Consider the following 72,089-nt stretch of genomic DNA (forward strand, 5'->3'; position numbering starts at 1 on the left):
TTTCCATATCGACTCTAATAAACTATAATGGGTATAGTTTGGGATAACCCTCTAGGCAGTTTCTACCTAATCAGATTTCATAAATGAATATATATAAACTATGGCAGATTTAGTTTATGTTATATATTTTCTCAGGAGTATAAAGTACTATTATTCAAGGATAATTATTGTTTTATACTGTTTCTCGCTAGTAAACTAGATTATACAGAATTGTGAGGCTCTACTTCAATACTGTACCCTTAGGTGTATAGTGATAAATCCTATCTTAGTATAACCAGAGTCTCCTGGAGGGAGAGCGTGAGATTTTTGAATAGATCTATTCGGGACTGACAATCGCACACCTGAACTGCTAGCTACAGTGAGGCAGGCATGCCTGAGGTGAACAAATGTCATTTAACTCGACGCCTGAAGAACGTTGGAAAGGTCTCTAGTCATATCAAGTATGGTTATACGACTCACGTTAAGTATAAACTAATTTTGGTTTACGGACTCTATTCTTCGTTTGTTTTATTTTAAGTAATAAAACTACATTTATATATACTGATAGTAATCAAGGATCTCTAAACTTGCATCTCTACCTCTAGGATGGATAACTTGTTTTTAGGGAAAATATAGGATTTTCCCGGGATAACACCGGCTTTTCTAAAACTGATGGTTTACTCCTCTACCAACGGATATTCATTCCATGACTCCTTGAATTATACATGTCATGTATGAATCTGGAAGTCATGGAAGGAATGGGTTTTCAAACATGCTTTTCATAAGAAAATATAGGATTTTCTTGAGGAACACTTTTCAAAAGGATTCAAAGAACATTTTCTCACCAAAACTAAATGCTTATGAACTCACCAGCTTTATGCTGATACTCTTCAAAACTGCTTGTATTCTCAGGGAATTAGTAGACAGGTACTTCCAGGAGCTCGGAGAAGTCGAAGTGTTAGAGTCGCGTCTCTCTATTTTACTTTTGATATAAACAAATCTATGTATTAAACAATGTAAACCTTTTTCACATATGTATTCAATGTTTGGTTGTGTTTACTATGCTTGCTATGATACAATTGTTGTGATACTACGCATGACGTCCTCCACCCCAGAACGATTCCGCCATCACGGTTTCGGGGTGTGACAGTAAGTTACCGAGTAATCCAATCATAAAAGAAAATAGATAATGCTGCCGTACCAACACCGAGGTGGGGTACCAGTGTGAGTAAGTTTCCTAGTAATCTAACATAAAAGAAAATAGTCTTCCGCAATCTTCATAACGTTAATTCCTCTAAGTGAGCCGTCATAACCATACTAAATAATGACAATTTCACCTGTCTTGGCGTTTGTGAACGCCGACTAAAAAATAGAATAAGGTTATAGTCACCCTAGACTGATGTAGTCTAACTGTAGCGAACAGCTCGGGTGTGGGGTGTCATCCCCGTATAGATCTATACACAAAACCCCGTTCTCCTTCCAAGAGACTCTGATTATAACTATAGGCTACAATCGAACACTTAATAGGTGTCAACCGACAAAAACTCACTAGATCCTTAATCGAATTTACGCGAAGATAAACGTATAAAACTCATTCCAGGCGCAACGAACCATGTAAGTGAGCCACTAGGGCATCGCTAAACATATGAGTCGTTTCAAAACCTAATATGAATGAGATTATATAACATGGGCCCAAAATATATGTAAAAGGACAACTAAGGCCCATTTCACATGTAAGGTATTTATAGGCCCAAATAGCACGCAAATAGTATACGAAACCTATCAAACATATAAATTGGCCACTAAGGCCCAATAACCTAGAAAATGATCAAAATTAATCCGTTTGTTAGTTTATTGTTGGTTTTGGTTCAAGTATTCACTAAAATAGCATAAAAGGCCCACTTTTTGTAAAAATGACGTTCTTGGCCCAATAAGCCAAAAATTTACAATGAAGGCCCAATTTTTGTAAAAATAACACTTTAGTCCCTATTTTGTTCAAAACTTGTGTTTATGACTAGTTTGTGGTAAAAATAACATTTTAAACCCATTTTTGTCGAAAATATCATTTTTGGCTTGATTTTTGTGAAAACACACATTTTTCTGGTTTTTGGCTTTTATGGCCTAGTTGTTGGAAAATTTGTAGAAAAATCATCATAATTTGAAATTTGGATCCGTAAATTCTGGAAGTTTGGAAATTTTGTCTACTTTGTTCACAATGTTTCTCATAATTTTTAGTGGCCTCTAACAAGTGTGAAATTTCTCACCTTCACAGGCTGGTCTGAAATTGTTTCAAATTTGATAGGCAGTTTTGTAAAATTCTCCAAAACTTGTAGAAAAATTGTATGAAAACGTGAGAGGAGTAATTTTAAAGGTATAAAACTGAGCTTTTTGCATGTAAAACAGTTTTGAAAAATATTATCATTAACGAGGTCAAAACAGTCCGAGATTGGACCAAAACTTTTCTGTCAAGGGCTGAATTTTGAGTTTAGTTTATAGATCTTTGAACACAACACTCATTTTTACTATTTTAAGTGTATAAATCCCAGATCTACTAGTTTACATGAATTATATGTGATAACACATACTTTTCTCAAGGTTTTCATGTAGATCCAAGTGATAAACTTGATATTCTTAACATATTTTTAGATTTATGAAGTATATAGCACATAGATCTACATAAAGCAACTTGTATTCTCCCCCAAAACCAAGTAAAAATCGAAAATAGGGGGTATGAACTCACATTTTCTTGTTGTTCTCGGTTTTAGGTGAAGAAGTGAAGAGATCTTGGTCCTAGCAAGCTTCTTGAAGAACTTTAGAACTTAGATGACTCTAAGATGCATGATTCACAAAATGGTATGAGTTAAGACGAAATTTTTGAAGAAATCAAGAAGCCAATCCATGGATCTAATCAAAGACTTACCAAAGATGATGATCTTTAGTGAAGATCTTCTTGAAACACCTAGAGATCTCGAAAATTTGGATGGAAGGAAGGAGGATGTTCTTGAGTGTTTTGAGAGAGTTTTCTTGAAAGATTTTTGAGAGAATGAGGATGGTGTGAGGTATTTTGGCCGAGAATAAGAAGAAGAGAGGATAGAGGGAGTGAGGTGATGTGCATGGAGATCCTCCATGCAATAAAGAGGTGGCAAGCTCACATAATTCCTCTAATTTCCCTTTATTTTTCTTTTCTTTTCCTCATTGGGCTGAGAATTGGGCTTAAGATGGATGAAATTGAATTAGTTTGGCCCACTCTTGTCTTTGCTCGTTTTTGTGAAGCCCAATAAATATGTTTCGGCCCATTGGGCCCTTAAGTGTATTTACGACCCAAGTTTGACATAAAAGAATGGATTTATAGCCTATTAGGGTTAATTGGATTAGTTATGGCCCAATTAGGCCCATTAGGGTTAAAATGAATCATTCTAAGTCCAATGGTCCAAAATGTTATAGGTTTATGAATGTGGTCCAATTAGAGCCCAATTAGAGAATCCTAGTCCATAATGAGCTTGAGCCGGGATTTCTAGGGTTTCCAACCCTTATTTGAACATATGAGATGTATTAGAACGAGAATAGAGTATAGTATTCACTTAGAGTACAGGCTTTTACAATGGATGATGTTTACATGGGAATAGAATTTCCTAGCAAAATGCCAGTTGTGACATCATCCCCCCGTTAGAGGGAATTTCGTCCCGAAATTCCTTCGAAAGATAGGATCATGAATGAGAGAATATGTGAGGGTACTTCTACTTCATCTGGTCTTCGCGTTCCCATGTGAATTCTGGTCCGTGCTTGGCGTTCCATCACACCTTCACAATCTGAATGCGGCTCTTACAGGGTGTACATTGCTGAGTTCCGCAGGTAGTTGCAGCCTATAAGCCATTGGACCAATTCGGGCAAGAATCTCGAACGGTCCAATGTATCGCGGGTTCAGTTTTCCGTTTCCTAAAGCGAATCATTCCTTTCTAGGGAAATACTTTCGATAGTACCCGACCTCCGACTTGGAATTCCAGAGGTTTTCGTCATTTGTCAGCATAACTCTTTTGTCTGTCTCGTGATGCTTGAAGACGAGTTCTGATTTGGATTATCTTCTCTGTCGTTTCGTGAAAGGTTTTATGGTCCCGTGAGAGTACTGAAAAGTGATCTGCATTTACGACCATAAAGAGCCTCGAAAGGGGCAACCTTGATGTTCGTACGATAGTCGTTATTGTATGAGAATTCAATCAAGGCAACCGGGTATCCCATGACTCGCTGAATTCAAACACCCAGGCTCGGAGCATGACTTCGAGTGGTTGAATGGTCCGTTCTCTTTGGCTATTGGTTTGAGGGTGGTAAGCAATGCTCATGACTAGCTGTATTCCCATAGCCTTCCGAAGTGACTGTCAAAATCTTGAAGTAATTCTGTTATCTCGATCCACACAGTGCTTTCTCCGCGATATTCTCCGGCTTTGATGCTTTCCAAGGCCGGTCGTAGGTGTTGACAGTGTTTTGTTCTTGCTTCGTGAGCAGACGAGTATGTTATTGATGAAAATAATGAAAAGGCTGACTAGGAATGGTTGGGAAAACTCGGTTCGTAGGGTCCATGAATACCGTGGGAGCATTCGTTAGACCGAAGGGTATCACATCGAATTTGAAATGGTCGCGACGAGTTCGGAAAGCAGTTTTTGGAATGTCCTCTTCTCAGACTCGAAGTTGATGATAACCGGTTCTTAGATCTATTTTAAAGAAGTAACTAGCTCCTTGGAGCTGGCCAAATAGGTCGTCAATCCGAGGGAGTGGGTATCGGTTTTTGATAGGGAGCTTATTCAATTCCCTAAAATCGATGCTCATTCTGAAGGATTCGTCTTCTTGACGAACAAGACCGGAGCTCCCTAAGGTGAGAAGCTTGGTCTGATGAATCCTTTGCTCAACCGTTCTCTTAGTTTGACTGGATAACTTCTGAATTTCGGCGGGAGCTAACCTGTAGGGTGAATTGGCAATTGATGTGGCTCCCGGTATGAGGTCGGTTCGGAATTTCGACCTGTCTCTCTGGGGTATTCTCGGAAGTTCTTCGGGAAATACATCCGGATAATCGCATGCTACTGGAATACCTTGTATGCTTACTTCTTCCTTGGTCTTGTCCACAACATGAGCAAGGAAAACGTAGTTCTTCTTGTACAGCACTTCTGTGCCTTAATGCACGAGATAAGATGAGGATTGGCGCCAGGTTTATCACCATAGATTATTATAGTTTCGTGATTGGGGAGGTGAAGGCAAACGGCCTTCTCGCGACACATAGTATCAGCATGGTGGGGGCTTATCCCAACCATGCCGATTATCACATCAAAACTCCTAATATTTACTGGAATGAAATTTATTTGAAATGAATGGTTGTTTAGTGTTAAGGTGTACCCTACATAAATATCCTAGGTTGATTCGGTTTTTCCCATTAGCCATCTCCACCGTGAAGGCTTCGTTTAGCTTCTGGGTTGTTGTTTTAGTAAGTGTTTGAATTTGTTACTAACGAAGCTTCGCTCAGCTCCACTATCAAGTGAGATGCAAAAGAAAGGGTTGTTAAGTGGAAACGTACCAGTAACAACCGTCAGGTCTTGAGTTGTCTCTCCTTGACCCACAGTCATGACTCTTCCTGATCCTTCTGCTCCTTGATTGTTAGCCTTGGGGCAATTGCGCCTGAAGTGACCGGTTCCTCCACACCCATAGCAGGTGTGACTGGTCTCATCATTGGTGTTGTTGTTAAGGTTGTTGCGATTGTTGTTGTTTTTCTTTGGCTGCCGATTCTGTCGTGGATAAGTTCTGGGCCGATGCTATTGGAACAGCCTGCTACACACAAAATCGATCAATCCTTAATAAGCGATTTTCTATTACTCCCTATGAGATTATAAATAATCGAAAACCTAATGTCAAGTTCTTTCATGTGTTTGGTTCCAGGTGCTTTATCTTCAATTCTAAAGAGAAAATGAACAAATTCGATGTGAAAGCTGATGAAGGTATTTTCTTGGGGTATTCTCTGACTTCTAAGGCATATAGGGTTCTCAACAAAAAGTTCAAAAAGATAGAAGAAACCTACTATGTCACATTCGATGACAATTATTTAAATAAGTATTTGAAGAATGACATTCAATCAAAGGAGATCTTTCCCAAGCCGAATCTAGCTACAATTCCTCTCTCCACTCTCTACGAGGAGTTCATGAACTTATTCGATGAGCCAGAAAACGCAATCTCCTCAGAATCAAAAGCAGCTGACAACAAAGAAGACGAACTGTTGTTGGTCTAAAATGAGTGTTTCGTAACAAACTAGACAAAGAGGTAAATGTGATACGAAACAATGCGCGACTTGTTGTTAAGGGGTATTGCCAGGAAGAAGGCATAGATTACGAGGAAACATTCGCACCAGTTGCAAGAGTGGAACTAGTTCGCATCTTCTTGGCATATGTAGCGCATTAGAACTTTGAAGTATATCAGATGGATGTTAAGTGTGCCTTTCTGAACGGGGAACTAGAAGAAACAGTATATGTGGAACAACCACTAGGGTTCATAAATGAAAAGTATCCAAGTCACTATTACATTCTGGATAAAGCAGTTTATGGTCTAAAGCAAGCTCCAAGAGCCTGGTACGAAACTTTTACTCGCTTTTTAAAACAGGCTAAATTTAAACAAGGATCGGTCGACCCAACCTTCTTTCGCAAGAAAGATGGTGACCACTAGATAATCGTCCAAATTTACGTTGATCACATCATCTTCAGATCGACTAACCCCAACTTAACTGCCAAGTTCCGAAAGTTGATGGAAACTAAGTTTGAGATGAGTTCCATGGGTCCGATTAATTTTTTCCTTGGTTTGAATATAAGACAGATTCAGAAAGGTATCTTTATCAATCAGGAAGCTTATACAAAGACCTTACTTTCTAAGTTTGGAATGGTGGGAGATTCGAAGGTGAAGGTTCCAATGGCATTCGAAACAAACCTAACACCGTCTTTGGACAAACCAACTGCTGATATGACACTCTATCGTCAAATGATAGATTCATTGATGTATCTAACTGCTAGTCGTCCAGACATCATGTTTTATGTTTGCTATTGTGTCAGGTTTCAAGCGAATCCTTGCGAACCCCACATGATTGCTATTAAGAATATCTTCAAGTATCTCAAACGAACATCCTCACTAGGAATTTGGTACCCTTCAAGTTCAGGTTTCTTTGTGCAAGCGTTTTTGGATGCTGATCTCGGAGGTTGAGGTTTGGATCAAAAAAGTACAACGGGAGGATGTCAATTTCTTGATGGCAAACTCGTGAGTTGGCAATCCAAAAAGCAAACTTGCGTCTCCCTATCAACTGCTGAAGCAGATTACATAGCTGATGCCTCCTGCACTTCACAAGTTATCTGGATTCAAAGTTAGCTTCGTGACTATGGTATCAATATGAAACGAATCCCCTTGTATTGCGATTCTGAGAGCGCCATTCGCATTTGTCACAACCCAGTGCAACATTCAAAGACCAAACACATCACACTGAGGTATCACTTCATCAAAGATCATGTGGAAGATGGAAATGTCGAGATACACTTTGTTAGATCCGCTGATCAGCTGGCTGACATCTTCACAAAACCCTTGCTTGAATAAACATTTAATCATATTCTTCAAGGCTTACGAATGATTGAGGCTGAATCAGTTCCGAAACTACCTTCGCATTAGAAAAGTATTGTTTGAGCTGCGAACCGGTGCGAACGCTCGCAGTCAACTGTTCATCCGTGAATGCTCGTAGTGGCTCGCAGTCCACTGCTCATTTGAAGTTTCGGAGCTTCTTGTATACTTTTGTATATTTCGTGTGTTTTTACTTATTTTTCTGTTTTTATTTCTTTTCAGAAAATCAAAGCTATAAAATTGTTTTATTTAATTTCTGTTTTTATTTCTTTTTCAGAAAATCAAAAATCCAAAAATATTTTATGTCTTTCTGTTTTTATTTCTTTTTTTCAGAAAACCAAAAATACAAAAATATTTTTCTTTATTTTCTTTACTTATTTCTTTTCATAATATATTCAAAAATATCAAAAATATTAGATAATTGAGCAGGTTTGAAGGCACATATCTTGGTGATCTCAATTATGAATGATGGGACATGTATAAATTTCCTAATCTATGCACTAGTTAAGTGTCCCTAGAAGCATGCTGTTGCATGTAGTCGAAATCCTCTGAGACTCTATGTTGAAGCCTTAATGAATCGATAATACCAATCGCTTCTTCCCAATAAGGCTATTTATTCACATAAGTCATGAGCTACTTTACTCTTCTCGTACTGAGTTAAGAGTTGACTGCTTAGTCACTTTCGCATAGTAGAGGTACATTTTTCTTTGGAACCACCTCCAACTATTTCTCCATCACCTTCGCATTCATAATTGTAACCCTTGAGACTCTCAGATATACCACCGAGGTTTATGGTTGCACAATCACTGTGTTTATGATCTTAAATTTGCTAGAACCGCGAATTGAGTGAAACCCAAAATCCAACACACATTTAAGAATTGACGGTGAACAATATAAATGTTCTAGCTTTTCACCAAGGAATGAACAAATGTCCACCATCGTAGCTTGTACCTTGAAATCTCTTTTTATTTTTGCAAGATCTTAATGAAATGCTCTAGACCCAAGACATTTCTACCCATAAGATCCAATTTTTATTTTTCTTGAGATTTCTATATTTATCCAGTCGCATAAAATGATTCCAAAGAATACTTGTTCTTATGGCTACATTGGTCAGACAAGTACTTTATCCGAACGTTCAGACTTATATCAAGTTTTGTAGTTTGGTTGAAGAGAAAGCCACCCTTTAAGCTTAATGAAAAGAAGCCTTTCACTGTTTCTCAACAAACAGATGATCGTGATATAACGGGACACCACACAAGCACTTCAAAGTCTCTCTTGACTGCGAAGGAAGAGATCGTTGCCCGGGATCCATCTGCTTCATGTCTTCACAGACATCACTAGAATCCCATAGAATAATGTTGATTTATTTATTTATCTTTGGCACACTCTCGCACGAAGATCCTTGTGAATTTCCAAACTCTGGTTCATGGTACTTATGATTGCTTTCAGTTTCGCAGAACAGTTGCTGGTGATTAATTGCAAAATGTGTAACTGCATCCATTGCGAAAGGACGTAACTAAAACGACATATTAAACGGATAAGATTTGCTTTGGGCGTGTAAATTTCAAATCTGACGCCTGCTTTTCCGCCGTCTGACACACGTAACAGTTGTCAGTCATGTCTTTTTAGGCAACGTTTCAGTGATAGGGCGCAACCAACCGCCATATTTCTCTCTCCTATCAAATGGTATAAAAGAATTTTGACGATTTGATAATACTTACCACTTTCAAAGAAATCAAAATTTCCCGACGATTATTCTCTTTACTGTTCATCTTCTTCTCCAAGCAACCATGACAGCTTCTTCTGAAACCCCTTCAAACACTGAACAGATGGCACAATCAACCATTCTCAACCTCCAAGCAACCATGACAACTTCTTCTGAAACCCCTTCAAACATTGAACAAATGGCACAATCAACCATTCTCAACCTCAAGGAAAACCAGAATCTCATTCTGGATCTTGATCCAGCCAAGTACGATGGTTTTCTTCAACCTATCGTCGAGTGTCTCCGATATTCCCCACTGGTCATCGCACTGACAAAATCAGAGATCGTACCCTTGGTTCATCTGTCCAATGCCTATTCGACAGCAAGCTACCAAAAAAGAGAGGAACATACTACGTTCGAGATCTTTAACAAGAAAACCCACATCTCGAAATCGCGATTCGGTAGTCTGCTCGGGCTTCCTCAAGGTCGTGACCTAGTTGACCCTGAGACCGTCTCCAACTCTGCAATCTTGGAGATGTTTTACCAAATGAGATACAAGGAGGAATTGACAGCCGTCTCAAAGTTCAAGAAGCCAAATCTGCCACCGATGTGGAATGGGTTGTTTACCCTCATCTTCAAAAGCTTTTCTGAGAGGGTAACCGGCTCCGATTATGCAAGCAAGCTTTTCATGACGATAATGTACGACACTACTCTTGAGTCAATCTTGATTATGGAACTGTGCTTTGGGCTCAACTGGTCCAGAGTACTCTTTCAACTACACGCCACAACGAGATCTCATGTGCTCGTTTTTAGACTCTCGTTGTTCAAAGGGCTATTGATCGGCTTAACATCCCAATCCTAGAAGATTCGTGTATGGATGCTATTCAGATTTTCCATACTACCAACATCATTCTCGCAGATACTTCCAGATTCGCCTTTATTGGCTCAATTCCGGAATCTATGCTTTGCAATGTCCCAACTGTGAGTGAAGTCTTACGAACCTATCGCAGTCTACCAGTCTTCGGTCCTCTCCCAATGACAGATGCAGTACGAACGGTACTTGAAGAGGCTAATCAACCAAAGAAAGAAAAGAGTTGTGAAGGTTGGTCCATCTGAACCAGCCCAATCCCCTAAGAAGGGAGGTAAAAGAAAACCCAATGAAGAACCCTCCGAACCAGCTCAAGCTCAAAAAAAGAAGAAGGTAAAGAAAGTTGCTCGCAGACCAAGAACTCCTTCACCACGCAATGAGGAGGATTCGCAGTCTTACACTATCTCTGAGATTCACATCGAACAGCAAGTCCAGCATGAACAGGATGACACCGCTGCGACTTCGCAACCCCAAGTTTCTCAGCCAATACCTACAAATCCAGAGGTAACCTTTTCCATGCCTGAATCTGTTCCCATTAGTGATGACTTCTTTCAACACGCTATTCCTCCTCACTCTCTAATCACTACTACAATGCCAATCACTGTCGCACCACTTCCCACTTTCTCTATGGGTGTTTCACAACCCCAAGCTACTGTTGCCTAATCTACTCCACTGTTTACCGATTCAACTACAACCACAGCCACTGGTGAACCTCTAGTTTCTTTCAACGCATATGATGCGAGGGCAGGTGCTTCAGGTTTCACACTTGGTCATTCTACACCACCCATCTCACCTCTTAGAAAAGATGATCCAGATACACTTTTTGGTGGTGATGCAACTACTTTTGGAGATTTTACCTATAGTCCTTTTAATGTTCAATAAGAGAGTGACGATGATGCTCCAGTCACTCAAAAGAAATTCAATGCCATAAATGAGAAGTTGGATTCGTTGATTAAGTCTTCCAATGCTTCGTCCAACATTGCTTATTCTCAGGAAACTGTTAAGGCATTTCTTGACACTCTCACTAAAGAGCATGCTGTGAATCTGGAGAAAGCGAACAAAGTTGTGGAGGATTCAGCTACCACATGCAAGGAAGCGACCAAAAAGTCGAAAAACTAATCTCTGATGTCAAAACCTTTATGGGTAACTTCCAGACTTCTTTCGAGACAAACACTGCTAAAGCTAATGCAGTTGTCACGAGTCTTGGAACTACCCTTCATACTGAGAAAGAAGCTCTTGAGAAGTTTCGAATTGGATTCCATACAGATAACACTGAGTTTCACTCCTCCATCTCTTTCAAAATAGACAAGCTTCATGAGGATTTGGCTATGGAGAAATCGATAATGGATCAGATCGCAGTCAAAACATAAAAAGTAAAGGTTTTATCTGCTAATAAGAGTTGTGTTGTCGATGTGAACACCTTACTCTCTGATCTCATTGAGACTCGTGATTCCTTAATCTCTGTCACCGTAAGGAAGCATACGGCAGATAAACTTAGGCCAACGTTCACAATGCTAAACAGGCTTGAGGGTGTTTCAGAGTTTCGCTCACTTCAGAAACAAAGGGGAGAAACTGAGAAACATTCTGCGAAAGAATCCAAGAAAACTGTTGGAACTTCTGGTGAAGCTGAAAAGACAAAGGGATCTGATCCGAAGGATAATCAAGCTTCATGATCAAGATTAAAGGGAAAAGAAAAGATCATCAATGATGATGAAGAGGAAGAAGAAGACGAAAATGCGAACCTTAAACACAAAGCACGTGATGCAATTCTCTATGAAAACTTGTGAATCGCGAGAGAGGCAGAAGAGAAAGAGAAAGATAAATGAGAAGCTCAAGTCACTTTGGAAAGCGGAAAGCTTTTATTTCTATTGTGGACTTTGGAGTGAATTATGAATGAGGCTATTGATAATCCAAGCCAATATTGGTTAGAGCCTGTTGCATCTTTCGAACTGGAGAACACACAAGATTCACAACTGGATTTCCCCATCACTCCGAAAGCTTTTTTATTTCGCTGCTTTGGATGTGAATATGGATAAATCCCTGATGACATTATACTTGAAGCATGGCAAGCCACAATACTAGACATGGAGTTCACAGAAGATAATAGTTGTCAAGGTTATTGGGCCGATACAAACCGAGAGTTTTGTCAATATCAAATTTAAAACTTGTTGAGGTTCTGCGAATTCGGTGTTTGAATTCTCGCTTGCAGATCTGCCTTGTTTGAATCCATTTGATTGCATCACTCTGCTGCATCTCCTAATGCAAGATGAGAAGAAATATGAACCCCTCGAGGCTCACATCAAAAGGATGTTGGTTTCATACATCTATGAAGTAGCGAAGTTAGATGTTGAATTGCTTCTGTGCTATGAAAGAAACCAACAGCCCTTCCCCAAGGTTTTGCGAATGAAGTCGAAAAAATGAAGATGGGGAAAACTGAAACAGATAACTAGACTGTGATGTTTCAACGGGGATAAAGAGAAAGAGGTGATTTCCAGAAATGTCTGTTTGCATTGCCTGATAAACACTTGTTCTCCACTGCATTCCTGAACTACATTCTGGAGATCACAGAGTAGTGTAATGTGAATGATGCAGCTACGAAGAAATGCTATTCAGACATGATTAGATGGTACATAGCCTTTCGCAGTACTTTGCTAAGCATCATGCCCAAGCTATTCAAGACTCAGAAACGAACCCGTCAGTGAAGAGTCTCCTTCCTCAATCGACGCAAAGAGGGAGATTGTTGGGTCATATAGGTTGCATCATTGTGTGTCCATTTTGTATAGCGGGTTGGGCCTGTCCACCCGGTTATTTATTATTATGGTTTTACTATTTAAAGTGCATGCATGCACCGTATCTTATAATCGTCTAAGTTGTAAACCCTACACAACCTTTACAGTAGCAGTTCTTCATCGAGCTCTTCTAAGGCTGTGATTATTAATCATTCGACACAACTTGATCTTCTTTCTGTGTTTTTGATTCTTTACCTGTTTGAATCTATTCGATCATTCAAGTTTTATATTCAACATAGAAGTTGCATGGGACTTCCATGGCCATAAAGTTGGCACCTTTATGCCATGAAGTCCCCTCAAGACCCTAGATCTGAAGGGTTTGCCCAAGTGGGACGTCCAAATCCCAACCATCAATGTCTTTGGACCAAAACATGAAGCAAAACATCCTAAAACTAGATCTAAGCATGCCATAGACAAGGCTGAAGCTTTATACCTCAGTTGAACCAGAAATGAAGCTTACCTTCTGGATCTGCTCTCCTCCCACACGTTCTTGCTCCTCCTTCAAGCCTTTTCTTCTTCAAACCCACCAAGAATGCACAAAATTAGCTCACAATCACCAAAAATGGCTTAGGGTTTCGAGATTAGGGTTTTGTGCAGTGGATGCTAGAGATGAGGCCAACACCTTGGGGTTAAGGTGTTTAAATAGGGTGCAAAACCCCGGAATTAGGGTTTCATTTTTTCCAGCTTACTCGTCGAGTTGAGGCTCCCCAACTCGTCGAGTAGGTTTCCGAAATCCGCGGTCCAATTCATCTCTGCTCGACGATTTTGGGGCCTCCAACTCGTCGAGTTTCTATACAAAAGTGAATAATTATAAATTAAATACATAGCAGGAACCAAGCGTTATAATATGCTAGTGTTTATGATCATTTATGTGTGTTATCATGATTATGTGATATTGATTGTATGTGTATAGTGGGCGAGGCCCAGTGACAGGAAAGGCCCGAGAATAACATATATGTATACCGAGCAGGGCTCGATGTCGGGCGAGGCCTGATGCCGGGCGGGGGCCCACTATATGATTTAGTATGTATGGTATGGGGTAGTTTGGGGAACTTACTAAGCTTTGTGCTTACGATTTTCAGTTTTTGTTTCAGGTACTTCCAGTTCCAAGGGGAAGAGCTCGGGTTGACTACATCGTACACACCATTGGGTTTCCGCATATGATATTTTACTCTGATTTTTATGACATTTGATACATTGGTTTTGTTGAGATGTATGGATGATATTTGAAAATACAATTTTATCTATTTTAAAAATGAAATTTTTTGGACCACATTTTGGGATGTTACAGATTATGTCCTATTGAACTCGTTCAGCTAATGACCCTCCACCATACAAAGGAGCGGTGGGTGAAAAGGACACCCATTCAACGGTCATTTTATAGGCTATTTTCTTATACCCCTCTTATAGTATGGCTTAGTGAATGAGGTCTATTATTGATTCGACTGACTTTTGTTTTACATATAGTAATTAAACATTTTATATATGTATAGGGTGTATTTTAAAACTTTTTAAAACACAAGGTTTAAATATTAATTATCTAAATTAAATAATCAATTTCAACCTAATAACTTTTATAATTATCCTTTAATTAATCTTATAATTAAATATATTAATAAATCCATAAGGATAATTCAATTTAATTAATCTTATAATTAAAAATTATCTATTCCAAGATTATTCCCTAATATTTAGGGTTTTATATTTAATCATATAAGGCATTCAAAATTCGGATTTTAGCATAATTAAAACTACATCATCACTAAAAATAACCCTACTAATCAGATCAGGCAGAAAACTCCCGAAAATCATGTTCGGGCTGGTGTCACGTCGTGATAGAGAGCATGTCACGTCGTGACAGACCACAATCGAATGTTTTGTTTCATTAAATTCATCTCATGTACAATCAATGTTATACACACCAATGTTCTGATACCACTGATGGGTTTTATAGATTATAAAATACATGTACATGTGGAAAAATCAATTAACATTTAAAGGGCACATGCAACCGATAAGAATCTATGTTATAACACTTTGAAGGTAACATACAATGAACAAAAAAAACCTAACATGAACCCTAATGTAATAAAAAATATCAAGTTAGGGTTACATACCTTTAATTTGATGTAGTAAACAAATCAATTCACTCCCTTATAGTTGTTGGTCTTGGAAAGTTTAGCACCAAAAATATGATGTCTCTAATGGCTCACACCTAAAACCCTAGAAACCCTATAATGAAGAGTAGAGAGAGGAAGGAGAGGGAATTTTCGTTCAAAAGCCTCTTAGAAAGGTTGTGCATGAATTTTGGCTCCCAATGAGTCTTATTTATAGTTTAGGTAACCTGCTGGCAAAGCCAAATTTGAATTGATTAACTAATATATTTAATCCCAGTTCAAATCTTTTCCATATATGCAACTAGGAGGTTTCCAGAAACCCGAGGAATCCCTCCAAAACCATCCATGCCTTGGATGGTTCTAAAATTCTTTCTTTTGTTCAACTATTGAACTAATTATAGATTAATTATGACTAATAATTAATTAATTCTTATTTATTTCTTATTAATTTATTAATCATATAAATTAACAAATCAATCTTTTAACTATTGGTCTCATGTTAATTAATTAATCATATAATAAATTAACAAATCAACTATCTATTTCAAATTAATATATTAATCATATGATATATTAACAAATCATTTATTACAATTTATTAATCATATAATATCTAATAAATTTATCCTCTCTCTACAAATGTCATTCTAACCAAGTTCTAGTTATCATAACAACCCAAAAAAGAACTTTGCTTTTAATTACAAGAGTATACCAATTTAGTTATGAGCTTAGAGACCTTAATTCAACAAGTTTGGCAGAAAACGATTTTCAAGTGTTTACGAGCACCCCATGCTCAATATTTCTTCTAGATATCCATATAGATGAGCTTGGCCAACATATGTCTCATGTGGAGTATCGTATTGTCCTTAAATATCGGCTCATGATCCCAATATTCCAAATTGACGATATATTATAGAGTATCGCAAGGCATGTTTGGACTCTTTTGGAGAGCATGCGGTCCATTGTAAAGAACTCTTGGGGTTCAAATATTGATACGATATGGTTAGTGATGTTTTGTTTGACATATTTAAGCGTGTCATGGTTTCCGCCAAGAAATAGGCACTTGTGAATTTCTTGACTGGCCCGACAGAAGGAGGGTCAACCCTTAGACCGACTGACGTTTTGGTTTTTCAATGAGTTGGAGGGAAACATGCTTATGTGGACCTTATAGGGGTATCCCCTCTAATGGGCTTGAGGGATGGGGGTTTCAAGGCGGGGCGGACTGCTTTAAAAGTTGCTACATGCAAAGTCACAAATCATGAGAAATCATGCACGGAAAATCAACACGTGTTCGTACCATTCACATTTGATACGTTTGGTTTCCTCGTGCCAGATGCGGTGAAACTTCTTAGTAAAGTACAACGGTTCATGCATAACAATATTATGTCCCATAAATCTATGGTTGTAGTCTTCAAAAGAATTGGTTTTATCGTATAAAAAGGTTTTACGACGCAGTTTGTTGTCCGCTTGTCTACTTACTAATAGTATCTTAATCACTAATTAACTTATATATTTTGAATTTAGAATAAAGTAAATTAATAAAATATGTGGAATTATTATATAAAAATAAAAAAATCCATTCCACATCAACATCGTCTGTAGAGATGGCAACGGGGGTGGGGAACACAGGGGACCCCAATCCCCATCCCCATCCATGAATCCTCATTCCAATCCTCATCCCCATCGGGGAATATAAATAAACCCCCATCCCCACCCCCAACGGGGACTGGGGATCCCCAACGGGGAAACGGAGATTTCTTTTTCTCTTTTAACATGCAAACTTTTACGTAAGAAAAAACTCTATATTTCAATTTTACCAGCATAAGTTTAAAGATTTTATAAAATATATAAGTACCCATAAATTGCATAAAAAATATAAATAAATTTTCTACCAAGTTTAAATACATACATGAAAAATCAAGTAGAAAAAAATTATCAGATTGATATTTAAGGTAAAATAGATCAACCAAAGAGAAAAAATATATATATACACGAGTTTAAATTAGATAAAAGAAAAAACAAAAAGTATAATTTCAACCAAGTAATTACTAATGAGTTAGGTTACTTAGATCAAATTTTATGTATTATAAACTATACTATAAATATATGTTCTATATTATTTTTATATATTAATATATGTCGGGGGCGGGTCGAGGGTCGGGGATTAAGGCTATCCCCATCCCCACTTTTTTTATTCGGGTATTCCCCATCCCCGTCCCCATCCCCGGTCAACCTGGGGATTCCCCAGTCAAAACGGGTGCGGGTTTCGGGTTCCCCATTGGGCATGAGGCTTTTTGCCATCCCTATTCGTCGGTCTTCATGATAATTTGACAACTAAAATTCCAAGTATCATGTTATAATTTTAATCCAAAAAGCTCTAGGTGTTGTCATATTCTAAAAAAAAATAATAATAATAATAATAAAAAAATTCCTTTGACTTTTCTTGAAAATAAAAATAAAAAAATAGATTCTGTAATCAACTTAATTTGGTCCCCATTATTAATCAAATGAATATTGTTCGGATTCAAATAAAAAATATCATTTTTGGACGCAAAAAGCTTGAATTGAGGCATGTCTAATGCAGTGCTTTAAAGGTGTATTTTTGTTATATTAGTCTTTTTACCAATTTTTTTTAAATAAAAGTATATTGTAACAAATACTTTTTATTATTAATAGTTAATTATAGCAATTTTTTATAAAAAATTGATTAATTTATTTTTTATATATCTTAAATACATTATAAATATATATCTATTTCCAAAAATAAAAAATTATCTGATACTAACATTTCAATGAATAAAAATATTATAGAGTAAATTACACGAATGGTCCCTATGGTTTAGGGTAATTTGTGCGTTTGATCCCTAACTTATTATTTTAACTCGGAAGGTCCTTACTGTTTGTTGTTGTTACGCGTTTGGTCCCTGTCTTAGCTAAAAAGACTATTTTTCCCTTGATTTTTTAATTTATTTAAATAAATAGACCCCCAACCTTAACCCCCTCACCTTACCTTACATACCCCACCATTTTTTCATATTTAAATAATAGTTTTTTGAGGTAAGACAAGGACCAAACGTGTAACAAAAACAAATAGTAGGGACCAAGCACGTAACAAAAACAAACAAGACTTTCCGAGTTAAAAAAATAAGTTAGGGACCAAACGTGCAAATTACCCCAAACCACAGGGACCATTCGTGTAATTTACTCAATATTATAATATGGATATCTTGAGGAAAAAAAAAACAGTTCAACCAAAGTTTGATATGGATATTGATACTAAGATTTGATAATTGTATTATTTTGAAATTTGAAAATTCGCTTTTAACGACATACCAAATAACAACCAAAGTTTAATCAAATCTCACAATAAACCATCCATTTTACAGGGGATCCACTACAAAATGCAGTGGACTGGACACGGCGGAATGATAATATGATATCGTTTTAAGCCCATACTAATTACGAAATATGTTTCTAAATAGGATCGTGAGAAATAAGCCTAAGCCCACTACGAAACCCATCAATATTTAAGCCATTTTTTCCTTTTCTCATTTTTGTGAATTTCATTACGAATACATGAAACTCTGCAAAATAGGCAAAGAGAAAATTATGTGTGTTCAATAAAGTTTTTCTTATGTAATACTAATATATGGTTTATATATTAAATTATAAGAATTTCTTGGCATTTATGAGCATTTCACAGTATTGAAACATTTTATAGGCAGAGCCGGTCCTGAGAATTTAAATATGCCCAGAACGAGCCAGAAAAAAATGCCCCTATCGTTATTATAAGTTTTTATTTTTAAATAAACAATATATATAATATATAATAAAAAAAATTAGGCTCTGTGCAGCTGTCCACTTTACCCCCTCAACACCCCATAGTTATAGGGTATATCATATGAAATGGTTTTTGGAAAGTAAAATCTGTTTTGACCATAGTTTTATAAACTATGCTTATTTACAAGTTAAATGATATACATTAGTATAGAAAGAATAGCTTATATTGCTTTATATCTATTAGTGTATTTTATTTAGCAAACTTATTTCCCTATAACTATTGATTATATATTTTATTATACATACTTATTTTGTTTAGCAGACTTATTTCCCTATGAATGTATTGACATATAATTGGTTTCTAGAGGAGTTACACATGCATGTGTGGACGCTAACATTATATATGGACGTTAAGGGGGTGTTTGTTTTTTCTCTGCAGATCTGCGCGAGGTCTTCTGTCTGCGCGGCGCAGACCACATGCAGACTTATAGGTTTGAAGTGCGTTTGTTTTTCTGAAGTGTGCAGACATGAAAACGTCTGCGCGAGGTCTTCACCACGCAGACTTGGGTCAGCCTCTTCTAAGGTCTGCGAAGTGAATTTAACCTAAAAAAAACACGCCTCCTTTTTGTTTCCCCCTCCATCTTCAAAACTTCCCACCCTAATCAAAATTCCCAGCCAACAAAAGGACTCCATCTTCAATCGATCGTCCACCATCACCGGCGATTAGCACCGCCAGTCGCCGCCATCCTCTCCAATCGAAGGCGTCCAGGCGAGTTCTCCGACCAGCGACCTCCGTTCCAAGCCATCAGCGAACAGCCTCCGTTCCAAGCCATCAACGAGCAACAACAGCCAACAGCAACATCGAATAGCAACAGCGACATCGAACAACAACAGCGAACAGCAACAGCAACATGTTTGTTTCCTTTCCTTTTTTTTTTTGCAGTTCAACCATGAAATTAACGATCAGTCTTGCTGGAAAACTCTATAATGCACTAAAATTCTTGTTTTTTGATATTGGAAATCCGAAATATTGAAGAAAATATAGATTTTCTTGCTTCAAATTGTTGCTGAAAATTCTAGTGCTTCAAATTGTTGTTAATTGGTGTTAAATGTTGCTGAAAATTGTTTTAAATTGTTTCAATTTGTTGTTTAATGTTGCTGAAATTGCTGTAAAAATATGTTGAATATGCTAAAAATTGTTTCAAATTGTTGAAATAAGAGGCTGAAAATCTTTTTTTGCTGTTATAGGAGGCTGAAAATACTTATTATTGTTTCAAATTGTTGTTGAATGTGCTTAAAATTGTTGTTGAATGTGCTTAAAGTTGTTATTGAATTTGTTGAAAATTGTTGTTTGGTTTTGGAAATATGAAATAATGATGTTAGTTGTTGATTGTTTATTGTTATTTGGTTTTGAAATACTCTTTATTGTTTCAAATCGTTATTTTTTTTTGGAATGTGTATGATATGCAATACCTTATGAAATCATATTTGTCAATTTGTGAATGCTACAATACCTTATGAAATTATTATTGTCTATGATATATTGCTTATTAGAAATGGGAGAAAAACAACAATGGACCAATGAGCATTTAAAATGCTTATTGGATACTTGTATTGAAGAAGTAGAGAGTGTCGGTAGAAAATGATTGAGTTTGCAGAAAGACTCATAGATAAGGCTTGGAAGAGTTCTTAAGGAGAAATTTGGGTTTGAGTTGAGTAAAAAACAAATGAAAAACGCATATGACAATCTGAAAGCCAAATACACAGGATGAGTATATTTAAAAAACAAAACTGGTAATATATACAATTCTCAAACAAACACTTTTAATTTAACAGCCGAGGAGTGGGATGATTTTAAGAAGGTATATATATATATATATATATATATATATATATATATATATATATATATATATATATATATATATATATATATATAACATTTACGTTTGAAGTTGCCAAATATTCTTATACTATTTTTTGTTACATTTGGGTTTAGGGGCATCCGAAAGCTGCTTCATTGAGAACAATTTCACTGCCTTTTTCAGATCTTTGTGCACGTCTTTTTGATGGAAATAGTGCCACTGGTAATTTTAGGAGTTACTCAACCCAATCATCATCAGTAGCTGGAGCATCCTCTTGTCGTGTTCCACCACTTCAGATCACCGCCACCCCTTTTCATGCAATAGATGATGATGGTGTTGACACTTCCCATCATGAGTCACCACCTTCTGCTGCTTCACCTTCTGCAGGTTCACCTTCTGCAGGTTCACCTTCTGCTGGTTCACCTTCTGCTGCTTCACCATATACTGCTTCACCATCCGGTAACCCCAACAAAAGGGCTAAACCCTCAACTCCTGTAGCTCCTAGTGCCTCACCGTCTGCTTCTTCACCTGATGGAACTTCTATTACTGCTGACGATTTAGCATTTGAAATGAAAAAAGCTCTACAAAGTTTGACTAAAGGGTATACAATTCCTCAATGTTTAGAGAAGTTAGAGGTGCTTCAGTTAGGCCCTACAGATCCTTTACGCTTTGTCGCATATCATATTTTTGGAGGGACCATGAACATGAGAGAGATGTGGATGCATTTGCCCGATGTTCCCGAGATATTACGAGGATGGCTTGAGATGACGGGTACAAGTTTAGGAGTTTTGAAGGATGGAAATATTGTCCGATGATTTTCTAGTGTTGAAACTATTTGTTATGTTTTTTTGCTTTGTTGGAACTATTTTGTTAAATGTTTTTGCCTTTGTTGGAACTATTTTGTTAGGTCTTTTTGCCCTTGTTGGAACTATTTTTTGTTATTTTGCTACTTAGAATATGGTTTATGTAATGTTTTTTTGGTACTTGAAATATGATTAATGTAATGTTTATTTCCTACTTGAAATATGGTTTATGTAATTTTTTTTGCTACTTGAAATATGGTTAATGTAATGTTTTTTAAAGTTCTACTTTATTGATTTTAGGTTCATATGGATCACAATCAAAAGTTACTTCTCGTAATTCTTATGTACCTATACATCCGTTATTTTTGGAAGAGGGGTGTGAAACGATTGCGGGATAATGATTCGGAAATGACGGGACATGAATACACATTGGAGTTATTACACCGTAATTGTTTACAATGTGTTGAAGTATTACGCATGTCTCGTGACTCTTTTGTACGACTATGTGCTCATTTTAGAGCAAATTACTCATTAAAGGACAACAAACATGTATCGGTTGAGGAAAAGATGGCTATGTTTTTGATGATGATCGGCCATAATCAACGTTACGTGATTATCATGCGGAGATTTCAACACTCGAAGCAAACAATTCATAAATTTTTTTATGAAGTGTTGGAAAAAATGATGCTTTTCGCACAAGATGTTATAGTACCAACTTCTTTTAATCCGAATCCAAACATTCCAGGACATAATAGGAGGCTACAAAGGGTTTTCAAAGGAGCGGTTGGTGCACTTGATGGCACTTTGATACATGCTGTTGTCCCTGCTAAGAAACAAGACTTATATAGAAGTAGGGGAAAGGGAGATTGCTACCAAAACGTATTGGCAATTTGTGACTTCAATATGATTTTTACATTTGTTGTGGCCGGGTGGGAAGGGGTAGCGCATGACTCTAGAATATTATCAGAAGCAGTAGCCGATCCACAAGCATCATTCCCGTTTCCACCACCAGGTAAGTTTTTGTTTTTTTTAAATATTTTTATCTTAATTTAAAAATTGATTAGTGTTTTGCATTTTTTTCAGACAAATATTATCTTTGTGATGCTGCGTATGCACACACTCGAGGATTTATGGCCCCTTATCGTAATGTGAGGTATTGGCTTGGAGATTTTTGTCAAAGACGTCCATTGACCAATAAAGAAAAATTTAACCATGGACATGCAAAACTTCGGAATGTCATTGAGCGTGCTTTTGGTGTTTTGAAAGCACGCTTCCCTATATTGAAGAGGATGGCACCATTCCCATTTGTGACACAAAGAAACATTGCCATGGCATGTTTCGCGCTTCATAATTATATAAGGAGAGAAGGACTTAGTGATGAGTATTTTGCACGATACGATGAACCCAATGTCCCGTTTCGAAATAACAATATGACCATTGATGATGATGAAGACGGGATTCCAACACATGGTACTGTAGCAGACCGTGAATATATGACTCAGTTACGGGATGAAATTGCTGATCAGTTGATGCACAATATAGATTGAATTGTTTTAATTGAAATTGTTATTGTAAAACAAAATTTTTTATTGTATGACTAATTTAGTTGCATGAATTTTATTTTCAATGTTATAAGACTATTATTATTAAAATTTTGGTGTTGAAAAATCATTTTAAGTTTGTAAAATAATTTTATTTAAAATTCAGTTTATTTCAGCAGCCTGCAGACGTTAAAAAACAAACAGTCTTCTTATTGCAGACTGCAGACGTTTGGTCCACCTCTTCTGCTGCAGAGGCTTGCAGATGTGGTCCGCAGACTACAGACGTTTTGGCTTCAGAAAACAAACAACACCTAACATTATATATGATGATATGAGATTCATTGGGATGCAAATAATGAAAAATAAATTTAGGGCTTTGAAGGCGTAGCTCAACTATTTTATTATTTTTTTAATAAATGATTTTAGGGTTAATGTCATAAAAACCGTTAAGTTTTCAGGATTTTGTCCGTTTTGCCCAAAGTTGGATTTTATGTTCGTTTTTGCCTCAAACTTGCATTAATTTGTTCATTTTTACCCCCTAATCGATTTTTACCTTCAAAAGCCGGTCATCCCTTATCTGATTGGACGCAATTGCTGACTGGAATGACAAGTCGTTAACCCTTATTATTATTATTATTATTATTATTATTATTTAAAAGTACCAGCAAGATACACATTAAATATATTAAGTTAGAAAATAAATATAAAATGTCTTCCAGCTTAGTGGTTAAAGCTCCTCCCTTTGATGCCTTTGATGTGAGGGACCCGGGTTCGATTCCTAGCCCCTGATTCTCGTCCCTTTTTCCCTTGAAGGCACATGTCAGCGTGCTGACTTGTCATTCTAGTCAGCAATTGCATCCAATCAGATAAGAGATGACCGGCTTTTGAAGATAAAAACCGGTTAGGGGGTAAAAATGAACAAATTAATGCAAGTTTGAGGCAAAAACGAACATAAAATCCAACTTTGGGTAAAACTGACAAAACCCTAAAAACTTAAGAATTTTTATGACATTAACCAAAGATTTTATATTTGAAAAAAAAAAGTATTTTGGATTTTGGTTGAGTATTCGCGGAGAACTTCAAGATTGAGGTGAAGGATGTTGTTGGTGTACTAAGTTGGCGCCTAGGTAATTGTGAGGTACTTCTTTGTATGTTTTTTAAGTCATTAGTTAATAAAGAAATAATAAATGTTTAATATATAAATATAACTACGTTTATATAGAATCCAAGATATACAAAACATGTAGTAGATATAAATTTTCAGAGCGACGTTATTATTAAAACTATATTCTTTAATTATAACAATTATCCACAAGCTTATTTAAATAGTAAAAAGTTCTTTAAAAAAAACTATAATTAGAGATATTTTACGTAGAGTTTGTTATTAAACTCTATTATGTTTGTATTTTATAAAAAAAATATAATGGTGGATTAAGGGGTCTATGGTTTTAATTAAATTGGTATAATCTTGGTGAATAAAAATAACATCTTTTTTGAATTGCCTTCAAAAATTAGAAATAACTAGAAATGACATTAAGAGAGAGAGAGAGAGAGAGAGAGAGAGAGAGAGAGAGAGAGAGAGAGAGAGAGAGAGAGAGAGAGAGAGAGAATGATTTGTTGATTTATTATATGATTAATAAATTGATTGGAAATAGTTGCATTGATTAATTATTAATTAGAATTAATTCGGGATTAATTGAAATAAATTAAAGGTGCAAATGTTGAATTGTAATTGTTCAACATTTGAACAAAAGAGACAATTCTAGAATGGTACAAAACATGGACGGTTTCTAGAGGGGTTATAGGGTTTCTAGAAGCCTCTTGGTATCTGATAAAGAAAAGATTTGAACTGTAGATTAAATCTAATATTTAATCATTCAAATCTAGTTTATCTAGCGAGTTACCTAAACAATAAATATCACCATTGGGCATCATAATTTTGTGGTTAATACCTTCTAGGATGAAGAATCCGAAATTCTCATCATATATTCTCTCTTCTTGTCTTTCTAGTGTTTTAGGGTTTTGAGTATGAATCAATAGAGACATTCACAGTATTGGATGTTCGATTTCCATGGAGCTTTAGAAGATTTGAAGATATGGTTTTTTATATTTGATTATAACAAAATGTATGTATACTAATCCTTGTGAATTTCGATTACAAGTAGGTTAGTTTTATTTTTTCATAAGTATGTTGCTATAACTTGATAAAATACCATAGACTTCTAGGTTGCATGTACTCATAATATGATTATGTTTCGTTGCGTACATTTTATTGTTGTAACCTAGAAAACTCATTAGTGGTATCAGAGGCTTGGATTTTCTGTTATTTATGCATATATGAAACTAGAAATCAATAGTGAAAATCGAAAATAAACCAGCTAAGTCGCACCACGACATGGCACTCTGCTTGCCATGGCGTGGTGAAGCCTCCAGCAAAATTTCGGGATTTCTTGCCTTTTTCAAATTTGTAGGATAATTACTAGTATTAATTGTTATTTTAGTTCTATAAAATATGAACTTTTAAACTATGTAATTAGATAAACCATAATTCGAAAATTTATGAAGTATAAAGGATCAATATTATTTAGAAAAAACTACAAAAATGATCCCTATGGGCTCGACGTGTATGCATTATATATGTATTGTTGTGTGGGGTATTTTGGGGAACTCACTAAGCTTTGACTTAGAGTTGTGGATTTAAATGTTTTTCAGGTGCTTATCGGATTTCGAAGGCGAGACTATACACACGCACATCAATGGTTTTATGATTCAAGATTCCGTATTGTTTTCCTTATAACTATGATTTTGAATTATGGTTTTTGAACAAATGGATTGACATAATGTAACTATATAAAAATGAATGTTTATTCTATTTTAAAAATGAAATTTTTTATTCTGAAATTTCAGACATTACAATACATTGAAAGATTTGAGATTGAAAGATTTGAGCTAGGGACTGGAAATACATGCTATTAGAATTAAATCTAGCTTGCTTTTTTTTTTTCGCTTAACTTGCTAATTTCTTCATGGCAAATATATTGCATGAGCACGGAGACCGATTATGATTTGTTACGATATTGCAATATCTATGTTCTTGATATTTGCAGATGTTGTTACTTGGTATTTGTGTTTGAATAATTTGTCACATGTAAGATGTGAATACGTGTATTAGCAGATTTGATATATATAAAAAAAAAAAAAGTTGATAATACATTTCTCTTTTAGTAACAGGAGTTTGTGTTTAAAATGGATATTAAGTAATAATGCTGCTGATATTTTAAAAATCTTGGTTTGATATTGTTAATCCGAATACACGTAATATCAGACAAAGTGACAAATTCATAATGAATGTCTGCCAAAACCCAAACTCAAGTTTAAGGAAATCTCAGGTACCTTCAATTTTATCTCTACACTAGTTTATAACCTGTGAAAACCATGGTTATAAAATAAATTAAACTTTCATATTAAAAAATTAAAATTATTAATCAATTATTTTAAATAAATTATTATTTAACAGATATTTTTTAGTTATATAAAATTATAATCGTTAAGTTAAATAAATACGTGAAGTTATATCATCTTATAATCTGTATTAATTTTATTTTATTTTTTAATCTAATGTTATTTATTTAATATAATTATAATGAAAAAATTTAAAATTTAAAATTTAAATTGGAGAATCAATTATTAATTTATTGTAATTAGAGTGGAAAATTTAAAATTTGAAATTTAAAATAGATAATTAATAGGTTGACAAGTGACATGATAGGTGACATATAATATTAATGATAAGTTTTAGTAGTATGACATTTGTCAATAAGAGAATAAATCTGTTCATTTATTAGAATTAGAATTAGAATAGAGAGATAGAGATCTAATAACCCAAAGCAGGGTCCAAATAAAGCAAAGCAACAATCCCCGTTCGCATTGAAATTTAAAGTCCACAAAATTTAAACACTTTTGCTTTAAACTCTATCAACTAATGCATCAGGTCCGTTTCTCAATCAAAGTTAAAGAATAATTTTGATGAAGTTACAATCTAATATATTTTTGCAAGATGTGTCTTTCAAAGTTGAATGTATATTGCAAGAAAATAAAACATCGTTGTTTTAGAATTGAAAAACTGCTCTGGCAAAAGAAGAAAAGATAGACATATTTTCTTTATTTTTTTTATTATATGATTTTTTCTATTATAAAGCTAAAAATAAAACTATTTTAGTAAAAATAATCTAATAGATTTTCTAAAATACAATATTATAATTAGCTTAAAAACGCAAATTACAATGTCTTCATGTAAAATGAAATTACAATATTTTGTTGGAAATCAATAAAAATAAAATTCCATGACAAATAAATAAATAAATAATTGTCATCCTTTTAGAATGCCAGAATATTTATTAAACTAGCAATAAGTTAATAAAGTTCCTTGATAATATGCTAGTTTTTACTTATGGGCAAACAGCTAACATATACATAAAAAATAAAATAAAGCTAACAAACAAGACAATTATAAAGTATATACAAAAAATTAAATAAATCTAACCAAGTACGAAAAGCAAGAAACACATTAAACGAATAGCTCCATATCAACCAAGTTGAAAAAGCAACCAATATCATCTCATATGTTTATCCACAAATCCAATACATCATTTCGTGTGCATATCAACAAGATGCAATTAACAAAGTATCATATCCATCATATCAAACATCTAACTATCAGCAGCTCTGAAAACAGTAAGCAGCGACAAGAACAGGTTGATGATATCAAGATACAGCGAGATAGAAGCCCATATGTACTCATCGTATGTGTAGCGTTTGATCAGATTATCAGTATCATAAACAATGTACCCACAAAAGACAATGGAAGCCAGACACCCGTATATCATCACTGAAATCTTACCCAAAGGGAAGAAAATCTGCACAAATGAACACAAGAATGTAAATTGTCTGAATCCAGAAATTAGGAAAAGGAATTCATTGGATAAAGAGAGGGCAAGAATCAGATGATGAACCTGAATGAGAGAAAAGACCATAAGAACCATAATGGCACCAAACAAGAATGGCCCCAAGAAGTTGAAGTCGTAACCTCTTCTTGCAGCCCAAAAAGTGAACAGAGTCAAACTCACCACCACCACCGCAGTTAGAATAGCAGCTTCCAAGATCACCTTCCCTGCAATTTTATCCAACATTAGGGTTTTCCGGATTCTTTTGCAGTGATTAATTACTTATTTATAAGTGTTTTTTCTTCCATACATGCTAGCAATTCGAAATTGAATATGCATAATAACCCTAGAAAATATGTTTGACATGGAATAACGGAAACGATGCTTACCGCTAGTGAATGCGCATGTCAAACCGATTGCGAAAGCAAGAGTCACAGTGAAGATCGCAAGAAGCAGATAGTTGATCGGATGACGCTGATGATAGTAGTACAATGGGCACAGGGCTGTAAAACAACACAAAACCGTAATCAAATTCACGATCACACGGATTCTCGAAAGAACATTAGAAGTTACAAAGAAATAAAACCAAATTATACCACTAGAATTTCATCTATTGACGATTGACAGAAGAAAACCATAATAAGGATCAGAGCAAATTATAACAGAAAAAACCTCATCGATTCATGCTCGCACGATTTAAACCAGAGCAATACATATATTACAAAGAAATCGAGGGAAATTGATTCGAGAACTTACTTATGAATGGCGCGATGATGAGAACAATATAACAAACCAATCCACCGGTGGTTGTTGTCATGAAAGTGACAATGGGATGATAAGAGACAACGACGGCACCGACAGCGACGGTAAGAAGTAACTGTATGGCGACGATAGAGTAAATCTTCCGAATGAATGACCACCGGAGTTCAGGCGACTCCAAGATCGTTGGATACAGCACTCCGCTTGTTCCCGACTCCACGTCGGTCTTCCCAAATGGTTGTTGGTTCCACATCTTAGAGAAATCTGAGTAACCTTCCGGCTATTTGACTCGAAATTGAGAAATTAGGGTTTGGAATTGGGAAAACAAGAGGGCATTTGAACAAATTCTGAACTTAACGAAGAAGTAATAAGGGGTTTGGGAAGGAGTTATAAAGGTGGCCAACAGTGGTTTCCTGGAGGATTTGAGAAACTTCTTGACTCATCGTCGCTCCTACGTGTGGTGTCTACACGCGTGCAAGAATAACAGCACTTCCATATTTTTCTCGCTGATTCCTTTTTTCCAATTCTAGATAATCACAGCAAAAGCGCTTTGGTTGGACAACAAGCCTTTGGAATCGGAGTGAATTGCACCTATTGGGAAAACGAGAGGGGATGAATTGAACTGATTTCTAAATAAGGTGAACTTTTTTTTATTTGGTTGATGAGTTGATAAATAACTCATTTCTAAATAAGGTGAACTTTCTATTATTTATATGTAAAGTTACAAATAAGAAAGATAATATGGTAAAGAATTAAATTTCCATCGTATGTAGTTAATAAAAAACTGATTTCTAAACATAAAAAAAAGATAATATGGTAAAGAATTAAATTTCCATCGTATATAGTTGAAAAAAACTGTTCAAGATTTAATAAAAAAAATTAAATGATATGAAACTTTTATTTGGTTCATGATTTTATAAAAGATTATATACATATTAATATATGTGATGTCAAGAAATAATGTCGGAGTATTAAGTTGAGTGGTTTCTTGCTTTGTTTTTGTTGGTTGGGTTTGGTTGTCGTCGGTTGGTATTGAGCCGAATTCTTTTGGCTTTCCTGTATCTTGACTGCGTGTTACTCCCTCTATTGCCCACCTATTGGAGTGTTGTCCACCTCCCTATCTTCCAATGAGAATCCGATGTCTCCCTCCACTTTTGTCACAGTTCGCCATATCCATTCATTCAAGAACATAAAACATATGTTTGCTCTCCTGCGCTTTGAGTCGATGATGTTGAAGTTAAAGTATGTCGATTTCTTTCTTCCTCACTTCTCCACGATGTTGATAACCAACAGCCTCATTCACGTAGTTGTCACCTAATATTTTCTTATTTAATGATTTGTTAATTTCAATTTCTAGATTAATTGATTTTGTGTTGGTGATTTTAGTGTCACCATGTCATTTTATGTAATTGGAACTAACATGTGAGCTAAGAGGCTTCATAATTTGTACTCTAATATATGTACGGGGTATGTACGGAGTGCATGCATGTATAAGATCGAATTAGAATCCGGTTCGACGACAAGTCGGGGGTCCGGGGGCAGCGCCCTTGGGTCCTGGGTTTCTAAAGGGGCAGCGCCCCTAGCGGGGTCCAAGGGGCAGATCCCCTGGGTGGGGTCCCGCTGCCAGCTCAACAGGCAGGGTCGAGGGGCAGTACCCCAAAAACTATCCGAATTTTACATATGTGAACATAGTGGGAAAACAAATTCTTGAGGGTGATTATGGTAAAATTGATGAAATTCGTCAGTTTTGGAAACCCTTGATTTCCTCATTAAATTTTGGATTTCCTAACTTGCTTCCAAAGCAACCCATGACGGCTAACCCTAAGAGGAAAACCCTAATCTCATTTAGTATAAATACTCTTATCTTTGAAAAGATACTCACGAAAAACCATTAGCTCTCTTTTCCTTCAAACGAACATAGAATCCTTCTAGCAATCTGACTTACGATTTCTGTGCCTAGATTCGTAAGTGTCCTCTTGGATTATCCTAGGCTAAATTTCTTGCAACCCATACATAATGTAGAAATATCAGTTCAGAAAGTGTTCACACGATCCAAGGGGTATCCAAATCTCCAACATAAACGCTAATTCCTCCAACATTCTGATGGTACGGATGGTTAACGATGAGGAATTAAAATCCAATCAAATAGGATGGTCACCTTTCATTTAATAACATAACCCCCCTTCTGTTGAACATGGTGGTGTTGAATCGCCTCAGTTTGCCTCTGTCACACCATGTCACACCAGAATCCAACGTGGCTATATCGTACGAGTTCATGGTGGCTGATTCCGGCCTTGCCTTTTGTGATAAATTTGTGGGACGTGGCCCTCATCCTAAAAAAGGTCAACTCATCAAGGTCGACTCAGCTCCTTTCCCCAATCTATCAAACTTGTAATACAAAATCAAGCTAATTGATACCACCACTGCTATTGAATTACACACATTATGTAGGCAAACTCAGGGAAAGGTGTTCGACATCAGCTACAATCGAGGAAAACCTCTTACATTTCGTATGGGTGTTGGTGAGGTAACAGGTCCCACAACTTATACGCTTTAATTTGGTTTCAACATCCTCAAAAACTATAGATTTGAATACTGAAATAGGTGATTAAGGGATGTGATCAAGGAATTTTAAGAGATGATGGAGTTCCACTGATGCTTGTTGGTATTGTTTTTTATTCTCTCTAAATACTCAAATGCGGTTTTATAGTAAAATTTGATGCTTCAATTTCTAATTCTAAATGTTTCCACGACTCTTTCTAGGGTTTTAAATGAAATTTTGATTGGAAATTCTATCATTGATTTTCTTTCATCCTTCTGATGTTTTGCTTCTTCACTCCGGACACCTCTTTCTTAAGTGAATTCGGAAAACAATCTGATTCTGGATTCGAGGTTTATTTGATGGCTTCCATCGGAAAGATTGAAACTTTTAGGAAAAATATAATACAAGTGTGATACAATAAGACATGATAAAGATGAAGTGATGGTACAATATATATATATATATATATATATATATATATATATATATATATATATTAAACGTGTGTTGTATGTGTATTATAATCTTAATATTGTATGATCATTTCTTTGTATCTTCTGGTGAATGTAAAGCTAAGGTGACTACAGCTCGATTGCCATATTTTCATGGAGACTATTGTCATGGTGTCGCGGTGCTGCTGAGGATATAATATATCAGCTTTGTCAAGAAGAGTATGAAAGAGAGCAAAATAGGAAATGATCAATAATGAAGACCATAAATAAAAGAGTTCTCAAAGCTTTTGGTCAAACCAATCTTATTGTGAAAATTGCCATTGAAGTTGCTGGTACGTTCTTATGATCATTATGGATTAAGTGTACACTTTGAAACTTGCAATTGTTACAAATGAAAAGGTAGCTTAGACTCTATTTCCTCTTGGTCCATGTTGATTTCAATTTTCTTTTCTTTTGTGATCATATACATCACAACTATCTCATGTTTGTAGCAATTTTAGGGGGTTTACTGTAACGACCCAAAAATCAAGGGTAAAATTTTCATTTTTAATATAGCCAAAACATAGATATCATTTATTCCAAACATTTCAAAATATCGCTAAGTAAAACATTTATCAGAGTTCATCCCAAAATCATTCATTGCGGAAAGCATGGGTGGGTGCACTGCGATCAAGTCGGGGCCCTCATTTCCAAACCGATAATATATATATATATATATATATATATATATATATATATATATATATATATATATATATATATATATATATATATATTAAACGTGTGTTGTATGTGTATTATAATCTTAATATTGTATGATCATTTCTTTGTATCTTCTGGTGAATGTAAAGCTAAGGTGACTACAGCTCGATTGCCATATTTTCATGGAGACTATTGTCATGGTGTCGCGGTGCTGCTGAGGATATAATATATCAGCTTTGTCAAGAAGAGTATGAAAGAGAGCAAAATAGGAAATGATCAACAATGAAGACCATAAATAAAAGAGTTCTCAAAGCTTTTGGTCAAACCAATCTTATTGTGAAAATTGCCATTGAAGTTGCTGGTACGTTCTTATGATCATTATGGATTAAGTGTACACTTTGAAACTTGCAATTGTTACAAATGAAAAGGTAGCTTAGACTCTATTTCCTCTTGGTCCATGTTGATTTCAATTTTCTTTTCTTTTGTGATCATATACATCACAACTATCTCATGTTTGTAGCAATTTTAGGGGGTTTACTGTAACGACCCAAAAATCAAGGGTAAAATTTTCATTTTTAATATAGCCAAAACATAGATACCATTTATTCCAAACATTTCAAAATATCGCTAAGTAAAACATTTATCAGAGTTCATCCCAAAATCATTCATTGCGGAAAGCATGGGTGGGTGTACTGCGATCAAGTCGGGGCCCTCATTTCCAAACCGATGATACCTTAAATAATAAACAAAATTGTAAGCACGAAGCTTAGTGAGTTCCCCAGCGCATACCTCACACAATCCCATAACCACATAACCCATATTAGCTATAAAAGATACATAAACCATATCAATCACATAAGCCATGCATATAATCATATAAGGAAGTCGTGGAAACCCTCCAAGGTCTTACTCCGGGTGCGATAGGAACCCCCTCATGGTTCTTAGCCTACTGCCATGGGAACCCCTACATGGTCTTCACTAACTATCAATCAAACCATACATACAAACATATGATCTAAACATGCAAACATATAAGGATGCCCTGGAAACCCTCCAAGGTCTTACATCGGGTGCCATAGGAACCCTCTCATGGTCTTAGCCCACTGCCATGGGAACCCCCACATGGTCTTAGCTTGGAATGCCATAGGAACCACCCACATGGTCTTATATCCAACTTCCTCGGGAACCCCCCGGGTCTTCCATGCAAGTATCACAAAGACAACTAGCATACCACATATATAACTACTTGCCATGGGAACCATCGAATGGTCTTCACATAAATACATAATGCATCAATAGCACATCCGCAATAATCATCACAACTAGATAAATGGGCCGGCCTTGGTGCCTTATACCCATTGGTATGGTGAGGAGACTCACATCGAATGCAGAAGCTTCCCGAATGACATCCTTAGTTGCTGCCCCGCCGACTTCCCAAGCTATCAATACCAATCAATATACCCAATTAGCAATTGGGTTCCATACTATAATCCTTAATCCATTCATGGGGTAAAATGACCATTCTACCCCTGGCCCAGTATGATTCAAGACTGAGGCCCAAGCTCAAAACAAAAGTCCACACTATGATGTCCATAAATCCATCAATGGCCCAATTTTCCAAATTGGATCCAAACCCACAATGGCCCACAAAGCCCAATAAGGCCCAATCCATAATGGACCCAATCTAAGAAGGCCCAATATCCAAAAAGGCCTAACATACTGAATGGTCAACCCTAGTCAACTCCTGGTCAAAGTCAAAGTCAACAGTCCATGCTGACCCAACTCGTCGAGTGCATCTAGCAACTCGTCGAGTTCCTTCAGAGTCCAGAAAACCAGGAAAAACCCTAGCCAACTCTTCGAGTTGTCTCATCAACTCGACGAGTTCACTCGATATCCAGAAGACGGGGAAACCCGATCCAACTCGTCAAGTTGCCAGAGCAACTCGTCGAGTCCCTCCTGTTTGTTTATTCCGATGGTACGTCGAATACAGGGACTCCAGGGCTTAGATCTGAAACCTAAAGGTGTCTAGAAGGATAAAGTTTCCAACTTTATCCTCTAGAACCACTCCGAATGCTCTAAGGCCCTTAACAAAGGTTGGAAAGCTCAAAAGCTTAGTCATGTGGTTCAAGACTCTAGGGATCTAGAATCCCTCCATTCCAGAAGAGGTTCTAATTCTCTAAACATTCCAAAGATGGAGGCTTTATGGACATGCATGTCCAATGCATGTCTTGAAGTCAAAATGGTCAAAAGGGGAATTATACTCTAAAAATCCATGCATGGCATCCTTGCTTGACCAAAAGCTAGATCTAGCCCACCTTGGACCATTTTACCCTGGAGATTCGTAAAGTTGCAAACTTTATGAACCCCATGCATGCAATCAACAAGAATGATAGGAAATGAAGAGTAAACTCAAGATCTAGCCATATTCTAAGATAAAATTCGAATCTTGAACACTTACAGTAGTCCACAAGATGATCAAGCTCAAGAGTGAGGGATTTGTTTGCTGGATCTTCTCCTTCTTCTCACTATCTTCTTCTTCTTAAGCTCCAAAAGTCACTCTAGCTCACAATATGAGAGGAAATGGTGATTAGGGTTTAACACAGACGTTCTTAGGGTTTGGAGGCTGATGGAAGGTCAGCCTTAAGGTTCTTAAGGAGATTATATAGGGTGCAAACCCTAAAATTAGGGGTTTTCCGTTACAGCACCTACTCGTCGAGTTGGGACATCCAACTCGTCGAGTAGGTCTTAGATCCCGCGTCCCACTCTGATCTATACTCGACGAGTTGGAGCTCCCAACTCGTCAAGTTCCAGTCTAAAAGTCTAAAAGTATTGGAAATTGGATAACATATAAACCAAGAGTTACAAATCTCCCCTACTTGAACTAGACTTCGTCCTCGAAGTCTGCTGATGCACAGGGTCTAGATAATGCTTCGTCAACTCCTCCTTCGGCCGCTGCTCACGTGCCACGCCCGCAATTTCCATTATCTACTATGATCCGACTGTTGATTCCCATTGCACCTTCACTAATCTTGCTACATTACTTCCTTCTGGCCTGAATTTTCTGTTCGATAACTAGCACTAACTTCCTCCCATGATTCAGACACTCCTTTTTTCCTGAATATCGACTATAAGGAAGTAAAGTAGAGTCGTCGTCCAAACACTTCCGTGGCTGATATATAGTATGCACTATGAATCAGTCTGAGCTTCCGTAACAGTCCTACATGATGCATCGCCTTGCCCAACCGGGCTAAATTCTGACCGAATCACTATACCTGGCCTTCAACTCTGCTTCCCGAACCGGGTGCCACCCCTCAAGTCGAAACCTTGAGAGTACTTCAACCTCGATAAAACTTGAGTACCCTACTCTTACCAATAATCGGCAACCCGTTCTGAACTCAACGAATACCGACACCTGACGTCCCAAGAGACACAGCCGTCACCCCGATCGTCCAACGACGCCCCCAAGACAACTGAACCCCTCCAAACCAGACCTTCCCCAATTCTGATGAAGGATAACTCCTTTGTCTCAAGCAGAAAACTACCTCTTCCTTTCCGGATCCTGACACCTTACATTGGTCTGACTCCCCGACAGACCGTCCACGCTGTAATTGTACCGTACAGTTTTCCTCCAGGAATGACTGACCGACAAACATCTCCAATCCTGATTATCTCGATGTTGCCAACTGAATGAATTCACTTACCATAACCAGATGCAGAACGCCTAAATCTGGAATACCGGATTCCTGCCCGGTTGCGGAACCAACAGGCAACCTCACACTCGCCCCACGCGACCTCCGAAGGATACTTGGTCTAGTCATAATTGCCCTAGCTATACCGCCACTCATGGCTCTATCAATCTTTCTGATGCATCTGATCGAAATAGTCTGACAATCCGTCGTCTCCAAATCCAATGCGAAAAGTGAGTGCTACCAGAACAATCGTAGTCTTACCTCATCCCTGGTCTCTAACGACCTACCGTTTCCTGATTCTAATTAAGTTGTGGCCTACCCGCAACCTTGCGAACTGGCCTACCCTGGCCTAAATCATATGAAAGAATCCGTGAATCCTATGGCTATCCCGCAGTCTTACAACACTTCCCACGCTATCCGACTGCTAGTGAATGTTGTCGCTCCCCCGTAGTCTTACAACACTTTCCACACTACTCAACCGCTGCCCATGGCCCTATCGCTCATTTACCAATCCGAACCCATCTCAACGTTGCACACTCATGCGGTCTAACATCCCAACTTGTCTCAATTACTGACTAGAACCCAACCTGGTTCCCTCCCCCAAAGCCTGCTATCTGACGTCAAGAAGATGCAATCCAGATGCTGGGGAGTTTCCCGAACTCCCCACCCGCAAAATCCTACCTTAAAACAGCCACTAGGGCCGCCTTCCCTTCCCCGATGGGGATGTGAAACGCATCTTATTTTCACCCTCGCTTCTATCCTGGATACCGGGACAGTTCTCCCCCACTTAGATTCAACTAAGTCCACTCGGCACATGAAAATTGAAGGATTTCCAATCCTTCTTACGTTCCAATGATCAATCTGTTGACGACCGGTGCCTACCAACGCTAGTGCATCATAAGTAACCCTTCCTAAACAACACAACTCCCAAAAACCAACTAACCCTTCTTGAATCCCAACAACATCAATGACTCCCGATGCTTAAACTAATATCACACTTAGATCTCGAAGTCTAAAGGACGGATGCTCCAACCAATACTTCAGCAACAACTCTCTATTCCCTCAGCAACCCCGAATGCCCTTCCAAGCACCAATACTAAGGCTACTGAAACCTAGTCATAATTCCCTCGTACAAGCCCTTGAACCAACCCCGGCTACACTCAAGATGACATTCGTATACTCGGAATCCGGTACTTATAAGGGTACAACCTCGTACTACTCCACCAAAGATTCATGGTATGCGGATGACATATAACCCTTCTTGAATATAATTAACTCAACCACAAACAGAGATAACAACCCCACGATACGCTTACATCCCGCTGATGCAAAATAACCGCCATAAATATAGGTAAAGTTGGAAGGAAGGCAAAAGGGTACGTACCCCACACCCTCGCCTGCTGAAGTTCCGATCTCCCTTGTCTGGTACTAAGAAGTGTGGCCCCCCTCTCTGTTGGGGCTCCTGTCTTACCCTCTCGTCCATCGGTGATCCTCAAAATAACTAGAGCAGGTGCACTCACCGCTCCTCCCTGGTCATCAGACAGTCGACCTCCTTGTCGCCCACCTAATCTCAATGAAAATATAACGGGCTTGCGCCCTGTGGGCAATCCCTGCTGACGTGACCAACCCTGCTACACCTGTAGCAACCCAGACCCCTGAACAGATTCCGACAAAGACCCGGAACAATAACGGTACACGTGAAACCTGTTGGATTAGATGTCTAAGCCCATAACTATTATTGGTATGAACTCGACCCGAGAGTAGCATGGTCCATTTGGGTTGCATATCATCAGGACAATTTGTTAGGATGGACTTTTGAGAGAAGAGGTTGTATATGATTTATTAATATATTATAAGTTATAATATATCAATATAAAATCATATGTTTTAATTAGTATTGATCAAGAATTAATTTGGAATTAATTTAGTGATCAAAAGAGACTAATTAAATCTACGGGGACTAATTATGGTAATTAGTGATATTTATATGTGTTGGGCTTATGATCCATGTTGGACCAAGTTTATGTATGGATACATAAAGAGTTGGGCCACATGAACCATGGATCATAAAACCCATGGGTATGGGTTTGGGTTATACCCATGACCCTTGAAATACCACACATATAAATACAAGCATCTTGACCTAAAAACGCCACCCTTAAGTGTGTGTGCATGTTCTTGGAGTTCATGAAGGTTTTAGAGTGCATGGAGATTCTCTCTCAAGTCCTTTCTTTGTCCTTGATGTGTTGTGACTTCATTTGAGGCTTCCACACTATTGGGGCTAAGCTCTTAAGGCCAAATACATCAAGACTTGCAGCCACATAAAAGGTATGTTACACTACCTAGTATCTTGTGTAGTTTACATCTTTGCATGCTAGTTATAGGCTTAATACCTTGGAAACACCTTTGCATGTATAATTAGTGAAAACATAGATCCAAGGTATTTAGGGTTGTATGTGCACCATAGGATGTTGTAGTATACAAAACCCATCAGAACCCACTCCGCAAGATACGTCCGTCTGAAGATTCCTCAAAGACTCCTCGGCATGCAGAATAGCATCTGACAACCCTTGCTAACTCAGACAATAGCAGAGAACCGACTCGAGATCTAACTTATCACAATTCTAAAGTGATGCAAATTCCTGATATCTACTTGAAGTGGCAGAAGATAGCATATCCACAAACATTTGAGGGAATCCTGACCACCTCCTCCTGTGTTACCTCGACCATCATGAGGACATGGTGTAGCACTTCCTTCCGATCCCAATGATAAGAACTAACAATAGTATCCTTCTTCCTGAAAGGTTCTCGGGATCCACATGCTTTGGGCTCCAGATGAGCCCCTCAGTGCCTCGCGACAATCCCGACCCGAAAGGCCCCGAGACGACTATCGAGAGCTCCCAAAATCCCTTCCTTAGGTGAACGAAAGACCACCTAGGTCCATTCCAAAAATCTGCGAGTAATCTCCAATAAAATAAACTCCTGTGATCACGCATCGATAGGCCCAGGTCCTGCTCCTGAGCCGAAACCAAAATCTGGATCCCATTCCTGAGTGCTCCAAATCAGTCCCCCACTCTCAGGCTATAGTAATCATATCATTCAAGGTATCGCATCCTGACACACAAAACAGCTCAATCATCAACGGTTGAACTGCAATAGCTGGAGCAACCTCTGCTCCAAACCAAGCTACTAACTACCCCTAAGACATAGTCTCCAATCCCGAAAGTGAAATAACTTGCACAATCAATCCTTGCCGCCTGATACAAGAGATCCAAGGAGAACTCAAAAATCTTGCCAGTCCTTCCACTAGCTGGTTCACCACCGGAGCCGGGACCAAACCCTGGTCATCCTCCCCATACGTGCTCATCCTCGTTCTGCAAAGCAGCTATTCCCACGATCAAAGCATAACCAAAAATTCTCCTTCCCATAAGCTTCTCAGATTCTCCAAGACTCTCACCGATTCGAGTATGGATCCTGTGCTTTCAGTAGTACGGGCCTAATACTACCTTCCATACCTATCCATACTTTCCTCAGCAATCCTCCCGAATTCTCTAAGTCACCTACTCCACTGATGCACCAAATATCCGCTAAACAACATCACAATACCTACCGAAGCAACTCCTAGGCTCCCCCTAGGTTCCCAAACCCACCCAGTCCTCAACTACTAAAAGATTCCCAGTAATGTCAACTAGCTACCTCGTGAATATAGCCACATGTAGCAGAGACCAGATAATCTTTCAAGTAAAAGACTCATCCCTAGAACGGTCGGACTCATACAAGAGCTGCGCAATAGGGTCAAGTCCATCACTCTGAGATTATCCATCCTGTGTTACATGTAACTTAGCACATCCACTTAGTAGCTAACTCACATTGCTAAGAGTCCTACAAAGCACAAAGCAAGCAACATTCGGACAACGAAAACTAACCAACATACACTAGACAAGCCAGTCTATCCACACATACAATATGCCAGCAGGTAACACCTGCCACTAATCTCATCCTAGGCTTTCCCTATGGTACTCTCCAACCCGTGAATCTATCATCGGACATTCAGTCCACATACCACAACCCATGCTCTCCACATCCACCCTCACTGTCGGCTGTCTTATACATGCAAATTGTACACAAAACAGGAAACAAGTGAAATCAGTTGTTCTAAGGCTATAAGATCCTAACCGTATACAATTTTCAAAACATACACCTAACAGTTATCAATACCAATAATCATTCTCATTCTAGCATGGCATCCAGTATCCCCAAGGCTACAAGCATCACATATCAGGCCAATCTATCGCTGACTACTCAAAACTAGCATGCAAGTCTACCAGCTCATACAACATATAAAAGCATCTCTCCTAGCCCTAACTAGCATGCGATTCATAGATACATAAATCAAATCATAACAAATAACATATATATGTACTCTGGGGAAAACTTACTTGAGCTCAGCCGATTGCATGCACCACACCCTTTCTTGTCTTAGAAAACTCTTTCATTGAAAACATTTTTCTTTTGAAAACTTTACAGATCCTCAGTTTGAGTTCAGACACACCCGAAAGTATGTCAGAATCCCTCAAACCAAGGCTCTGATACCAACTTTTAACGACCCAAAAATCAAGGGTAAAAATTTAATTTTTAATATAGCCAAAACATAGATACCATTTATTCCAAACATTTCAAAACATCGCTAAGTAAAACATTTATCAGAGTTCATCCCAAAATCATTCATTGCGGAAAGCATGGGTGGGTGCACTGCGATCAAGTCGGGACCCTCATTTCCAAACCGATGATACCTGAAACAATAAACAAAACTGTAAGCACGAAGCTTAGTGAGTTCCCCGGAGCATACCTCACACAATCCCATAACCACATAACCCATATTAGCTATAAAAGATACATAAACCATATCAATCACATAAGCCATGCATATAATCATATAAGGAAGCCGTGTAAACCCTCCAAGGTCTTAATCCGGGTGCCATAGGAACCCCCTCATGGTTCTTAGCCCACTGCCATGGGAACCCCCGCATGGTCTTCACTAACTACCAATCAAACCATACATACAAACATATGAGCTAAACATGCAAACATATAAGGATGCACTGGAAACCCTCCAAGGTCTTACACCGGGTGCCATAGGAACCCCCTCATGGTCTTAGCGCACTGCCATGGGAACCCCCCACATGGTATTAGCTTCGAATGCCATAGGAACCCTCACATTGTCTTATATCCAACTGCCTCGGGAACCCCCCGGGGTCTTCCATGCAAGTATCACAAAGACAACTAGCATACCAAATACCACCCAATCAACTAGCATACCACATATATAACTACTTGCCATGGGAACCCCCACATGGTCTTCACATAAATACATAATGCATCAATAGCACATCCGCAATAATCATCACAACTAGATAAATGGGCCGGCCTTGGTGCCTTAGACCCATTGGTATGGTGAGGAGACTCACCTCGATTGCAGAAGCTTCCCGAATGACATCCTTAGCTGCTGCCCCGCCGACTTCCTGAGCTATCAATACCAATCAATATACCCAATTAGCAATTGGGTTCCATACTATAATCCCTAATCCATTCATAGGGTAAAATGACCATTCTACCCCTAGCCCAATATGATCCAAAACTGAGGCCCAAGCTCAAAACAAAAGTCCACACTATGATGTCCATAAATCCATCAATGGCCGAATTTTCCAAATTGGGCCCAACCCCAAAATGGCCCACAGAGCCCAATAAGGCCCAATCCATGATGGACCCAATCTAAGAATGCCCAATATCGAAAAAGGCCTAACATACTGAATGGTCAACCCTAGTCAACTCCTGGTCAAAGTCAAAGTCAACAGTAAGCAAAGTAATAAACAACCATTTCACTAGAAAGAAAGTGTTTACAAAGTATGTGATTCACATAATATAGAATACATAGCAAATAACAAAAAGACATGAAGCTATACTGCTCCATCTTCTGAATCCCAGTACGCGAACCTGTCTACTGGTCTCCTGAGAATACAAGTTATTTTGAAAGCGTAGATCAGCATTTAAGCTGGTGCGTTCATAAGATTTTAGTGATGTAGTAAGTAGTAAGAAAGTTTGTAGAAAGTTGTAGTAAGTTCTTGTTTAGAAAAGTTTGCCTGTTCCTCCAGAAAATCCTATATTTCCTGCTTTGATGAAAGATAAGTAAAAATGACTCTACAGTCCTTTCTATGAGTATTAAATGGATACAAGTTATATAAAACCCAGAGTAAACAAACAATCGGTTGTGTGTATCTGCCCTAAGCCCACAACCAAACAAGGAACAGGAAATGAGGCGTAAGACACACATCCCATTGTTTGTTAGATCATCGTTGTATATAACCCCTGCGTATTCACTCGGTACTCACGGAGTTAACTGTAATAGTTCCTTTATATTTGATGAAAAGATCCTTTAAGAAAACCCTTATTTCTTATAATAAAATGATAACCACAGTAGTTCCTTCTATAATCACTTAGTTTATACTAGTTATATATAATCTAATATCGAACAGATAGTTAATTGTGTGAATCTGCCCTAAACCCACAACCAAACAAGGAACAGGGAATGAGGCGGAAGGCACACATCCAACTACCTATCGGATATTAATTATATATAACCCTGGTGTATAAACTAAGGTATTATAGAATTAACCACCTAAGGTCCTTTAAGTTTTACTGGTTTAATAAAATGGATTAAACCCTTTACTGGTTAAGTTTCTAGTTTTGTATTCCAAAAGTTCTTCATTTGAAAAGTATGTTTTGTACTAGAAAACGATGCATTGAATTAGTGTCCTATGACCTGACCCATACATGGTACCCCTTATGATTACTTGGTGTATACGGAACATATATATAGCTAAGCTCGGATAGATAGTAGGCTGGGTGTATCTGCTCTAAGCCCACAACCAAACAAGGAACAGGAAATGAAGCGGAAAGCACACATCCTACTACCTGTCGGACCCGATTAATATATATCCCTGAATGAATACACTAAGGAATCATAAAGTTAGCATTATAGATCCCTTTCTACTGAATGTACTAGACTCAACTGTTCTGTGTGTCGTTTGTAAAATGTAAGTTTTCCCTAGTTTATAACTATCTTGACTCGAAAATAGTTTGCATTAACTTTCAAGTGGAACTGTCACAAAATGAAAGTAATGGGAAATTATAAGTACACAGTTGTCTTTTGAATTGACATCCTGTAGTACTAATTGTTGGATTAATGTCTAAGCATGTAACTATATTTGGTATGTACTTGACCCGGTTATGCATGGTCCTTTTGGGTTGCCTTCACCAAAGCAACTTGACAAGGTAATTTAAGGAAAGAGAGAGGATATTATGGTTTATTAATATATTATAAGAATAATATATTAAAGGATAAATCGTATTTATTTAATTAGTATTAGTCATAAATTAATTAGGAATTAATTTAGTGACTAAAAGAGATTAATTAAATAAAGGGACTTAAACTGTCAAGTGTGTGATAGTTGAGTTTTGGGCTGGGAAACCTAATGGACTAAGGGGGAACGAAATTATGATGAAGGATCATCATATTTTCGTCCAAGGCCCTATTCCAGAAGGTTCCTTGGGCTGCTTGTAGACCTGACAATTTCATACACGATACGATTAACACGACACGAACACGATACGAGTTTTCCGTGTATGTGTTTTATAAATTCGTGTTTCGTGTTTATTCGTGTCTGACACGTATATTAAATTCGTGTTTCGTGTCTTACACGTGTCAAACAAGAATTTACCTATTTAGACACGTATAAGACACGATACAAATTCGTGTTGACACGTGACACGTACAAACACGTATAAACACATATATACTTTAGGGTTAAATTTTGTATTTATAATATATTATGGACCAATTTTGTAAAAGTCAATAACTAGTTTATGGCCATTGCTTAAAAAATCCATTAAAAACGTGTCTATTCGTGTTTTCTCGTAACACGGCTAAAAAACGTGTCTATTCGTGTCGTGTCACGTGTCACACGATTTTTTTACGTGTCGTGTTCGTGTTTGATACCCCAAACACGTTTTATAATTCGTGTCGTGTTCGTGTTTAGCAAATTCGCGTCGTGTAAATTCGTGTCTGACACGAATACACGACACGCAGACACGGATTGCCAGGTCTAGCTGCTTGGTCATTAAGCTGTCCATTAGGGTTTAGACTGAAACCCTAGCAGCCTATAGTATAAATAGAGACCCTTGCATGCAATTTTCGGCCACTTGTTCCAAGAGAAACCCTAGGGCCGATTTTAGCATTGTCTCTCCTCTCTCATAATTGCCTTCTTGCTTGTGTGGTGTTTGTGATCCATTAGAGGAATTACAATTGTGATTCTAAGCTCAAGAGAAGAAGATTCAAGCTACTATTTGAAGAGGTAAACATCTAGATCTGATGTAATTAGCTAATTTTGAAATTATGTATGCTAGATTAGGGTTTATAAGTCTTGGATTCATTGCATGTACAATAGAGAAACCTAGATCCAAGCATTAGGGTTTGTATGAGCACATAGGATTGATCTTATGCATAAAACCCATCAGTGGTATCAGAGACTTGATTGGTTTCTGTTGTATGTGATGCTATAACTGTTTACATGCTGAAAATCGTTTTTCTGGCTTCTGTTCGACTGGACTCGGCGAGTCGCTTCATGGACTCGGCGAGTCGGCCCTACTCGGCGAGTCCATGAGTGACTCGGCGAGTCGGATCGTCTGACAGAGGCAATATCGGGATTTCTTGCTGTTTTTGCTATGGATTAGTTGCCTAATCTGTTTTTACTGATAAAATTCGAATTTTAATGATTTTGTGAGACTATCCTTGCGAAAAACAAAAGATATTTACCAATTGATTAGATAATAAATTCCTTATATGATTAAAATTGTTTATTTGAATTGATTGGATAACTTATCTTGCAAGAAATTGAATTAGGTCAAATATAGATGATCACTAAATTAATTGTTTGATTTATATTATTTGTTATTTGATCCCTTGTGTTTTGAAAAGTTCAAAACTTGTCCTCAAGTTTTGAAATTTAAATTTTGTGATTAAAAGTTTAATTTTGAATGATTTAAATTTCAAACCCTTAGAATTTTACAAGTTTAAAATTCAACCCTATACTATTATATTATTACAAGATTAATTAATATATATGTATAAGAATAAGCTAGTCTTATCGCTAGTAGGCCTCATTCACGAAGCCAGTCTATAAGGTGGGTATAAGGTTGCTGCCTATAAAATGGCGCTTAATGGATGTACACTCACATCCACCGCTTGCTTGACTGGTGGAGGGTCGTTAGCCGAACGGATAGGATAGGGCACTTAATTCCTCATTATAAGTATAATGAATATTGCAAAGTAACTACAATGTTTTCCAAATTCCCAATCTTAGTTACTTTAGGGTAAAATGTGAAAATGATGCTATTCCATGGAATTACACTTTGTACCCCTGTCAAACGTTAGTGGAGCGTGCGTGGCTAATCAGCACACTAATTTAGGATTGACATTGGTGACAAAGGGTGGCTCGATGTTTATCATAGATCAATGGAGCGTGCGTGGCTAACCGGCACATTGATTAGGTGATAGAGACATTGGGAGCACCATGTTGGTTCGCATGGTTATTCACAACTTGTTTGCGATCCTCGGCATCCCAGTCTCAAATTTGAAGTGCATATCGAGATTTAAACATGCCATTGAAATGTTCAATGAATCTCAAAAAGAAATCTAGGAATTTTCAAATACATTTAAAACTTAATCTCTATTTCGTTTTTCATGGTGAAAATTAGTGAATCGTCATTCACTTACCATCAAATTATTTACTTTTAGATTACGACATCCCTTTTCTAAGTTGTAAATAATATTGTTGGATCCTAGCCCTAATTTCTCATTTGGGTGTTTAATTGGGGATTCATTTCTAATCAAACTCTGTTTCTTTCTATTTCAGATGTCTAACGCAAACGCAAACAACAACACTTCTGGGTCATTCTCGTTGATGAACCTGTGTCAAAAGGTGACATTTGATGGGTCGAACTTCAACGAGTGGATGAGATACATTCGCATGATAACTCGCTACGAGGACAAAGAATATGTCCTCGATGAGAAACTAGAAAAGATCAATCCAGAAGATGCTACTCCTGAAGAGATGGCCGCCTTTGAGGCCCACGAGCGTGATGCGACGAAAGTTGATTGAATCATGCTGGCCACCATGAACCTCAAACTCCAAAAGTCCTATGAGGACATGTGTCCATATGAGATGCATCAAGATTTGTTGGACAGGTACCACCAGAGCACGAGGCAAGAGCGCTATGAGATCATTACCAACATGATCACCGCTAGGATGGGGAGTGGAGAATCCCTAACTGCTCATTTGCAAAGAATGCAAAGGTATGTTGATCGTCTTCTCAAACTTAATGTTAAGTTTGATGAGGATTTGGCTATCGACATCATCCTCCACTCCTTGCCTTCCTGCTACAACCAGCTCAGAATGACCTACCACATGAACAAGGAAGAGGTCACCCTGAGTAAACTTCAAGGGCTCCTGAGGACAACTGAGAGCAACCTCAAGGACAAATCTATTGCATCATCCTCTACTGTAGCTGCTCCTGTGTTGGCAATTGGCCATGGAAAGGGAAAGAAGAGGAAGGCTCCTTCTAAGAGCCACCATAAGGGTAAGACCCAAGATGGTTCCTCTTCTAGTGGGACCAAAGCAGGTTCTGTTAAGCCCTCTTCTGACCCCAAGGAAGCAGAGTGCTTCTATTGCCACCAGAAGGGCCACTGGAAACGAAGCTGCCCTAAATATCTGCAGGATATTAAGGATGGGAAGATAAAGCCCACCTTTGCAGGTATGTATTTAATTAAAACTAATAACTCATCACTTGCTACTTCATGGGTCCTTGATACTGGATGTGGTTACCACATTTGTTCTGATTTGCAGGGGCTAAGAGAAAGTAGGGAAGTGGAGCATGGAAGGATAAAATTGATCATGGGAAACAAGAAGTCTTCACCAGTAACCAAGATCGGAGTTTATTCCTTAGTGTTGAGTAATGGGTTAGGGCTAGATTTAAATAATTGTTGCTATTCGCCAGATATGGCAAGGAACATCATTTCTTTTCATGGATTGTTTAGACAAGGTTTTAGATATTCGTTTGATAATAGTAATGGTTCTATTAATGCTTATTTGAATGGTGTCTTTTATTTCAATGCATTACCTTGTAATGGGATTTATGAATCTGTGTTAATTATAGATAATTTAGGAAATGATGTTTTGAATATTGATTCGTCCACAAGTTTGGACAAAGCATGCTTGTGGCATTGTCGCCTTGGCCATGTTAACAAGAAACGCATAGCCCAACTCCAAAAGGATGGAGTCATGGAGTCATTCGACCTTAGGGACGATGACGTGTGTGAGTCTTGTTTACTTGGGAAGATGACCAAGTCACCCTTTACTGGCACATGTGAAAGGGGTGAGGGTGTATTGGATTTCATACATACTAATGTATGTGGACCCTTTAGATCCACCACAAGGGACGCTTGTCGCTTCTACGTGACTTTTACAAACGATTATAGCAGATATGGATATATCTACTTGATCAAGCAAAAGTCAGAAACCTTTGAAAAGTTCAAAGAGTTTAAGAATGAAGTGGAGAATCAGCTGAGCAGGAAAATCAAGATGCTTCGATCTGATCGAGGGGGAGAGTACCTAAGTCTTGAGTTTCACGACTATCTAAAAGAATGTGGAATAGTTTCGCAATTGACGCCTCCTAGAACGCCACAATTGAATGGTGTGGCTGAGAGACGTAATCGAACCTTGTTGGACATGGTTCGTTCTATGATGAGTCGTGCTTCGTTACCAATCTCATTCTGGGGGTATGCCTTAGAGACTGCCGCCCATATCCTTAACTTAGTTCCCACCAAGAAGGTTGCCAAAACACCTCACGAGATGTGGACAGGGAAAGCTCCCTCGTTAGCACATATCAAGGTTTGGGGTTGTGAAGCTTTCGTAAGACGAGAGACTCACGACAAGCTAGAACCTCGTAGTGAGAAGTGTTATTTCATCGGCTATCCACAGAAGTCTTTTGGCTATCTCTTCTATAGACCAAGTGACAATGTTATCTTTGTTGCTAGGAGAGGAGTTTTCAGAGAGAGAGAACTCATAAGTCAAGGAGACAGTGGGAGTCAGATTGATCTTGAAGAGCTTCAAGAGTCAGGAGATGAAGGAACCTCTAACACTGGCGCTCAACCTGAGGAGGAAACTCCTGTTGAACCAATTGACCAGTCCTTACCTCTTAGACATTCCAATAGAGTTAGTGTTCCACCCCAGTTTTATGGTTTCCATATTACTACTGACGGGGATACGTTTATTAGTGATAGTAGTACACTAGTAAATCTGGACGAACCTAATAGCTATTAGGAAGCCATGGCAGGCCCAAAGTCTGCTAAATGGAAAGAGGCAATGTACAGCGAGATTCAGTCCATGTATGACAACCAAGTTTGGAATTTGGTTGATAATGTACCAGGTCGTAAGACAGTCGGGTGCAAGTGGATCTTTAAGAAGAAGACAGATATGGATGGGAAAGTGCACACTTATAAAGCGCGATTGGTCGCGAAGGGCTTTACTCAAACTCCTGGAGTTGACTATGATGAGACCTTCTCGCCAGTTGCTAAAATAAAGTCTATTAGGATAATGCTCGCAATAGCTGCATTTCATGATTATGAAATCTGGCAGATGGACGTAAAAACCGCTTTTCTAAATGGAAAGTTGGCTGAGGATGTTTACATGAATCAACCAGAGGGTTTTGTCGATGCGAAGTATCCAAATAGAGTGTGCAAGCTTGAGAAATCCATTTATGGATTGAAGCAAGCATCTCGCAGATGGAATCTTTGTTTTGACGAGAAGGTCAAAGAGTTTGGCTTTCTGCGAAACGAAGATGAGTCATGTGTGTATGTCAAGGCCAGTGGGAGTATAGTGAGCTTCCTCGTATTGTATGTCGATGACATACTGCTCATAGGAAACGACATCCCAACCTTGCAGGAGGTCAAGTCCTGGCTTGGGAAGTGTTTCGCTATGAAGGACCTCGGAGAGGCTGCGTATATTATGGGAATAAGGATAGTGAGAGACAGAAGTAAGAGACTGATAGGACTCAGTCAGGATACATACTTGGAAAAGGTACTAAAACGTTTTAGTATGGAAAATTCCAAGAAAGGGGAGTTGCCAATCCAATGCAATACCAAATTGAGTAACACTCAGAGCCCGAGTACAGAGGCAGAGATAGCTGATATGAGCCGAGTTCCTTACGCTTCCGCAGTTGGCTCGATTATGTACGCTATGACCTGTACTCGCCCTGATGTGGCCTTCGCTTTGAGCATGGTCAGCAGATATCAATGGAACCCTGGTAGAGCGCATTGGATTGCTGTCAAGAATATTCTTAAGTACCTATGAATGACCAAGGAATGGTTTCTAGTCCTCGGTGGGAGTGATGACTTAAGGGTGCGAGGGTACAGTGACGCTAGTTTTCAGACGGATCGGGATAATTACCGATCGCAGTCAGGCTGGGTCTTTACCCTGAATGGAGGAGCAGTGACTTGGAAAAGTTCCAAGCAAGTGACCGTAGCTGATTCAACGTGCGAATCAGAGTACATTGCGGAAAGCGAGGCGTCAAAGGAGGCTATATGGTTGAAAAACTTCATAGGAGACCTTGGAGTTATGCCATCCATAAAGGAGCCCATGGAAATTTTATGTGATAATGAAGGAACGGTTGCCTTGACCAAGGAACCAAGAGATCATGGCAGATCTTGACATATCGACAGGAAATACCATTTTATTAGACATCGGGTAGAAGAGGGACTCCTCGTTGTGAAGAGGGTATCGTCAGAAGATAACCCAGCAGATCCCCTTACGAAGGGACTGAGTAGGGTCAAGCATTTGAAGCACGCTAGGAGCGTTGGGCTAAAGGACGATATTAGTTTAGATTAGATAGGTAGGAAACTTGTAATGGATAATTTTGTATTCAACATTTGATGATTAAATAAAGGTGTGTTATTTATAAGAAAGTTTCTATCTTGTGTTGATTATTTATCTATTGTTTCGATTTTGCATGTTTTGACTTCCTGAATAATAGGATTATTCGAACAGTCCACAATCGCTCATATGTTGGAAGTAGATATGAAGGAAGATTGTCATAAATTTGTTTGTAGATTGTCTAAAAGGTTTTAGACATAGCAAAGGTTTGCTACAAAGTTTATGAGTGCTTATGAAATATGTTTTGAGCATTGGAATAAACCCGCACTTGCTAGTATCACTTCATGAAAGTTATCACAAGTGATCGCAAGATGATAATATCATATAATCTTTAAACCTAGAGATATGGTTATTGTTTGCTAGTTGATTATGCATTGATAATACGAAAACGCATCAGTAACTTGATGTTATAAAACATATTATTGTGTGTAACTTAGATAGTAGATAATAAAAGCATATAAGTCGAAGTTTTCTGTTCCTTTTATTCTAAGAGTATAAAAGCGATATCTTGGCCACTCGATGATTTGGTTTGACTGATGTGTTGGGCCCGGTCAGGATGAGGTTGATGTGTTCAACTGAATTCTATGTCGAACAAATCAGAGATCGAGAAACAAAATGCTGGACAATAAGTATTGCCGACATGATATCTAGAACAGAGGATTATACGATCCCTTATCTGAAGGACATGATTTTGATCAGAGTTGACAGAAGCGTATAAGAGCTACGATTGCTAACCAGATCCTGAAGTTGTATGTGAGATATAGTTACTAGACTTATCCAAGTGGGAGACTGTTGGATTAATGTCTAAGCCCGTAACTATATTTGGTATGTACTTGACCCGGTTATGCATGGTCCTTTTGGGTTATCTTCACCAAAGCAACTTGACAAGGTAATTTAAGGAAAGAGAGAGGATATTATGGTTTATTAATATATTATAAGAATAATATATTAAAGGAGAAATCATATTTATTTAATTAGTATTAGTCATAAATTAATTAGGAATTAATTTGGTGACTAAAAGAGATTAATTAAATAAAGGGACTTAAACTGTCAAGTGTGTGATAGTTGAGTTTTGGGCTGTGAAACCTAATGGACTAAGGGGGAACGAAATTATGATGAAGGATCATCATATTTTCGTCCAAGGCCCTATTCCAGAAGGTTCCTTGGGCTGCTTGGTCATTAAGCTGTCCATTAGGGTTTAGACTGAAACCCTAGCAGCCTATAGTATAAATAGAGACCCTTGCATGCAATTTTCGGCCACTTGTTCCAAGAGAAACCCTAGGGCCGATTTTAGCATTGTCTCTCCTCTCTCATAATTGCCTTCTTGCTTGTGTGGTGTTTGTGATCCATTAGAGGAATTACAATTGTGATTCTAAGCTCAAGAGAAGAAGATTCAAGCTACTATTTGAAGAGGTAAACATCTAGATCTGATGTAATTAGCTAATTTTGAAATTATGTATGCTAGATTAGGGTTTATAAGTCTTGGATTCATTGCATGTACAATAGAGAAACCTAGATCCAAGCATTAGGGTTTGTATGAGCACATAGGATTGATCTTATGCATAAAACCCATCAGTGGTATCAGAGACTTGATTGGTTTCTGTTGTATGTGATGCTATAACTGTTTACATGCTGAAAATTGTTTTTTTGGCTTCTGTTCGACTGGACTCGGCGAGTCACTTCATGGACTCGGCGAGTCGGCCCTACTCGGCGAGTCCATGAGTGACTCGGCGAGTCGGATCGTCTGAGAGAGGCAATATCGGGATTTCTTGCTGTTTTTGCTATGGATTAGTTGCCTAATCTGTTTTTACTGATAAAATTCGAATTTTAATGATTTTGTGAGACTATCCTTGCGAAAAACAAAAGATATTTACCAATTGATTAGATAATAAATTCCTTATATGATTAAAATTGTTTATTTGAATTGATTGGATAACTTATCTTGCAAGAAATTGAATTAGGTCAAATATAGATGATCACTAAATAAATTGTTTGATTTATATTATTTGTTATTTGATCCCTTGTGTTTTGAAAAGTTCAAAACTTGTCCTCAAGTTTTGAAATTTAAATTTTGTGATTAAAAGTTTAATTTTGAATGATTTAAATTTCAAACCCTTAGAATTTTACAAGTTTAAAATTCAACCGTATACTATTATATTATTACAAGATTAATTAATATATATGTATAAGAATAAGCTAGTCTTATCGCTAGTAGGCCTCATTCACGAAGCCAGTTGTCTTTTGAATTGACATCCTGTAGTACTAATTACCTTAAAACATGTTTGTTTTAGTAAGGTCATAATGTGAGGAATAGTACCCATACTATACGCTCTCCCTGCAAGAGATTCTGGGGACCAAACGCGACTTCCACAAACAAATTGCTAGGTCGTGTAGAATTCACATTAAAGTTATGCGATCATGTATACCCAATTTTACTATCACCTTTTGTTTAGAACAATGAGTTACTGATTCATTGGTATAATTAGATCCTGTAGTGTTCTCATGCTATAGCATCTTAGTATGTTCGTTCTATTATAGTGTATAGTATGTCTCTCTGATGTATTGTATCTACCTCCTTGTTTCTCTTTATGTTATCGTGTATTGTATCTACCTCCCTGATTATCTTTATAATATGTTCTAGCATCTAGTATGAACTGAACCTCTAAACTATACCCCTTATAGTTTACTAGTATTTTACTTGAACTGTTATTGAAAAGACTCATTTTACCACTAAGTTATGCTTGTACTTTAAAAACGGAGTTTTGTTAAACTATAAAGTAACATAACTTTTAAAAGAGTTTTTGAAATGTTTTGACTACTTATTAATGACATAAGAAATCTTTTGGAAAATGTTTATAACAAACAATTACACAATTATCATTGTGTTCGACTTGTATTCCCCCCCTTAAAAGCATTTAAAACAGTTTAAAAGATTGATTACGGGGTATGAACTCACCTTATGTGGGTGATTCAAACGAATATGCACGTAAGGATGAGAAGTTCCACGAATGAAGTCCCGAGACACAACAAGTCCTAAATGACATATAATGATATATATTGGCATGGATATAGTGTTTATAAGCAACTATATGAAAGGAAACACCCCTAGGGACTGGGAAACACTTGGACCAAGTGTTAGAATCACATGTGATTCATCAAAGGGATGTTTATGGCCAAGAAATGGTGTTTACGGCCATGGGTTTACGGCCATGGAGTTTACGACCGTAAACTCATGGTAAAAGGTGCACAAGAGGGTGTTTGAATGCTTGGGAAGCTTGCGGGACTATTGCTCTACAAGAGGATGAGCAAAACCAACTTTCTAGGAGGTGTTGAGGTGTTTACGGCCACACCAAAAGTGTATGGCCGTAAACTCTCCAAATGGTGTCATTTTGGGTTATAAAGGCAAGGGGTTTCAAAGGTTCAAGTGTTCAAATTGTTAGCAAATGTCTAGAAGTGTTTAAGGCTCCAAACATGACCAAAACAAGGGTTTACGGCCAAGGGAGATGCTCCTGGCCGTAAACTCTCATTGATGATGAGATTGGTGATGTTTCAAGGCTAGGATCTAGTGTTTAACATAGCTAACTAGAAGATAGATGGAATACTCACACTTTTGAGGGCCTTAGAGGAGTTTGCGGCCACCAAGAACAAGTGTGTGTTCTTGGTGAAAGATGAAGATCTAGCCAAAATATGTTTTCCATGGATGAAATGAAAGGGGTGTACTAGATTAAGAAGAATAACAACTCAAAGATGGAAGAACAATTACGATTTTGAAGATCTAGGATGAAAGGCTTGATGATACTTGAGAGAGAATGGAAGTTTCTTGAGTTGAAAGTGTAAGAATGAAAGAAAAGTGAAGGGAATGAGACTTATGGGGAGAGTTTACGGCCAGCCTTGAGTTTACGACCGTAAACTCATGTGTCTTGGCCGTGAACTCCTTTTTGGTGGTGCTAAGTCTTGAATGTTGCACAGTGTCTCTAGGAGGTACATTCTAACACTCATTCCTCAAGTGTACTAGGCTTAAAACCCAATAGAATGACCCTTAACTAGGCTAGAAGGCAACAATTTTTCGGGTTGTCACACACACACACACACACACTCTCTCTCTATTCGTCTTCTCCAACACACCAATCTACAACTTGGAAATAGCATGCCATCATCAAAACTGCAAAACCCCACCCACATAATTCCTGGTATGTTCATATAATTCATCTCCAGATCATTTGTAAAATCACTTAGAACTTGGATGAATCAAATTTCTTTCGAGATAAGTGTATTTGTCACACCCCCAGCCATCGGCGGAAACACCGGGTAGTGTAACGTCATTCTTCATATCACAGTTATATAACATACATTGAATAGTACTAAGAAAATACATACCTTTATTGATAATTGAAAGTTACATAACTGTTTTTCTAGAACCTATTACATAATATCCGACTATGGCATACTTCTTAATGAACAGAAAGGTAATAGTAAAACTTCTTCTGTTCGAATACATACCCGCTTTTCAAGTTCCTGAAAACACATGCATTTTAAAATACGTCAACATAAAGTTGGCGAGTCCACAGGTTTTGACTCCATAAAATAATACATTTTTCACGTTCAAAAGTATAGTTTTGAAAGTATCATTTTGACTCTTCAACATTTAGTAGGTATATTAGGTATAATAGTTTACTTATCAATTAAGTGTTATACCTAAACATTCCTTAAACCTAAGGTATAAGTAGGGGGAAACTTATACTTAACATTAATACTTGTATACGACAAAGTATAATGCTTCTAATAATTTGCTACCATGAGCCTGTAACCGCGGCTGTGACATAATACCTCTGATAAAACACACTCATGATTTACCATGAGAAACAAACACACTCATGATTTACCATGAGAACAACACCGTATGCTTCATTGACGCCGGAACAATAACAAGTAAAAGGATAGTTCATCACTCGCTTTTGGTTGACTGTAGCTAACAGTCACAAGTGGGGTGGTCAACCCGTATACTAATTATACACGACTTCCTCACTCACATGGGATTAACGGTTACAGTTCAGAGGATTTCCGCTAAGATTCCCAATCTTAGTTGATGAATACAATTACTCATGTAGACTTCGACGGCTTCCTATAGCTCTAACAACAAAATCATTTTCATGTCTAAAACCCTAAGTTACTAGACTATGCTTTTAAACATTACTCCTAACTTCATAACATTTAGGCAGTATAACAACTATATCTTGAAGTAAAACCAGGTTTTATCTTGACCTAAAACCAATAATAACAACATATAACGTTCCTAGTTTTATCTTGACATAAAACTATCAATAACAATATATAACATACTAAGTTTTATCTTGACATAAAACTAACAATAACAACATATAACATACCAAGTTTTATCTTGACATAAAACCAATAATAGCAACATACTTTATAACTTAACATATAGAACTTCCGAATATAACTTCAGAACTATATCGCACACAACATATATATAGAATCCTAAGTATAACTCAAGATCTACATTAGTAAAATAACATGCCGACAGGTTGATAATAGTTGTATATATTCAAAATATTATATTTAGAACAACTATACCCGGCTAATATAACTATATACTATCATATAGACATAATAATAACGTATATATAATATTTAGCATGCGTTCTCCCCCGAAATATTAGAAAGTGGGGCCGTGAAACTCACCCTAGTAGCGTGATTTTATGTAATCTAAGCAGAAATGGTCAGCGTACGAGGTCGTCGGGGCTCGGGATGCAAGATGGCTTCAGCAAGGGAGAGAAGAGAAAGAAGTTTAGGTGTAAGAATGGCTGAAGTCGGACATGCTATTTATAGTAAGGATTTTGGACCCCCACGTCGTGGGTTTTATAAGGCCCACATCGTGAGGTTGGATCTTATCCCCGTAGACTTGCCATTTGCGTCCCTAACTTCGGAAGGTGGCCATGTGACTCATCACGTCGTGGGATATCCTTGCTCACGTCGTGAGTTTGGATCTTATCCCCTCGCAGCCTCGTCACACACCTTCTAGATTCCGAGATGTGGCAAAATGACTCATCACGTCGTGAGTTCTGTGCTCACGTCGTGAGCTCAGTCAGATTAGGGTTTCTGACAGCTGAATCTTCGGAAGGTCGTAACTTTCACATACGAACTCCGTTTTTGACGTTCTTTATATGCACGCGTAGGTATTTACAAGTACTACAACTCTCTTTTAGATTCCAATAGCTAATTCTAAGTCTATTTTAAATTCCTATTATTATAGAGATTTATAGTGTTCGGTTTATCATAACTTCTTCATGCGAAGTCAGATTCAGACATTCTCTATATTTTTGGAATCGTATGGACGTATACTTTGAGTTGTATCATAAAGAAAGTTCATATTTGTATTAGAATTTATCATAAACTATATAGCACTCTTATCATATTACTAGTTTAACAAAATCACATTACATGATTGGCATAATCACATGTGATTGTCTATTGACCTATTTTGACTAGTGTTACAGTATTCAACTAAGTACACTACAACAACTTTTGAAATCAACAAGAGAGTGATGTGGAAGGGGAACCAAACTATGATTGAGATCGTCGTTTCTGAGAAATTGTGGCAAGATTGCTTCACGGAGGGGTTTAACTAATCATATTCTCTGAGCGTTTGAAGATCTGGGTTTTCAATTTTTTCTCGATTTGTTGTGATTGTGTTCAGTCTAAACCATATTCCATTTGGGGGTTCCATAATTTCACTGCAATAAGACGGTTTGCATAGAAATTGAGGTTTGGATTGACTCAAGTGTATCGATATTTTGAAGGATACATCATTGAAAAGAGGGTTTAATAGTGATTCCACTATTGCTCCATGTTTTCATCCTTCTGTTTGCGATCCCACCACTGCTACATGTCGAAGCTTCCACCACCGATACATGTCTAGAGCTATCGCCGGAGTTGGAGAACTCGTCAGTGGGTCTTGAATCCAGAGATGAAACCCTAGTAATAGTCGGAGAAGCACAACTCAGTGACACGAAGAACGAAGAAGGGGAATTCGTCGATGGGTCTTTAATCGTCGGAGCTGGAGAATCATATATAAGGTTTAACAAAACTGGATTTTTTTTTCACTATGTGTGTGTGTTTAATTTTCTTTGTGTGTGTGTAGAGTTTTGTGAGTGTGTGTTCTTGAGGAGATGATTTTTAAAGGTACAAAGAATGCAAAGTTCTCTGATGAAAATACACTGTGTGTGTGTGTGTGTGTGAGAGAGAGAGAGAGAGATAGGTATCAGTGGAGGGAGGGAGGGAGAAAGAGACGTAAGAGAGATAGAGTTTTACCCATTTTCTTATTATTATTATTATTATTATTATTATTATTGAAATATTAATAAAATGTAAAAGTAAATAAATAAGGGTATAACCGTCTTTTCAAGTTTTTTTGGACTAAAAACTCAGAAAAACCTTGATTTTGGACCTTCTGTGCAAGTTGGAAACTTTTTGGATCCCATCTAAAAATTTTAGCAAACCACAAGGACCAAATTTGCAGTTTTGTCTATTATATGAGTTGGGTTGAGTTTATGTTTTCTGATCGTCAACCCGAACCAACCAAACTGCAAGACCTAATAAAACTCATATTTTGGACCATTCGTGAAATTTTTTTTTAAAATAAAAATGACAATGTTAAGCTAAACACATGGACCATTTTTGCATTGAAATAATGTACCCAGTACTAGGGGTGTTCACGGTCCGGTTTTTTCGGTTTTTAGGTCAAACCGAAGCCAAACCGTTAGTAATGGTTTTTGTCAAGCAAAAACCGAAGCCGAACCGTTGAAAATTTAAAATCGAACAAAACCAAACCGTTACTAAAGGTCTGGGCTTTTTAGGCCCATTTTAGTCGTGTCCATTAAACTAATTTAGTAAAAAAAAACTGCACTATTAAAGCTGTTAAAATAGCTAAAATTCTGCCAAATATTGTTAAAAAAACTGCAATGATAAAGCTGTCAATCAAAACAGCAAAAATTCTGCCTAATTTTGTTTAAAAAAACTGCAATATTAAAGTTGTCAAAAGAACAAAAAAACCGCCAAAAATGTAAACAAAAAGCAGTAAATGAAAACATCAAATATTGTTCCATAACATCAAACATTAGACTAATACACACAACCTACTAAGCTGTCCAAAAATAGCCAAATTGTTGTCCAAAAAACATTATCAGCAAGCTCACTTCCAAAATGATATCCAATTCATAAGCTTTTGTTGTCCAAAAAAGTCAATATTAAAACATCACACCATAAAATGAGTAACCTACAAGAAACACATCCAATATTAATGTTAATCCCATGCTAATATGAAAAAGTAAAAACCCTAAAATTAGTCAAACTCTGAGTTCTGATAATAGCTATGATGCTTCAAAATGCATATATTTGTATAAATTTTGTAACAAATTAGAAGAGAGCTTATGTAGTTTGTTACAGACAATCTGATCAAAGTTTTATGATGTATATCAGTTTTGAACTTGATAATCAACCAATTTACATCATAAAGAAATTCTATCGACTAACTCTTTAATAGAATCAATATATCGATCAATCCATACAACACAACATATATTTACCTTATTGAGCAACTTTCTAAACAAACAGCTTGTTTTGACTTTTGACAAGATCTCCTTCGTTTTCTCTTTCGTTTGAGAAACTTTCTAAACAAACAAACAAATTCCCAATTCAAAACTTAGAAATATTGTGTAAACAATCTACAAAAACAAACAAAATCGAACTCAAAATCATACCCTGGATCGATCTTTTAACCTCTGCTTCACTCCTTGAAACCGATACCCATTTGATAAATAATCATCTGCTTCTTCAGTGCTCGACATGTTTTCTTTCTCTTGAGATGTTGAAAGAGGTTACTCGATTGAAGTAATTAAGAAATTTTTCTCACACTTGTCGCTGCCTTCGATGTTAAAAGGAGAAGAAGATCTCGAAGTGAAAGAGTTAGATCTACATATCAAATCAAACCACAATTAAGAGCTTGAAATCCATCAAAGCAGAGAGAGAGATAGATAGAGAGAGAGAGATACCTGCAAACGATATCGAAGATCATGATAGAAAATGAAGAATACTTGCTTGATTTCAACATCTGTTATGAGCAATCAGGGACGGGGTGAGCAATCAGAACTCGAAACATACCAATTCAAAGAGCAAGCAGGGGTAGTGTCAAGGCGGAGCTGTAAGAACCAAGCGGAGCTGCGAAGGCCCCGACGTGTTTGACTTCTTCGCCTCTTAGCTGCCTCTCTGCCAATGAATGGATGAACAACGAATTCAAAGTATACGATAACAAATTAGGGTTAGGTTACGTTCTTCATTCAATATGTTGTCGTTGCAAGCGTGCAAGGTGCAAGTTGTGACTGACTAACTTATGGGAATTTAGTGGGCTTCACAATCAATTTCATTAGTCTCACTTCACAAATAATGAATTGGGCTGGCCTGATAATAATAGAGTTTTTGTCGTGGGCGTTTTACACATCTATGATTTTTATATAAAAATTAATATATATTAAATTAAAAGTAAATATAATTACATATAAAAAAAATTAATTTGAATATGTATAAATCCTACGGTCCGGTTCGGTTTTTATATGGTTTGAAAATCTTGAAACCGTAAGCCAAACCGTTCATTGCGGTTTGAAAAGTTTGAAGCCGCAAGCCAAACCATAAAGAAAAATACAAACCGCCAACCCAAACCGATGACCGGTTTCACGGATTCAAACCCGACCGTGAACACCCCTACCCAGCACTTCTGAAAACCCCCTTTAATCCTTGGTCGGTTTTACCGTTAATTCAAACGAGCTCTGCCGAAGGATGACTTCCGATTACAGGAACAGTTCTTTCATCAATTCAATATCGTTATCAGAATCAACTGTGGTTTGCATTTTCAAACTATGAACATAAAAAAATTCAGTTTGTTCGTTTTAGGGTTTGTTATCTGTATAATAACACGTACCGCCGGCGAATCGTCGACGTGTTTGGCGGTGTATAAAGAAGGCGGTGCGCCAGCAGTGTTCCGGTCGCCAAAATGCCCTCGATGGAGTTTGCCAAAACATGATCGTCGGAGGCAATCCACAGCTGGGAGATGTCAATCGGCTACACGTCAGGGCCGACGAAAATCTCTGGAAGATCGCACTTTCTGTACTCTGGACATCCGGATTCCTTTTCCAGGTCAGATGTATGTTTCATTTACGTGTCTGATTTGTAGGCATCAAGTTTGATTTTGCAGTTTTGCTTGTATATGTAGACACGATGTTTAATAAATGGCTGAATATGTTTATGTATACTTGATACTCCTGCCGGTTTACAACTGTGTTCTGATTGATTTCTACTTTTTAACTCAAATTTGATATGTATTGATATATTAAATCATACAAGGATCAACACAGATAGGATTATAGGAAAAGTAAGTTCGTGCTAAACTTGTAAAATGATTAGTTAACTTTTGAATGGGAAGTGCCAGTGAGTTATCTTATAAGAGGATTGTTGGTTTTTGTTGGGAATTACAAAAGTCAGCTCGGTATCAAGCAAAACAGGTTCTCACTGAATTGCTTCTTCCCATCTTTCATGTTACCTCCTGTACTTAGCAGAGTATTTTGTTCCAAGAGGAGGTTCTTTCTTGTTATAGAAGGCACTCAAGCAGTCAAGCTTACTATGTAGGGTTACATCTGCCATTTTCTCTTTTGAAATTGCTGAAAAACAAATTATATTATGGAATTAGGTTGAGAAAACATCAATGGTATAGTTAGCAGTTACCATAAGATAGTATATAGTTGCAGGCGTATGAGTCTCGTTGGCCCTTGAAGTGCATAGCTGTTTTAAAGATATGCAATAACTAAGTTCCGTGTTTCTCATAACCATGAAACTTGGGTTTTAATGGTCGATTTCTCATACTGTTGCAGACCCCAAAGGTATTAGAGATACTTCAGTTGGCATTGTGGCTGTTTTTGATGGACATAATGGTGCAGAAGCTAGTGAGATGGCTTCAAAGCTGTTATTGGAGTATTTCACACTGCATACTTATTTTCTCCTTGATAACGCATTTTCCTTTTTGTCCAAGACATCAAGGGGAATGCTACCCAATAAGGGAGAACATGACCATGCTTCTCGGATGCTTAGTTGGGATGAGAAACTGGGTGAACATGTTCTGCATATTGGAAGGTCTCATTCTCTCTCCCTTTCTCCCTCCCTCTTGCTCTCTCACATGGTTTATAATGTCACCTCCTAATGTGCTTCACACTGAGCAATTCCAACATCGACTTCCTAACAAGAATCTTTTGACATATTTGTCACAGGATTAAGTTTACATCGTCAACCATCTTCAATGGAGCATTCCACTTGGAAATTCTGAAGGAAGCATTGCTGAGGGCAATTGATGATATTGATGCAGCATTCAGCAAGGTGAGTGGTAATTATAGTGATTTTTTTATTTGTGTCTCTGTACTAATTTCTGGAGTTCATATTGGTAGTGACAATTTTATGGTTTGTTGATTGCTTTTTCTATAGGAGGCTTCTAGATACAGCTTCAACTCTGGCTCCACTGCAGCAGTTATATTAATAGCAGATCATCAAATTCTTGCTGCCAATGTTGGAGACTCAAAGGCTTTCCTATGCTCTGAGATGTTCCAGCCTCCTCCCGAAGCTAAAGGTTAGAAAAGGTGTTTGATTGTGTACACATTTGGTCTTCGAAATGTTACATGCTTATTTGATTATGCAGTTCTGATGATGAAATCAGGAAAGTTTGATAATGGATGAATTTTGTAAATGGCAGCTACTTTAGTGAGATTGTATAGGAAGAGAAAGCGTGGTGGTGCCTCTGTACGCATGAAAGACTATGGGAACTTTAAATTGGCAGCATCTGATGGTTTGACCCATTTTTCTGTCAAAGAGTTGACCAATGATCACCATCCAGACAGAGCAGATGAAAGGTCCAGGGTAGAATCTGCTGGAGGTCATGTCTTGGAGTGGGCAGGTGTATCCAGGGTCAATGGTCAACTTGCAGTTTCACGTGCTATTGGTGATGTGTCCTATAAAAAGTGAGGTTTGCATTTTATTGAAGTCAGAAAAGGCTATTACTGATTACTTGTTTGAATCATGTTGTGTTTTTATCAGGTTTGGTGTTATATCTGTTCCAGAGGTGACAGATTGGCAACCTCTGACACCCAATGATAGTTATTTAGTAGCTGCATCTGATGGTGTTCTTGAAAAGCTGAGCTCACAGGATGTCTGTGATCTGTTCTGGCAACTACATACTGATGCTCCCCTGGAATTAATCAACAGTTCTTCATGTTCATACTCGTTAGCTGATTGCATTGTTGATACTGCTCTTGAAAGAGGCAGTATGGATAATGTAGCAGCTGTTGTAGTTCCATTTGGAGTAGAAGCTCTGCCTAGTGAACGATCCAGTGATGTCAGATTGCAGAATTACATTGATGAACAATCTGGTAATTTGAAATTTCTCTTATTTTGTTTGGTGTATTGGTATAAGAGGTGGAGCAAACATTTGGATTTGGTTAATGTCAAAAACGATTTCTGTTTATTTCAGTATATGAAAATTTATATTCTAGTTGCTCCACCACTAAAAGCATTTTAGATATAAAAATGTGAATCTTCTAATAGGTTCTTATCTCCTTGTGTTACAAAATTTAATTTGGAAATTGCCATTTTCTTCTTCTCTCTATTATTAAAGTGAAAATTGTTTGTGTGTGATTAATTCATGACAAGAATCTTGGTCTTCAGATGGTGGTTCATATAAGTTGGAACTTGGAAGTGTTAACCATGAATGAGTATATAAGTATAATTGCTTATATTACCTTGATTTACTTCATTACTGTTGTTCTCTTATGGAAACATATTTGAACTTGTAGATTCGGAGAATGCTGATTCAGTTATTGACAAGTTTGGAAGGTTATTGGTGAGGTCAATGTCTGTGTTATCTGGTTTTAATTCCTTTTTCTGCAAAAGTTGCCATGATAAATTTGATATTTAGCAGGTCCAGGTCCATTACCCTTTCTATTCTCTGTTATTTACCATGATACCATCCCCCTTATAATGGCTATATTCTTGTGAATGATGTTGATCACCATATCTTCATATAGGTTGTTGGAAACTGTGAATGATGTTGGTTTTTTATACTTGTGCAATAGGTTGAAGGAAAACACAACACTTACAGATGTTTCTATCTATCCGAGAGCCTCAATGAAAAGGATGACTACACATTCTGGATTGCAAAAGATGATCATGACTCTTTATATGGCTCACCAGCCTTACCTGACTTGCTTGACCATAGTTATGGTTAGTAGAGTTCCACTTTTTTCTTTCTTTCTTCCACTTCATTTAATGGTGTTTGGCACTATGGTTGATTTGTAATTTGTTATGTAAATGCAGGGAGACCTTTAAATTTATACCGTGATCAGATGATGTGTTTGCACTATGGGAGGTCTAATGGTGGAGATAGAGATCAATGCATTAATCCTGAAGGCCTTGCAAGTTTTCTAGGGTTTCTAGAATCACTCCCTTCACATACCATTGAACCAAATCAAGAATCATATGAACCCACCTCTCCTAACACCAGGTACTGTTTTGTTCTATACTTCTTATTTGGTTATCTTGTATAGTTTGTGGTTAATATTTTCATTTTTTGTAATTATAGGTATATACTGAAGAAAAGATTTGACCGAGGATCATATGGAGAAGTTTGGGTTGCTTTTCACTGGAATTATCTCCAACAAAGAAATGATTCAAACAAAACATCCCAATTTTACACCACTCATCTTGGCTCAGAAAATGGAAGCACAACCCAAACTAACTTTAGTTCTGGACCTCTCGATGCTGACATGTTCATTTTGAAGCGCATAATGGTAAATCAATTTCATTTTTTAATTTTTATGTTTGCACAAATAATGAAATGCCACAAAATGAAAACAGGTAGAAAAGGGGAACGCAGTATACCTAAGCGGTTTACGGGAGAAGTATTTTGGTGAAGTTTTTCTAAATGCCTCGGCGTCTGCTTCAAAAGAATCATATCCGTATATGTATAGTTTTTTAAGAAGGAATGATTCAGAGGATCATCATCAACCACCAGAACATATTTCTATTTCCTCAACAAGGAAAAGACAGGTTTATGAAGAAGGAGTGAAGCATATTGCAAGATATATCGAGTCATTTGAGTCGAGGTCAAATGAGATATGGCTTGTATTCCGTCATGAAGGCGTATCATTATCAAAACTTTTGTACACAGCAGAAGATGTGGGAAGTAGTGATGACACAACAACGAATGTGAATGATGATCATATTAAGCATATACGTATACTGCATCCCTCAAACTGGTGGCATTGGTTGAAGACTACAAAAGCAGGCCAAGATGAAATGCGCAATCTTATATGGCAGTTGGTGCGTTGTGTTTGCTAATTTTATTTTTTTTGTTAAATTTCTTTTTCTGTTATTATCAATAATCTAACATGTTACTTTTTTTTTTTTTTTTCTATTTTATTATAGTTAATGGCACTCAAATCTTGTCATGATAGGAACATCACCCACAGAGATATTAAACCTGGTGAGAATACTAATTTCTCCACCTTCTGTTTTTAGTGTTTTCCTAAATAGGCATGATTTTTAATTTTTAATTTTTTTTTGGAAGAGAACATGGTTATTTGCTTTGAAGATCGGGATACCGGAAGATGCCTGAAAGGAAGCCCAAGTGGAAATGCAAACTATACCACTAAAATGTATTTTCAGAGTAATTTACAAATCTTGTCATTTATAGTCTCATGAAGATGTGTTTGCTTTTTTTTTTTTTTTTTTAATCCATTGTTCTGTTTTTTTTTAAGGCGCATTATTGACTTTGGGAGTGCAATAGATGAATTTACTATAAAGCATTTATATGGGTCTGCTGGACCTTCAAGGTGTTTCTTTGTTATTTGTTTATCCTTTTGTTTGCAGTAAATAGCCTAATGCTATGAATTTGTGCTGGTTTTCTCATTTAGTATTTCCTCTAAAAACTTACAAATCTTGTTGTATTTATCAGGAATGAACAAACTTACGAGTATATGCCTCCAGAAGCTTTTCTGAATGCTACTTGGTCTCAAGGGCCAGCAAGCATGAATACAAAGTATGTCTGTCATAAATCATAATGAACAAATTAATCCCTTTTTGTTGCTAATTCCTATGAAGTAAAGTAAGTATATGTTGTAATTTAATTCCTATTTTGATTTGATAGGTATGATATGTGGAGTGTTGGGGTTGTGATGCTAGAGTTGATTATAGGATCACCAAATGTGTTCCAGATAAATGCCAGAACTCATGCCCTTTTAAATCAACACCTTGAAGGTTGGAATGAAGGATTAAAGGAGCTGGCTTATAAGTAAGTCCGGAAACATTAATTAATTTTCAACTCTAATTAATATCCACAGTTATGGTTTCTACATTTACAACCCTTGAAAGTGGTCATCTTTTTCTTTTGATTCCAATACAATGCATAATTGAAACCCTAAATTAACATATCAAGTAAGATTCACTAGCTTTGATTCTCTTCTCTGGTGTGGTGTGGTGTGGTGGCAGACTTAGGTCATTCATGGAATTATGCATTTTGCTCCCGGGGAGTTCCTCAAAAGGGAAGGTTAGTTCATCTTTCATGTTGTTTTTTTTTTTAAAAAAAAAAAAACAAAACAAAAAAAAGGTTTTGTAGTAATGAAGTTTTATAATATGGATGTAGAGGACAGGGTCACCAGCTTCATGGAAATGCTCGGAGGAATTCTTTTTGAGTCAGATAAAGAGTAGAGATCCTCTTGGAATAGGGTTGGTTTTAATTGTTTTCATCATCATCAACCATATTATTATGTTTAATTATCATCTTCTTCAACACTTTGCTTCATGGCTTGGCTTCTTACATTAAGTATGTTTTTTTTAAGCAGGTTTAGTGATGTTTGGGCTTTGAGATTAGTGCGCCAACTATTAGTTTGGGATCCCGTAAGTTCTTACACGTTGCTAATATATATATATGTCAATATAATCGTTGTTTGTTATGTTTAGTTAGTGAATGTTGTGTAACTTGTTCTTTTATTTGCCTTTTTTTTTATTTATTTATTTAAAATGCTGAACGTGACATGGTAACTAATGGAAATTGAACTACAGGAGGATCGATTAACTGTGGACGAGGCTTTGAGGCATCCTTATTTTTCAAACCATACAACAACTACAAGACAATGAAAATAATTAGGTAGCTGTGAACTGTGAAGTCAAGACAGGTTGATAGTTATTTTTACAACATGACTGAGTTGGACAGGTTGGGTAATGAAGTCAAGACAGGTTGATAGTTATTTTTACATGTATATATCAGGACAGGTTGTTAGGTTTTTAAATGTATATTACCTCGTATATGTAAAATGTCTAGTCAATGTTTTTTTTAATGATTAAGTTTATGATCTGTTGTTATTTAGCAACTTACCAATAATCAAAAGGAAAATTGATGCTGTAGCACATTCATGTTTTCTTCTTGTCTTGGATTGGCCAATTATGTATTTTTTTTTTTTTTTTTTTGCTCATTAGAGCATCTAACGTTTTAATTTACCTTTCAAATATGTCATTATATGATATGATGTGGGAATAGCCGGTTAATGGTAAGAACACTTTCTTCATACGCATACATGTTTTCAGTAACCAAGAAGAAGATGACCTTGATTCATGTATTGTTGGTGGTGAAGGTGAAAATGAAGAAGACATTGGCTAACCATAGGAGTTTAATACGGAAACAATGACTATGGACAAAACAAAAGATGATGAGTCTTTGAGTAAATTATGTATTGAAGGGGATGAAGATGATAATAACAACAATGATGATTCTTATGAGGTTGAGGTTGAATCTGAATCCAATACTCAAGTACATTCCATTTTCAATGAGGCAACACATTAGAAAAACCGGGAAGCTCATACTTGGTATGAGATTCCATGATCAAACTCAAATAAAAATCATGTTGTGCTGATTATGCTGTTGCCAATCGGTGTCAACTTTGGTTTGAAAAAAATGATAGAAAGAGGTTGTTGGCTAGGTGTTGCAGGGGTGAATGCACATTCAGGTTGTGGGTAATATGGATGAGTGATGAAGAAACCTTCCAGATCAAGTCTTTGAAGGGAGATCACAATTGTGCAAGGAACTATAAGTTGGGGTCATTGGTTACTTATGTTTCGATGGGGAATCACTAGGGGTGTCAATTTATGACACGACAGGACAAAAATACACGAAACGAAACGAAATCGGGACGAAATCAAAATTCGAATTCGTGTTCGTGTCGTTTTCGTGTCAAGATTAAAAAACACGATTTCGTGTCGTGTCGTGTTCGTGTTCATAAATCGACACGAAATTGACACGATTAAGCATGAGGTTGTCGTGTTTTTCGTGTTTGTCGTTTTTGTCGTGTTATATATCTTTAAGTATGAACGAAATACACTAATAGTTATGTAATATTATATTTGTCGTGTCGTGTCGTGTTGTCGTGTTTTAATTGGTTCGTTTTCGTGTTAATGAAAAAAAAACACGACATCGTGTCGTGTCGTGTTCGTGTTATACAAAACATTGTTGTGTCGTGTCGTGTCAGACAAAAACACGACACGACTGCCCGATTTGACAGCCCTAGGAATCACTATACAAAAGAAATAATACATAAATAGAAAATTAAGGCTACAAGTAATGAAGAAGTTTGGAATTTATGTCGGTCTAAGTCAATGCAGGAGAGCCAAAAAATATGCATTACAACTAATAGAAGGAACTCTTGTTGAGAAGAAATAAGTAGATCAAATCAAGGTTCCACTGTGAAAAACTTGAAGTTACTACAATGGCAGATGGAAAAAACATCTTTTAGTAAGTTCTATGATTGTTTTGATGGATTGAAGAAGGGATGGAAGGAGGGTTGCAGAAAGATAATAGGACTTGTTATTTCAAAGTTCTATAAAAATCTTCCAAAACTACCTGTAACCAGGAAAGAGTTGAATGCTATTTTAAAAATATTATTTCAATTGAAAAACTTGAAACTTTAATGCTATTTCAATTGAAAAACTTAAAGAAAGTTATAAATTTGTTGCTGTGACACAAAGTTGAAATAGACCCAGAAAATACAGGAAGAGTTCAATGCTTTTTTAAAATTTACCCCACCTATATTGCTATCTTTTCAACATTTTACTTTCAATGCTGAAGTAGATAGAAATTAAATAATTAAAGTACATTGCTATTTCAAGCACAGTTGATGCCAGACACACATAAATAGTACGCTGCTATTTCACACACATACTTCTTTGCTATTTTAAAATGAAATTATATTTGCATAATCTTTTTCTGTAAATTGACTCATAAATTTCAGCAAGTTTCTGGAAAGAAAAAAGCACACTTCCATTTCTGGAAATAAAAGGGTCCCACTAATATCAGAAAAAATAAAAGTATATTTCTATTCAACGCATGAGAAAATAAAAGTACATTAGATAACCTAAGTGATCTAGGGGTTGCTTGGGATACAAGGGTCCCACTAATATCCCCTCAACAGACACAGTTTTCCCCCAAATAACTGAAAATAATTATATATTTATGAATTATCTCAAATCTGGTTTCATGATTCTCCATGCAATAGGGTCGACAGATATAGGAAAGCATTTTCACACACAATCCTTGAAATATCCAAGTTAGTAATAATTGATATTCGATAACTTTTTTCTAACATAAAATATGAAAAATCCAACAATTTTCACAAGATACAAACCCTGGGGTTACATATAATAATTGAAAATGAAAAAAAAAGCACAAAGACGAATGCTATAAGAAATATAAATTGTTAGGTTAAATATTATAATTTGTCATTGAAATCCAAACAACCTTCAACTAAAAATCATAAATAGATTAACAGGCTAACAACTAAAACAAGAAAATAACAATCAAAACGAAAGTTATATTGATAAAAACATAACTTCTTGCTACTGTCGATTTACATTAATGCAAGATATCCTTCAGTGATCACCAAGCGATGCATCCCTCGAGTTATGAAACTAGCTAGGACAAATCACAGCAAAAGAGAAGAGAACCCATGTGGCATTAGCAACAACCCACAATGAGAAAACCTCGGCCTTGTTCATTCCACTACACACTTTGCAAAACTGTAGAAAGACTGCGGTAAATGAGGTGATGATGATGGTAAGTGTAGGATAGAACATGTAATCGGGGATTTCCTGTATGTTTTTTGAGAAATCCATGACCGAATACAAGTCAAACATGATTGTAAGGCAAGCAAGAACAGAACCAAGGATGAGTACTGCCATTGTTGAAAAGCTAAACAAGAAACGTTGACTTGGTCGACAGGGAAGGGTGAAGAAGGAGGGAAAGATCAAAGAGGCCTGATAAAAACTTTATGGTTCGTTGATTATCATCATCTCCCAAAGTGTTTAAATACACAAAATAAATTGTTTAAAAGGAAAGTAGAGATAGACTCAAATACATAAACAGAAATCTAAATATGGTATGTAATTAATGAGATATCAGTCTAATGAATTATAGTAACCATAACAAGTTTATGGTAATGTATCTTTTTTAATCCTAATAAAACTAGGATAGCGATTATTTTGAATATTTTAAGGTTAGTTATAAAAAATAATATATTAAATAAAACCAAATATTCGAACAATTGAATCACACCAAATCGTTAGGTTACATCTAATCTAATGACAACATTAGGGTTTTACCCCATAATTGAAAGATAAAAACAGAATAAGAAACGATTTACAAAACATGACCATTAAGCAAACCGATTCGTCGTTCTATTGCTTATCGATTCGATTCTTCAAATCTTCGCTCCAAATTGTATCTCTACCTTCGAAATCGACCCACAAAGGTTTTTAGATATTTGGAATACCTTCTAACCTCTTCGGAGAAGTTCCAAGGGTTACACACCAAATTAGAGTTTTAAAATTGTAACACCCGCAAATTCGGGCTAGTCAATCAAAGATATAATAAACGTTAAAAATGAATTTTTGATAAAAGATTATTTAGGATAAATAATCTTAAACAAAGTTATAGTATATGTGACAAAGATTCTGTACATATGAAGAACGCTGAAATCCGACTTCATATAAAGAAGTTATGCTTCTTTAAAGTTTTGCGATCAAACCGGCATGATTCTGCGTATCGTAAAAAGTAAAATTTTGATAAAGTGATCTAAACGAAATTTGTAGTAATCGTAAAACTAAGAACGTGCATATAGAGAACGTTCAAATCTGATTTTGTGAGAGGAAGTTAGGATTTTTTGAAGTTTCAGCGTAACATTATACGCCACAGAAACCGAAATTCAAATCGGCCAATTGTTAGGAAAAACAACCTAAACAAGAATTGAATATCTCGTTAATAGAAGTCCATCAATATAAAGACAGTCGAAAACATACGTCGGACGATAGATTTATGAAGTTTTAACCGACTTTAACAATCTAAGCCTGTTAAAATATAGATTTAAAAATAAAGTGAGAATTAGTCGACGGAGACTAAACGAAAGTTGTAGATCTCGTCGATAGCTACACATGAATATAAAATGATTTGAAAATGGACCTCGTATGAAGAAGATATGAATATTTGAAGAAAATAAGATTTTTCGCGCGCAGCTACGCACACGGACAACATGCGCGGCACGCCCAGACACTCAAGCAACTTGCCGACACGTGTCACCACTCAGAAAAGGCCACATCAGCGCCCCGACAATTTGCACGGCGCGCCTCGACAGAGTGCGCGACACGCTTCTGCTTTTCAGCCGTATATAAACTGCGTTTTGCAGCCTCATTTCTCACCCCTTTCATCCAGATTCTCTCTGGAATTCTCTCGTATCTCTAGCCCTTTACTCTCTAGTTCCCTACCACTTTAGCGAGGCCATGTGGTGTCAAAAAGATGACAATTAGAACTCTCGATTCAGAGTTCTGCCCGCATAATTTTTCGGTTTTCGCTAAAAGTTCTGTAAGTTAAGCTACACTTATTTTATTCAAGTGTAACTTTTAATTATAGTCATAGTTGTTATTATGAACCTATAATTAAGATTTATTAGTGATTCCAAGTCATTATACTAATTGATCTACTTACAAGGATGATGTCTAAGCTGGATTTAGTGAGGTTTTTGAAGTGAGATTTCCAAACAATATACTTTATATACCAAACGTTCCCTACCTTCGATATGATCCTACCAGGTTGTTCGTTACTTGATAAATCTTGATGTGGACATTGAGATCCGTGAGGAATCTAGACTATCATTAGTCACCAAGATTTAGTAATGTGAACCTAAGTCATGTCAGAGGAAAAGATAAAGTACCAAGGCGAAGTTCTGCTAAAATTCCGAGGCATCCACTTTTGTCAAGTGGGTGCATAGTTTTTTTTTCAGCTTACATATAGATATCAAGTCTTTAATTTTCTTAGATGCCTTATGTGTTTATTATCTGCCTTCCTGATAATTGTGCTAAATGAGATAAGGTTTTTACTCACAGTAAATTATATATGTATGTTATTATACTTATATTGTGTGACATCCCCATTTTCACGGCAAAAAAAGACTGATTTTGTTTATGCTTTATAAGAATCAGAGTATCTCTTTTAAGAAAAATGTTGCGGAATTTGTTCTCAGAAAAACACGATAAATACGTTGTCAAAGCATTTCCGAATAAATGTATTTTATTCCTTTTAAAACGTTGGGATGTCATTGTCAATACAGAAACATAAGCATAAACAGAACTTACATTCATTATCACTAGTGATTTATATCTTCTTAATCTCTTAGTGTAATGTAACTTCATATCAACACTTGTGATATAAATAAGCTAGAGTGGGTCAGGTTGGG

At 37.0% G+C, this 72,089-nt stretch overlaps 3 protein-coding genes across 4 annotated transcripts; 2 read left to right on the plus strand and 1 right to left on the minus strand.

The window, feature by feature from the left end:
- The first annotated feature begins 21,943 nt into the window (after positions 1–21,943).
- Positions 21,944–23,082, plus strand: LOC145138940 (uncharacterized). Its single transcript, XM_079072932.1, has 2 exons — positions 21,944–22,547; positions 22,619–23,082. The coding sequence occupies exons 1-2, from the start codon at positions 21,944–21,946 to the stop codon at positions 23,080–23,082; spliced, it is 1,068 nt and encodes a 355-aa protein (XP_078929058.1).
- Positions 23,083–27,637: 4,555 nt separating this feature from the next.
- On the minus strand, positions 27,638–29,378 carry LOC145141127 (protein LIFEGUARD 2-like). The gene is made up of 4 exons (XM_079074461.1): positions 28,776–29,378; positions 28,409–28,522; positions 28,089–28,246; positions 27,638–27,992 (listed from the first exon to the last, which is right to left on the minus strand). Exons 1-4 carry the CDS (start codon positions 29,029–29,031, stop codon positions 27,786–27,788), a joined length of 735 nt encoding a protein of 244 aa, XP_078930587.1. The 5' UTR covers positions 29,032–29,378; the 3' UTR covers positions 27,638–27,785.
- A 30,621-nt stretch (positions 29,379–59,999) lies between these two features.
- Positions 60,000–66,720, plus strand: LOC145137258 (kinase superfamily protein). 2 transcript variants are annotated; one of them, XM_079071401.1, is made up of 20 exons: positions 60,000–60,417; positions 61,149–61,407; positions 61,542–61,647; positions 61,753–61,894; positions 62,018–62,282; positions 62,359–62,690; positions 63,114–63,160; positions 63,393–63,540; positions 63,634–63,820; positions 63,899–64,106; positions 64,174–64,638; positions 64,744–64,801; positions 64,886–64,973; positions 65,076–65,150; positions 65,273–65,356; positions 65,465–65,608; positions 65,806–65,863; positions 65,960–66,042; positions 66,159–66,213; positions 66,379–66,720. In XM_079071401.1, the coding sequence occupies exons 1-20, from the start codon at positions 60,141–60,143 to the stop codon at positions 66,451–66,453; spliced, it is 3,156 nt and encodes a 1,051-aa protein (XP_078927527.1). In that variant the 5' UTR covers positions 60,000–60,140; the 3' UTR covers positions 66,454–66,720. The 2 variants fall into 2 exon arrangements, with proteins under 2 accessions (XP_078927527.1, XP_078927528.1); XM_079071402.1 differs by lacking the exons at positions 60,000–60,417; positions 61,149–61,407; positions 61,542–61,647; ... (1 more) ...; positions 62,018–62,282; positions 63,114–63,160 and having other exon boundaries at positions 62,515–62,690.
- The last annotated feature ends 5,369 nt before the right edge of the window (positions 66,721–72,089 follow it).

This window comes from Lactuca virosa, chromosome 9 (genome assembly GCF_052849685.1).
Source record: "Lactuca virosa cultivar CGN04683 chromosome 9, Lactuca_virosa_CGN04683_v6, whole genome shotgun sequence".
In the NCBI taxonomy this organism is placed as follows: Eukaryota; Viridiplantae; Streptophyta; class Magnoliopsida; order Asterales; family Asteraceae; genus Lactuca; species Lactuca virosa.

Excerpts from the sequence above, each read along its gene's own strand:
- LOC145138940 (XM_079072932.1), top strand. The coding sequence starts at position 21,944 with ATGACGGGACATGAATACACATTGGAGTTATTACACCGTAATTGTTTA. Across the intron at positions 22,548-22,618 it reads ATTCCCGTTTCCACCACCAG|ACAAATATTATCTTTGTGAT; the intron begins GTAAGTTTTTGT and ends CATTTTTTTCAG.
- LOC145141127 (XM_079074461.1), bottom strand. The coding sequence starts at position 29,031 with ATGTGGAACCAACAACCATTTGGGAAGACCGACGTGGAGTCGGGAACA. Across the intron at positions 28,523-28,775 it reads CATCATCGCGCCATTCATAA|CCCTGTGCCCATTGTACTAC; the intron begins GTAAGTTCTCGA and ends GTTGTTTTACAG. Across the intron at positions 28,247-28,408 it reads GACATGCGCATTCACTAGCG|GGAAGGTGATCTTGGAAGCT; the intron begins GTAAGCATCGTT and ends ATAAAATTGCAG.
- LOC145137258 (XM_079071401.1), top strand. The coding sequence starts at position 60,141 with ATGAACATAAAAAAATTCAGTTTGTTCGTTTTAGGGTTTGTTATCTGT. Across the intron at positions 64,107-64,173 it reads TCATTTTGAAGCGCATAATG|GTAGAAAAGGGGAACGCAGT; the intron begins GTAAATCAATTT and ends AAATGAAAACAG. Across the intron at positions 64,974-65,075 it reads GCAAACTATACCACTAAAAT|GCGCATTATTGACTTTGGGA; the intron begins GTATTTTCAGAG and ends TTTTTTTTTAAG.